Raw genomic sequence first — 72089 nt, 5'->3', positions numbered from 1 at the left:
CTCAGCTCTCATTATTTCTTATTGGCATAATATGCTTTCAGTGTTTAAAAATTAAATCATCATCATTATCATCATCATCAGGTAGATCCCAAGTTTGTCTCTTATTCTAACTCTGCTGTTTACTTTTTTTTTCCCCCCGTCCCATCACAGGTTCAGGTAACATTGACACACTAATGACCCACAACATTTTTTTTTCAAGATCCTACACCTTATCTGAATTATGAACTTATAAACATGCTACTGGGAATTCTAGAACATATAATTCCAACATATAAAATTCCCAAAGAGGTACCTGGTCCGGAAAGACTACTATAATATAGGAATTTCCATTATTCTGTTCAGTTAACTACTCATTCTTCTTTTGTTAGAAATTAAAATAAACTTCCGTTGATACTTTAAAACATGACCTGTAAATCTGTTGTGTTCTCCTATTTTTGTATGTACTAATTTTGGGTATGCTGCCACTAAGCCAGATAACACCATTTTCTTGTGAAAACACAGGCAATCGTCATCATTTTAAAATAAAGTATTTTAACCTCTTGTCTTAAAAAGAAAGCAAAATAATTGGAGAAAAATCCACTTTGTCAGTACTTTCCCATGAAGAGAAGGGTTAAACACCCGTTCCACTATACCAGTGCCCCAATCTTTATTTCCTCCCACCCTCCAGCAGCAATTAAAAACAAAGGCAACGTTAAATGCAGTCATGCATTTAATATAATGTGTAGTTTGATCCTTAGGAAAAGGTGGTGCTGGAATGAAACAATGCCTTAATGGCTCTCATCTGATGACTTAGAAAATTGCCACCTCCTGACACCAAGAATGGATTCCCCAGGGAGAAACCAGGAGTAAGGTTCTTATTCACCTAAGGTATATAGCTTTTTAAAATAAGCAAATCTGTGATGTGGATAAATAGTCATTCTGTTTTGCTTTTTGCATAAAATGCCATGAAAACAAATGAAAGCAAATGAAAATGGCTCGGCTTTTTTTTTTCCTGGCCAGTTGGTGACCACACAACATTGCATGGCCAGGTGATCATAATATAAATGTAATATATTGAGAAAGGGAGCCATCAAATCACTGTATGTAGGGGGGCATTTTCCCCTCAAAGTAGAGAATATCCAAATTCAAACTGAATTCATTTGTTTTCTGGAAAGAGGGCATAAATATAGATGGTCTAAACCATTTTTAAGAACCTTCCTTTTGGCTCAGTTAAAGGTTTTCTTCCCACCCTTGAGCCGTCAGAAAACTAAACTGGCATAACATTTGCTGTCCCCATTGCTGATTACTATCTAGCAGGAATCCAGAATAAGAGCTATGGAAACAGGATACAGTATCATGAGTGAGAATCCGTGCAGCATGTCAAGCAAAGCCACTGGTTAAACCCTCCAGCTTTGTTGTCCCCAATTTCTCAATGTCACTAATCAGTAAGAAATCATTCGCCAATTATAACACTTGGTGTGATTGGCAGATAGTTTTGACAGATGGTAGAGTTAGCCACCTATCAAAACCTGGTATCTCCCCAAGCCCACCATGGGGTGGGGGAGCTGACTTAAAAGGAGGTGCTCCCTGGCTTTATTGCACAGCTCGCCCAGCCCAACAGTCAGCTGCTTGGCAGGCTTGTTTTGACATGAGGTTTAGCACTGTTTTGAAAGACAGCTAAACTCACACTGACAACAGCTGATCAATGGGATAGGAAGGCTTCTTCTCCAGAGTTGCCATGTTTCACCTTCACCACACAGACCTGCTACAGGCCTATTCAGCATCTGATCTGTGGGGTGGGGGCTACCCGACAGTGGTAGATTTACCCAGCTCTTCCTATTACGGGGCAGCTCTCTTGCCCTATTAATCAGCTATCCAGTGTCATTGAAAACAGCTCTTCCCTGGCTGCAGGAAGCAATCAGTACTACAACAGGCAGTAGTTGTAGCATGCTTTCTCCCTCCCAAAATAAATATAAATATACAGCCTCAGAGGTGAAATGAACAGCACCAGGCCTAAGTGACCATTAAGAGATGGGCTCATCCTGCTCCCTACAGATTACCTGACTGTGCCACTGTCAGTATGTGCAGGGAAGTATAGCAGATTGTCCTTCCTCCCCTCAAAACTGCCAATGTTTGCTGTCAGCTTGAAGGGAAAAATTAAATGTATTGAGTTTTTGTCATTAGTGAGTGATTAAGCATACTTGCAATTTTGTATTGTTGCTTCATCACCTTGGGCTGCCTGTGTCATTCTTGCAGGCTTACTGGAATTTGTTCTAGAAGCCTTAGTAAATCAAAAAACAGAAAAACCTACTCCGGATTCTTGTGTCTTTTGTTTAATGAATGGAAAACAATGGTGATGAAGGTGGGATTTCTTTCTTTCTTTTTTGTTTTAAAGGCTTTCAAGATTCATCTTATCTCCAGAGAAGGAGAAATGGTGGTAAACAAACAAAAGAAGAAAGAAAGAATAGCTAGGATGACTAGCTTTTTGGGGAAGACTAAAGTGATTGATAATGCCACAGATAACTGGACATTTTATACAGAAAGATTTGAACAATTTTTTTGAGGCGAATGAGATAGATGCTGGAAAAGTGCCCATTTGAGTGTTATGAGACATGAAGCATAGAGTTTACTGAGAAACTTAACTGCCTCACAGTTCAGCTTTGAAGAACTGGTAAAAATAATATTTGGCATCCAAACCATGCCTGATTGCAGGATTTCATATTAGGTTTCATAAGTGCAAGCATAAAGAAAGAGAGTCCATTCCAGCATATGCAATTGAGTTTTAAAAGCTGTGTGAACATGATATATTTGGCGAAGGGCTGAAGGATGGATTGAGAAATCAGTCTGTAGACTTCTGAAAGAAAACATTCAAAAAAGATTTTTATCAAAGGTAGATGTAATATTTAAAAGAGCATTTGATGTTGCCATCTCTATGAAAATTGCTCCAGTCAGGAATGAAAATATATGTAAATAAGCTTGCAATTGCATACAGGAAGCAACAGATCCAAATGAACTGTGCTGTTGTTATAGCAGAGATTCACAACACCAGCTCAATGCAGATTTAAAGGAGAAACCTGAAGACAATGTAGTGTAGTGGGACATATCCAGAGAGCCTCTCAGTCAAGGAAAAGGAAACCTTTTGCTAAAGATACCTAATCAAACTATTACTTTAAAAAGAGCATAGTGGTGCATGGCATAAATGAAGAGTTTGATAACATAAGTGAAGTAGAGATGGCTAATCTCAACATATCTAGCATAAAAAGTGAAAAAAGACTAGCAATATGGCACAGCCAGAAAAGAACAGCAAAACCATGTCAATGCAATTGGACACTGATTCTGCTATATCCGTTGTATCACAAGTGAATTTGAGCAGCATTTCAGAGATGTAAATCTAAAGCCATCATAAATAGAATTAAAACTTATATTGGAGTCCAATTCAGTTGCATGTGCCCTTCCCCAAATATGTCATGTTCAGACATCTTTTAAAGTTCAGTTGCATATGCTGGAATAGATTTTTTTTTTTTTTTTTTTTTTTGCTTATACTTATGAAACCTGAAATGTATATTGGACTTACATGGTGTGAAAACAGATGGACCAGCACTCTGGGACTGTGATTGGCTGCCTCTGAATGGAGTTATACTTCTTATGATGAAGACCACTGGGAATAACCTGAAAAAGAAATCAGATAAAGCTATGCAAGTCTTCAAAGGTGGCGTTAGAACATTCAAACACAACAAATATGAAATATTGTTACAAGAAAATGCCACACCCAAGTGTCACAAAGCACATGCAGCTCCTTATGTTACATGCAGAAAAGGAGAAACTGAGCCGGATTGGTCAGAAGCATTGGGAATTCTTTCAAAAGTTTAATTGGAGCCCATAGTCTCTACATGTATTCCCAATGGCTAAGAAGCACAGAACTCTTGGGATCTGTGGTGATTTTAAAGTTACTATGCATACATTGTGAGACGTTAAGCAATATTCTTTGCCTAAAACTGAGGACATTTTTGCTAACCTTGCTGAAGGACAACATTTCAGCAAAATAAACCTAATAGATGCTTATTTATAGATGGAAGTGGAAGAAGATTCTAAGGACCTTCTCACTATAAACATATACACCAAGGGCTATGTTGTTGTAACAGAAATATTTTTGAAGTGGCATATCTGTCAGTGCTTTGAGAGACATCCATGGACTAAGTACAACATGGCTTCCTGTTTAGATGACATAATAGTCACTGGAGATAATGATGAGGTACATCTGCAAAACCTCAAGTTAGAAATGCAGAAATTGGTAGACAATATCATCAGAGCACACTGCCACAAATGTGAGTTCTTTAAACCTAGAATTACATATTGCAGCCACACCATTGATGCATAAGGACTACACAGGTGTACAGAAAAGATCCAAGCAGGCATGAATGCCTCAAGGCCACAAAACATGTCGCAGCTATGATCCTTTTAGGAACGGATGATTATTATAACAGATTATGGTCAAAGGTATGTGCTGTGTTGAATGCTTAAGGACAAGAGGAGAAGGAATGACAATGGACAAAACAGAAGCGGAGAAAATGGTAACATCAGACACAGAACTCAAATTCACATCTACCAGTGAAATTAGTTAGTGATGCCTCACAAGGCATTGGCACGGTTGTCACATGTCATGAAAGATGACAGTGATTGTCCAATAGCTTTTGTGTTATGTTTGCTCATAGATGTAGAGGAAATTATTTACAAATAGACAGGAAAACACACAGTTGGTTTGGGAGTTCACAATTTCATCCTGTACTTGTACAAAAATTAGTTTACTGTCTTTATTGACCATCAGCCACCACTATCATTCTTCAGTCCTCAAAAAGGGATTCCACTTACAGTACTGATCAAGTGAAGCATTGGACTTTGTTCCTTGGATAGTACTGATGTGAAATAGAATTGAACAGGACACCCAATCGTGCAAATGCAGACAGATTGTCTCGTTTACTGTACCTATACAGAGTAAACAATCTAAAAAGTCCACATCAGATGGAGATTCCATTGACATGTTTCTCTCCCAAAGAGTGAAAGCCTTCCCATCACAGAGAAACAAGGAGAAACCCAATACTGTCTCAAATTTACACAAGTCAAGCAACCCAGAATATCTGGAATACATATAAAGTTTTTTCAGCACCATGATACCTATTTGACAGTTGCACTGTGTGGTGATTGAAAGCCATCAGACTGTCCAAACTGAGAGGTCGAGTGTTGGAGGAGCTACATATTGCACACTTTGGAGTAGTAAAGATGGAATTTAAAAACTTGCAGTCAGTTGCTCAGGTTGCCCACACGTTCAAAAGATGCCAACAACGATACTAATTCACCTATGGGAATGGCCTGTGTTATAATGGCAAAGAATTCATACAGATTTTGAAGGATTCTTTGTGAGCACAACATTTTAGTCATGGTATTAAAATAGTGTTTTTCCTCTTAAGGTGACAGGAATTAACAGCAAACACAAGATGGGTCAAATCTGTTATAGTTTGCCATTATGTCAGTGACTGGGACAGAGGCAATAGAGGCAGAAAAGAGATTGGCAATGGGGACAGCACATTTCACACTGGTGTAGCAGTCTGCTGACTCCAAACACAAGTCAACAGTGGGAAAAAGCCCTGTGCTGAATTGTAGGTCCAGCTTGATAGAATATGGCTGCTGTGGGCCTGCTACTGAAACAAATAAATCACCAAAAAGGATGGTCAAAAACAGGGGTATAAATCCTACAGAAGCACATTCAAAGATACTATAAATTGTCATGTTCTCAGTACATTTGAGATACCTTTACTTTGAAAAGGCTCAAGAAAAACTTGCATATTGCAGTAACCTCAAAACAGACCTTGGTAATACGTTTACATGCATGTTGGGAACCTGCAAATTCTTGCAAATGTTACCCAAATATTATTTCTCTGGTTAAAGAAAGAATTGCCTCTCAATTGTTTATTTTGTAATTAGGCATTTTGTGAATCATCAGCTTGTATGCTTCTATGACCCTTTCCTAGTACCACTGGGGGGAAAAAGGAGGTATCAAAAACTTGATCTTAGTAATAGAATGTGGAGACTCCCTTGCTATATAAGATGGTAACTTCATCTGTTGAACTTACTTGACTTCAGACCCAAGAGGGCCAAAATTGTAATCTACTGTAATTATGACACAACTAACACAATATGAATGAAACGGCTGGATAGCGTAGTGAGTAGAGCACCACCTTTGATGCAAGAGACCAGAGTTCAAATCCCACCTCGTACCTACCTTACCAGGTCGTACCTACCTTACCTACCTTATCCCCTAATGCTTCACCTGCCTACCTCAAATATGAGAGTGACACAAACTAAGACAGTCATGCCAGCTCGGATGTCACTCGGATTAACAAGGTCAGCATCAGATGTTGGGGAACCAGGACAATCTTACAATAAGTGGGCTACTGGAACAAACCATACATGAACGAGACAAGAGAACCTGGAATTGATGGAATGCTACTACAACAGTAGACCTAATGAGAGGGGATATATGAAACGTATGAGGCAACTATGGATGGACAGAAGAACTACATCCACACTAACCGAGAAACAGCTAGTTACCCAGTGCTTCAACGTAGTGAAGAAGCTACTCTCACAACTTGAGATAGACCAATTACACATTACATCCTGGACTCAAGAACACCTGGAAGAACAACTGAATGTGCAGCCAACTCCTGAACCTGGAACGTCACTGCCACCCCCTCCATTACAGAGCACAGAAGCTGATATGAGGCATAAGATCATGGATAAACTAGTTACAATCAACCCTCGAGACTCATTACCAAGACTCAGTGGAGAAGTGCCATCAGATAGTATGCTAGAAGATGCCAATAGAGCCCTTATGACAATCCCTACTACCACCATAACTCAAATGAACTGGTATACACTGCAACCACTGTAATCCTGGAGATGCTTGGCTACAGGATCAAGAAGAATAGCAGTACATAGCCCCCCGCCCCCTGTCCCGGAAAATGAGGTTGGAGGCTAAGATCAAGACAACTCAGAGACAAGTTAGTCAGGTGGTGGAACTACAGAAGACTGCGGAGATTAAGAATAAGACTGAAAAAATACATGGGCCTGACTCCATCTGGAGCCCTAGGGACTCCTAAACAAAGGGTCACAGCACTGGCTGCCAGTCTAAAGAGTTACACCAGAGAAGCAGAGGCCAAGAAGATAAATGCCTGTTCTCCAAAGAACCAGCCAAGGTGTACTCCCAACTGCAGTTTAACCACACAGTAACAGCAGAGCCACCAACAGCAGAAACTGAACAGTACTGGAAGAACAAATGGGAGAAACAGAAGACACATAATACCAGTGCAAAGTGGCTGCAGAACCTGAAAGCAGACCACAGCAATCAACCAGAACAGGAACCAGTGACCATCACAGTAGCAGACATCCAACAGTGGGTCAAGAACATGAAGAGTTGGACAGCAGTGCACAAATGCCTAGCAGCATGGATGAACCAGCTGCTAGCAGCAGCCTCCCACCCAGACTGGCTAACACAAGGAAGGACAGTGCTGATCATAAAAGACTCCCCCCAAGGGAACAGCATCAGCCAACTACCAGCCAATAACCTGCATCCCCACAACATGGAAAGTTCTATCAGGCATCATAGCCTCCAAACTACAGGACCATATGGGCCAGTACATGAGAACAGCTCAGAAGGTCATTGGGGATAACACCAGAAGCTCAAAACACCAGTTGCTTGTAGATAGAACAGTCACACGAAACTCAAGGTCTAGACAGACCAATCTGAGCACAGCCTGGAATGACTACAGGAAAGACTCAATGCCACAAACATGCATCTGTGAATGCCTGGTAGTATACAAAGTCAACAAGACACTAAGGACCTTCCTCAAGAACTCAGTGGGACTGTGGCAGACAACACTGGAAATCAGTTCAAGACAGCTCACACAAGTGGCCATCAAGTGCAGCATATACGAAGGTGATGCATTGTCCCTACTGCTGTTCTGCATAGGTTTGAACCCCTTCAGCCAGACAATCACAAGGACTGGATACAGGTACAAGTTCAAGAGTGGAACTACCATCAGCCACCTCCTCTACATGGATGGCATCAAGCTGTATGCTAAGAGTGAACAAGACATCGACTGACTGATCCATCTGACATGGATCTACAGTGAGGACATTAGGATGTCATTCGGACTGGAGAAGTGTGGCTGGATGGTAGTAAAGAGAGGGAAGGTAGTTAAGACTGATGGGGTAGAATTATCAACAGGCCACATAGCAGACATAGAGACCAGCTACAAGTACCTTGGTATCCCACAGTCACATGGGAACAACGATGAGGCAGCAAAGAAGACAGCAACATCCAAGTACCACCAAGGATAAGACAAGTCCTGAAGAGCCAGCTCAATGGGAAGAACAAGATCCAGCCATGAACATGTACGCCCTGCCAGTCATCAGATACCCTGCCAGTATAGTAAGCTGGCCATGGAGGCTGCCAGTGTGAAGAGTCAGAAGCTTCTCACAATGTACAGAGGTTTCCACCCCAAGTCCAACACCCAGTGACTGTACATCAGCCAGAAAGAGTATGGGTAAGGTCTGGTGAGTGTCAAAGTCACTGTCTTGGATGAAACCTAGAGCATCCAAGAGTACATCAGTAAGATGGCACCCAAAGATGAGCTGCTGAGAGAATGCCTGAGGCAGCAGCAGACATGGGAGGAAGTTAAAATGGAGGAAGTGCCATGACAAGACAAGGCCCTGAATGGGATGTACCATTGCCAGATAGCTGAGGTGGCTGACATTGGGAAATCCTACCAGTGGCTGGAAAGGACTGGACTAAGAGACAGCACTGAGGCACTGATTATAGCAGCACAAGAACAGGCACTAAGCACGAGATCCATAGAAACAAGGGTCTACCACACTAGGCAGGACCCAAGGTGCAGATTGTGCAGACAGTCCAATACATAGTGGCAGGGTGTGAGATGCAGGCAGGAACAGCATACACTGAACAGCACAACCAAGTAGCTGGCATTGTGTATAGGAACATCTGCACAGTGTATGGACTAGACCCTCCCAAGTCGAGATGGGAGATTCCACAGAAGGTCGTGGAGAATAACAGGGCTAAGATCCTGTGGAACTTCCAGATCCAGATGGACAGGCCAATCAAGCAGACATTGTAATAATAGACAAGGACCAGAAGACAGCGGTGGTGATAGATGTATCAGTGCCAAGTGACAGCAACATCAGGAAGGAGTATGAGAAACTGGAGAAGTGCCAGGAGGAACTAGAGAGGAGAGTAAAGGCCAAAGTGGTCCCAGTGGTGATAAGAGCACTTAGGGTTGTGACTCCTAAGCTGGGACAGAGGCTCCAACAGATCCCAGGAACAATATCAGAACTCTCTGTTCAGAAGAGTGCAGTGCTAGGAACAGCTAAGATACTGCACAGAACCCTCAAACTCCCAGGCCTCTGGTAGAGGCCCCATCATTGAGGAAGACACATACCACCAACAAGGGTGAGAGGGTATATAAAAAAAAAAATTCCCCTCTCACCCCTATACAAATTATTTGGACCACTGAGAAGTCTCTGACTACTTACACATTGCCGAACAAAAAATAGATCACCCAGAAAGAAGACAAAGGAGGGCATATATAAATATATTTGTATAAATACAGACTTATAAAGAATTACTATACCTAAAATACAAATGTCATAGTATTTGTACTATTAGTATTATGGCAGAACCAGTAGAGGTTATGGGGGCTGAATCTTGCAAGGTTATTTGGGAGGAATCAATCCCATTGAACCTGAGGAAGTGGACAGGGCCCTTGTGGCCGCTAGCTCAGCCACTCCTGTGTTAGATCCGTGCCCCTCCTGGCTAGTTAAGGTTATGCAGGAGGGAATGTGTGATTGGGTCTGGGTGGTGGTTAATTCCTCTTTGAGGGAAGGGGTGGTCCCACCGGCTCTTAAGGAGGTGGTGCGCCCCCTCCTCAAGGAACCATCACTCAACCCAACTAATCTGGACAGCTTTCATCCAATCTCCAACCTTCCCTTCTTAGGGAAGGCTGTGGAGAGAGTGGTTGCGTGGCAGCTTCAAAGAACCCTGGATGAAGTGGATTATCTGGACCCCTTTCAGTCAGTGTTCAGGCCAGAGTATGGGACTGAGACAGCATTGATCACACTCTTGGATGACCTCTGACAGAAGCGGGATGGTGTAGTGCATCCATTCTTGCTCTTCTTGACTTCTCAGTGGTTTTTGATACCATCAATTATGGTATCCTTCTGGACTGGCTTGGGAGTTGGGGGTGATTGGCACTGTGTTGCAGTGGTTCTCCTCCTTCCTCCAGGACTGGTTTCAGTTGGTAATGATGGGGGGGAGAGATCCAACCCACAACCCCTACTTTGTGGGGTACCCCAGGGCTTGGTTCTCTCTCCTTTCCTATTTAATATCTACATGAGGCTGCTGGGTGAGGTGATCCAATGGTCTGGGGTGAGGTACCATCAATATGGTGATGATACCAAGCTTTATATCTCCAACCTGGCCCTCTGAGTGATGCTGTAGATGTCCTATCCCAGTGTATGGAGGCTGTAGGGGCCTGGATGGGGTGCAATGGGCTTTGACTGAACCCAAGCAAGACTGAGTGGCTCTGGATATTTCGGCCTTCTGATGCCAAGGCTTTTCCATCTTTGGTCTTGGATGGGGTAGCACTGCCCTGGACAGACCCAGTACACAATCTGGGGGTCCTCTTGGACACCTGCTGGAACAGCAGGTGGCAGCCATGGCTAGGAGGGCCTTCACACACCTTCAGGTTGTGCGCTAGTTGCATCCATTCCTGGCCCGGGAGGCTTTGCTCAAAGTCACTCATGCCCTCATGACCTCTCATCTGGATTCCTGCAATGTGTTCTACATGGGGCTACCCTTGAAGAGCATTCAGAAGCTTCAGCTGGTATAGAATGCAGCTGCATGGGTGGTAAATGGTGTCAGATATGCAACATGTGTAACACTACTATTGCATGAGCTGCATTGGTTGCCAGTATGTTTCTAGTTGCAATTCAAAGTGCTGGTTGTCACCTTTAAAGCCCTTCGTGGCTTGGGGCCAGGTTACCTACAGGACCATCTTCTCCCAATAGTTTTAATCCATCCAATTCAGTCCAGCAGGTTAGGCATGTTGCGGGTCCTGTCAGTCACAAGACATGCCTTCTCTGCTGTAGCCCTTGCCCTTTGGAACATTCTCCCTTCAGAGATTAGGATGACCCTGACCTTGTTGGCCTTTCATAAGGCCCTAAAGACCTGGTTATGTGCCCAGGCCTGGGGCCCTGAATACGTTTAAGGGCCCCATTTCTTGGCTATACTGATAATTATGGGATAATTTTTCTCAGCTGCCATATATATTTATTTTGTGTTGTATTGTACTTTTAATTGTTTTCATGATTGTTCACCACCCAGAGTCTCTTGGTTGAGATAGACCGCTATAGAAAGTAAAATAAATAAATAAATAGTTGGCATCCTTGTGAAGACGACTGTAATCAGCTGATCTGAATGCTTGTCCGGTGCTTAATTGCTCAGCAACCATAACAAGAGCCTTGCTGTTCCTTTCTATGGCTATTTACTTGGCCTGAGGAGGCCATCAAACAGAAAATGCCTTCAACTAGAGGACTACCCTCTGTGAAATAAGTGCTCTTCTACATCACCAGTTTCCTTACCTGCATTTTCTGAAGCATCTTGAAGGTAAGCTGTGATGTTGAGAACTAGGAGTGAAAATTATTGCTCCACCCCAAGCTCCTACAGTTCCTGCATGGACAAAAGTTCCATCATCTCCACCCCTTGTAAAATGGAAAGAAAAAGGACATTCAAGTTCCTGTTGGCAAGGTGCCAACATTTTTTTAAAAATAACTCACTGCCCCCAAATGTCACCATTGCCAGGAAGGATCCACTGCCACCACCTAGGTTTTTACAGCCATTTTTGCCCTGAAAGACATACTGCCAAGTGCCTTCAACATCTCCCAACCTCATGGACACTGCCAGCTCCGTTGCTGCACCATGCTGCTAGCCACCGAACAGTTGATTGGCACACCAGCTATCCCTTTGTGGCCTACATTATTTTTAAGGTACTATTCTGTCCCTTTCCCCTCTATGAGTTGTGCAGGCCTGCTTTACACTCAAAGAGAAGGGGAAAGCTGACAAAACACTTACTAATTTCATTCCTGCTTCTCTAGTCCGGTCTACCAAGGGGAAGCTGCAAAGCCATCAAGCTAGCTCTTACCTTATTGCCCCTTGTTGGCTCACATGGCCAACAAGACAGGTGAGGCAATTGCCGTCTCTCATGGGGAAATGGAAACAACATCTAACCCCTTCCTCAGCTCTAGCTTTGCAGCAGTTTCAGTTACTACCCAGAAATAAATCAGATGAGTTTTCCAACACAATTGATGTCATGGAAATGTAGACCTTCAGGGCTGCTTTCAGACTGGAGCAGAATATTTGTATGGAAGTAGCTAGGCAAAGAGACCCATTATAGACAAGTGTAGAGGTTCCTCTTCTTCCTCAAATTTCTATTCCCCATCATAGGACTTTGCAGAACAGCCAAGGTCTACAAATGATTTGTCACCTTTCTGGAAAAGTAGGGGAGTGGCTGATTTCGTTTTTATCCATGAGCAGAGTAAGTAAACTTTTTGTTTCTATTTCCAGAGAAGGAAGTGCAGAATAACATTCTGAAGCACAACAAAATTTTAGCAATACAATTCTGCTCTTCAGATAAATTTACATTTTATTCCTACTTCAGCTGCTATGGCTTTGGAAGCTTACAGGAGAAAAAAAAGGGTCCCAAGTGATCCACAAGGCCACAAACCAGTGTCATAACCCCCTTCCATGAATCCCCAGTGGAGTCACAGTCTTCCATTTTGTGGACTCTTGACATGGGCTTGAAACATCAACCCACTAGCATTAGCAACTCTGGCAAGACCAAGGATTCTGCACTAATCCCTTTCTGCTGGACCATCTAAAGCAAGATGCAAAGCCATATTTTGTAAGCACCAGTTCTCTGCTGCACCTTTACATTAACCTTTTTCCCTTCTCAAACCTCTTCTGCATTTTTTTTTCTTTTTCCAGTGGTATGTTTAATAATAAACAGAAAGCAGGACTACATTAGGCAAGTGAAGGGGCCATCGCTCACTAAACATGCCTCACAATTTTTCCTCCTCCTTCTGTGAAGCATCAAAATCTCTTTAAGGACTTTATCATCTCAGCAATGCATAATCATTCCTCACAGGTGGAAAACACTGTGTTGAGAGATAATTAGGACAGTTATTGGTCCTGACTTCTCCCCAGTTTTCTGGTGGTATCCATGGTAAGACTGAATCCCTCTCTGAAGAGAAGAGCTAATGTTGTTTGTGTCACATTGAGTGATTTATGGGTACTGCATGTACTACTTTGGATGACGTGGGATTAATATTATCTGATATGATGCAATTCAGGCTTAAAATATGCATGCTATTCTCTCCCTGTGCTGCAAATGTTTTTGAATCATGCCACAAATGGTTTATGAAGGCTGATAACTTGACCCCAATTTATATGCAGGAAACTGCCACTTTAAACATACTATTCTTCCAAAGGCAAACATATATTCTAGAACTCCAGCCTGACTGATAAATTTTTCTAGCATTGTGTGTCTCCTATTCAAGACTGAAGTTTCTGTCGTTATATGTAGCAAACTGTTGTTTTAAAAGAAAAACTGTTTGGCATTCCCATAAAGTATAACAACAGGAACAGAAATTTTAATTTTGAAACAGCTTAAATTATGAGGGAGTTCTGATCATCCCTGGGTACTTTTTTCCTAATGCCTATGTCGATATAAAGTTCTATTGGATCATCACTCTGGTTTGATTAAAGACCCGTTTGAGCAACACAGTGTATCTGAATCTTAGATGTAACCAGGAGAAAGAGAAGGAGAAAGGAACATCATCTATGGGGTTAAAATTCAAGGGTTGAGGTGGGTAAAAAAAGAAAAAGAGGGAATAACTAAAACTTTACTGAAATGTCTACATCCTTCCAACCTAATTTTGAGCACCAAACTCCCGCAACAGGTAGTTCTCTTGCTGTTTAGTACCATTTCATACAGACAACTAGACAGGAAAAGAGTTTTTACTGTTCCTTTCTCACACAGGTCAATTCCTTTCTCGCTCATTCTCTTTATCACACATGCCAATTTGCAGAATTTCTTCTCAGAAGCCCTATTTTACATTTTATTTTAGAATCTGTATATTATTTAGAATCTGTCTTTTAGAATCTGTGTGTATGTGTGTTCTCTTCCTTCCCACAGTGATCACGTTGAGTCAAACTGAGGAGAACAAGAGAAAGATGGACACAGTTTAGTAGACCCAACCTACAAATTGTGACAGTATCTCTATTGCTGTAGTTGCTGTGCTCTATGCTTCGGGATTTGAAGCTTATAAAAGCACCTGCTTCCTCTTTCATACACACATTCTCCTCCTGGCAGTGTCTTTTGTGGCAATTCCAATGACAGAAAATAGTTAGATGCTGCAGGCACAGCATGAACTTGGAAGACCAAACTATGGAGCTTGATGGCTAATTGCCTTTTGTAAATAGGCTGTACTTCTCTTTCTCTGTTGCTGGGCCTTCAAGTTCAGTTGTATGCCTCCAATTCTCTCTCTCTCATTCCCTCTTCTTGCAGCTGCAATTGGAGAATGGGGAAACAAAGAAAACAAGAGAGGCAGAGATCACAAAAGTGGTAGAATGGATCCTCCATTTCTGAGTTGAAGTGCTCTCCACCCATCGTTGAGTCAGCAGAAAATATACCAGCATATTCCTGTCCCTGTTGAGGATCCCTATCCTGCCTCTATTTTTCTGTTCCCTCTCACCTATCTTCCTGCCAAAGTTGTAGGTGACAAAGCCTAACAGATTTTATATGCCTTGAGGCTGTTCTTGGATGATTCCAAAATAAGAGAGAAAATACTACTGATTCAGCTAAAGACGTCTAAAACCTATCTCACTTATGGGATGGGGACAAGATGAAGGCAATGTCGTGGGGAAGCAGAAAAAAGAAGCTGAAAGGGCATATTTGTAGTACAGTTTGGTGCAAGTGGGAAAGACCCAATGACTCAATAATTCTGTCTTTGTCTTAATACAGGTTGTTTTGTTTTTATTTACTATGTGCCACTTTATATTAGTTACCACAGTATGCACTGTGCATGGATATCTCTATGCATTCTGGGAACTGGTGAGCATTTTGCACCTAAGTGTGGGCACAGGTAGGAGAAAGAGCACCCAGATGAAAACAGAAAAGCAATGAAACAGATAACGTTATAAAACAGTATTTTAAAATTATAGACAATTACCTTTTAGATACAAACTTTTTCCTATTATTTCATGATGTAGTTGTATGGTGATCTTTTCTGTGAAACCATGTTGATGTGGCTTGATGGAGCAATCTCAGAACATTTCAGTGGACTGCCTTCACATGCTGTCCTCCAATCAGATATATGCCAACATCCATCAGCAGATGGGACAAATTTTGTGCAAAAGAATTAGTGGACGCAAGTTTGACATCAGGATTCACAACAAGGGCAAAGAAATGTCAGAGTATTTCAACCTCCCAGGAGCAGGCCTGATAGCACCCATAGTAGACCTGAAAGTGACAGTTTTGAAAAAAAAAATTCATAGCACCATTGAGTGAAAAATTGTTGACCACATGTACCTCAACAAGTTTCAGGCAATCTCAACAAACACAATTTAATACATTACAGTTGGTAATTGATAACGTACTTGTACTCTGTTTCATCTACATTATCAACCTTTCTTCCCCTCCCTTTTCCCTCATCTCACTCCAATTTAAATCCTCCAGCATCTATCTACTCTATGCATCTGACGAAAGCTTATGCCTTTTAATAACATTTGTTAATCAGAGAAAGTGCTACCAAACCCCTGATTTTTTGCTCCCTTTTTCAGTGGAATCCTTTCTCAAGAAGCAAACTGCTGCTTTGAAGCAAAGTCTTCCTTTATACATCAGCACATTTGCAACATGAGGCACAACTCATATTTTACGTTGTAGGTGGGATACATTATTTCTGTGTTATAGGCTGGATACTTTTGCAGAAATAAGAAGAGCAGTTCCTGATCCTTTTCTGACTGTATTCAATTTGCAGTTTGTGGGATTGTTTTTTCAAGTCTGCATTATTTTACAGTGTGTGGCAGAATAATATAGCTTCCAGAAATTCAGCTCTTAATGAGATTTCCAGAGTCATTCCAAAACTGCATGTAGGCAGCTGCTTCAACAGTCAGTTGCTGCCTGTAAGAACTAGGAATCTGTCTACTTTTAAAAATTATTTTTATTGTTCTTGTTGTTGTTATTTTCTTTCTTTCTTTCTTTCTTTCTTTCTTTTTCTTTCTTTCTTTCTTTCTTTTCTTTCTTTTCTTTCTTTTCTTTTCTGGAAATGATTTTTTATAACTCAGAGCATCATGATGTGAAAGATAATATCTCTAGAGGGAGCTTAATGTGAATGCATATGTTATTTAATTCTTCACATACATCATATCCCCACCTAGGTGTTTCTGTGTTTATGTCAGTATATTCCTTAGACTGCCCACACAAAAAATCCAGAGACCAAAAGGTAAGAACATTTAACAAAAATGTGTCAGTACATAGTACCACCTGAATTTTTAAATGACCATGCTTAAGAAGCTGGCTTATACCAGATCAAACTTCTTGTTCATCTGAACCAGATAGTTTCTTCTGACTGGCAGTTCTCAGTCAAAATCATTCTTGTTATTTGATATTTGTTCTATTTTACCTGGATCTGACCAGGATTAAATCTTGAGCATTTTAGATATTTTAAACCCATTGAGTTGTGGGCCTTTCCTTACTATCAGGCCTGATGAAAATTATATATAGAGAGAGGGGGGGGGGAACACCAAAAATAATTCTCCAATATCGCCAAAGATGCTATATGAAACCATACCCTTAAATTGTCCCTCGGTAATCTATACTGGTGCACAAGACAGAAGGCAACATTTGTATGTTTCTGAAGGTCCTTGGAGGAGATTTGTGCCCAACAATGACTGTGGAAGACACAGCTACTATCCTCATATGGTTATCTACCCTTCTGGAATGAATATTGTCAGTTTTTCAGCTTTCTTCTCCTTGACTGAAAATATTATCACTGCAAACATTAATGGCCAGCAAGGACCTAAACCAGGTTTCCCCAAAGTGGTCAATATTGCCCCCCGCCAAGGGTGGTGGTTGTTGTTACTCATAGTACTATTAGTTAAAGTAGCATTTATTAAATTATTTTCATATAATAAATGTTTGGGGGTCAATGAACAATCTGAAACTTCACAAAGGGGTCAGTGAGCTGAAGAGTTTGGGGACCCCTGACCTAAACCAGCGCTCAACTCCAAGAACCAGCAAATCCCTAAGAGTGCCAGATAAGACAATCTGACAATTCAATTTGCCTATACAGAAAGTCAGAGGACAAAAATTATGTGAAGAGATCCAACCACAGATTTACCAGATTTGGCCCTGCAGGCAGATATTTAATTTACCTGGAAATACTAAAAGAGGAAGTGTGAGTGAACTGCAGCTATACTTGGTTGCTTGAAAAATGCCTGTAGGGAGACACATGAGTTCCATAAGTAATGCAGAGAAACCTTTGCTATCCTGGGAGCTTCAGAGGTGGATGCCCTTGAATTTTATTCTGACACTGCTATTACTGCAGAATGCAGCTCCATTCACAGCTGAGAGTTGGCAGCAAATTATGCTAGCTCACATATCTTTATTGGTTGCCTATTGTGTTCCTGGCACAATTAAAGGAACTTCTCTTTAGCTGTAAAATCTACATGTAAAAGCTACATATTTTAAATTAAGGCCTCCTCCTCCCCTCTATAGGTTATCATCTCTTAAATTTAAGAACTCTGCATTAGTGAGCAGAAACTCAGGCATAAGACCATGTTGAGAGGGATAGCAGCTCCAAGCTGGACTTCTCCAGTGGCATTTGACTGATGGCTAGTATTCAGCTTGAGCTTGAATTTCATGTCATGTTTTAAGAACAAAAAAGTTGCTCTCCTGGATTGACTAAAAATATAACTGTCCAATATTCACTGAAATGCAAACCAGGTCAGAATGGGTGGGCACTCTCCCTTCCCTTAAGTGTTATCATCTGATGGGGCCTCAGAGATGCGCCTTTTCTGTGGCTGTCCTTTGAAACAGCCTCCTGCTGAGATTCAGAGGTCCCCCATCCTGTTCGCTTTCCAGAGGGCTGGGAAGTGAAGCACTGGTGAGAGTGGAAGTCAGCCCAGCAAATATAAATGAAGAGTTGGTAGGATGCTGTGGCACTATGGCTGCGATAAATGATGCTGTCGTGGGGTTCTGTTGGTTATATTTCTTGTTTTTATTGAATGTTGTTCTGAGCCACCTAGGATTATTATGTGTAAGATAGGCAGCCATATAAGTCTTCTAAATAAATACACAAAAATCAGAAGTTTGCAGGGAAGACCGAAAAGTGATGGCCTTTACCAGTTGCTTATCATTGATATCTGCTTCTGAATATGGAGAAAGAAAAAGGAAATTGTTTTTTCCATATATACATACACACACACACACATACATACACACACTCAATTTTCCACTTGTTAAAGCGAACATTATTATTAATTTGATTTAGTCATTCACACTTGGTTTCACTGACAACAAATGTCTCTTTCATATAATGAAAAACTGCATGATAAAGATGTTAAAATCATAGTCCCTAGATGTTGACCATGAATCAAACAGATGGTTTAAGATTATGCCTTCAAATGCTATCTTTTGCTGATAATATTAACACAGAACTCACACCCAGCAATCATAAAATATTAATGCAATAATCTAGTTCTCTCTCCTTGAGATTAATTTTTTTATTTATTTTATTTCTATCTAACTGCAATCTACCTGACTCTCAACAACTTACAAATCCAATGCAAACACATTACAAAAATGGAAAAATACGAAAAAACAAACAAAAACTCCACCAGCAGTCCCTTAGGGGTCACAATTCACATGCCTTCCAGAAGAACTCAGTCTTCAGTATCTTCTGGAAAGTAACCAAGGTAAGAGTTACCTTCGAGCAACAGGCCATTCCAGGGGGTTGATGCTGCCACTGAAAAACAACCCCTTGCCTGATCTCCCGAAAATGAGGAATGGCCGGCTGCTTCTCCAGAACAAATACACCAGTTGGAGATATGGTCTTGCAAGTAACCTGGTATCAAGCCATAAATGGCTATATAAAACTAGCACTTTAAACTGCACCCAGAAGCAAACAGGCAGGCAATGAAGAGCTTACAATACAGGTGTTTGATACTTCTGAAGATGTTTTGCCAGGAAGCATCCAGGCCACTGCATTCTGTAGCAGCTGAAGTTTAAAGGGAGCCCCACACAGAGCACACTGCAGTAATCTAGCTGGGTGGTGATGAGGGCTTGAGTCATGGTCGCAAGACCCTTTGTCCCAGGAAAGTAGTTTATACACTAGTAAGGCTGCTCAAAGAACCCCTGGCCATAGTTCTACCTGCTGCTCTAGCAGGGGCTGGGAGTCTATGTGGACCCCAAGTGGCAGACCTGCTGCCTCATGGGAAGTGCCTTCCCATCCAGAACAATCCTTGGAGCAGAACAAGAACCATCATGGATCAACAGCAACTCCATCTTGCTAGGGTTCAATTTCAACCTCTTCTCTCCCATTCAGGCTGTCACAGCTTCCAGGCACTAAGACGGGGTTTGGCAGCATCTCCAGCATGACTCTAGGTCACACTGTAAAGCTGATGATACCATACTCCAAACCACCAAATCACCTTCCCAAATGGCTTCATATAGATATCGTATAGCATGAAGGAGAAGAACAAACCATTCTAGAACCCCCAAGCCAATCTCTCCTTCCCTACCACCACTGACTGGAACACTTGCTGAAGAAGAAATGGAACCACTGCGTAAGAGTGCTCCAAATCCCCAACTCCTCTAATTTTAGGAAAATCCTAAATTCCTAGACCCAATGGATAGGACTGTTGGATGATTATGATGATGACTATTATTACAATTTTAAAACTATATAAATGATAATGAAGAGAATACTAATAGTAACAATTACAAGAAAAACTACTAGGTTTCATTTAAAGTAGTATCACAAAAACTGAATTAACAAAGTAATGAAAATTAAAAAAAAGAAAGAGAAAAGGAGGAAAAAACTGTATTTTTCTACAGTTTTAAAATAATAATGATATAGTATACTATTCAATTTTTAAACAGTAAATTAAGCCTTGACCATATGGAATCTTAGCATCCAATTTTGCCTCTCCAGCAATACAGGGTCATCATGAAAGCTGACAGCTGACTTATCTCATTAAAGCAAACTTTAAAATCTGATACAAACGCATTTTTCCAACAATACAAAATCATCCTTTTCCATACTATCCAGGCATAATATATCCAAGCTCTTCATACGCAGACACATTCCATATTGTTGAAATATATTTTAGTATCAAATTTACATCTTTGAACCTTAATTTCCTTCCAAGTACTTGCTCTACTACTGTATTAATCTTTAATCAAGAACTGCCAATGGATATGCCCAAAGCAAATTTATTACATCTCTAGCTTAGAAAAGATATATCAATTAAAGAGGGTTTGTTGTTATCGTTTTGCTTGTTTGTTTGTTTGTTTTGGTATTTGGAGTTTTTTGTGGGGAGGGAACTAGTCAAGTTTTTAAAATGTAAGAAACACACTTCACATTTCTTAGTATTTGAAGCCATTGTTGTTGCAATATAGGATATTCCAATTCTGCATTCCATATTTCTTAGATATTACCCAAATAAGATGTCCTGGTTTTTGATAATATTGAATTGTTGATTTAGCCTCATAAAAGCCTTCTCCAGATAAAACTTCTGAAGGGTTAAAGCATCAAGGCCAAACTAGGAACATGATAAATGTTTTAACTGAATATATTGTCATTGTGCTATTTTTGGCAAATTATATTTCTTTTGTAATTCTTCAAAAGTTTTAAAAGTATCATTGTATGTTATCTGTTTAAAAGTCATTATCCCCTTTTCAGACCATGATTTCCCAAAAAAAAAGGGGGGTGACTCCTTTCCTCCCATTTTAAAATAAGAATTATTCCATCATGTCAGTTTTTTATGAGACCTAAAATGAAATTTTAACTCCTTGTCCAGTAAGACCTAAATATGCCTTGAGTGCTGAAAATGTCTTAAGGTTCCTGCTATATGTAGAACCAAGAACTTGACAAGATTTTAAAGGTAATAATAGTAATAATTCTCAAACTGAACCCATAATGGAACTTATCCAACATAATTTTTATTCCCTTATTGCTGATGTCAACAAATATGATTAATGATATACCTCGAAATAAAAAAAATTACAACCACAATTTTCATATGGAAGCCATAGGTTAGAAGAAGAAATTCTAGATGGTTTTCTCCTCCATAAAAAAAAAAATAGTCATTAATATATCAAGTTTTTTAAAATAGTTAAGTGGAATTAACATAGTATGGAGAGTCTGTTTGGTATAGTGATTAAAAACACTGGGATAGAAACAGGGAGACCGTGAGATCTAGTCCTGCCTTTGGCACAAACCAGCTGGGTACTTTGAGACAGTCCCCTTCTCTCAGCCCTAGGAAGAAGGCAATGGCAAGCCACTTCTGAAAATGTTGCCAAGAAAACATGCATGGACTTGTCCCTATAGTTGCTAGGAGTCAAGACTGACCCAAAGCCCCCCGCAAGACAGACAAAAATAGGTGAAGCTCATTTTAACTAAAAAAAAATATTTTGCTAGAAATAATTGTCCTTGGGTATTTAATAGAGTCATCACATAATAAAATCCTAAGTTTTAACCTGCAATGGTGGTAATGTTCTTAGTCCAAGGGACATTAGACCAAGAGCTTGTGGTATAGGTTTTCAGGTACTGGGCTATCACCGTGGAGTCCCACAGCCATCCACCCTCAACCACAGAAGCTCCTTGGGTGACTTTGGGCCCATCACCTTCTCTCAGTCTATCATATCACACACTACTGTTATTGTGGGAGGATAGAGTGCTATGATCGCCACCATTAGCTCCTGAAGGAAAGGCAGAATATAAATCTAAGAAATAAATAAATAAACATCACCCGAGCACTGAAGTCAATTGAAACCAATGGATCATTAATGGGCTCCCTTTTCTCATCTTTCACACAGGCCCATAACGGTTGGTTGCACCTATTATTCCAACTGAGATTTTCCAAGAAGTATACAGAAGAGCGATGCATTGGTGACTGGAATCCACTTCATCCATTACCAGGGCCTATGTTCCCATTTGCGAAGAGAGATCTCTTTGGAGAAGACCCTGATGCTGGGAAAGATTGAAGGCAAAAGGAGAAGAGGACGGCAGAGGATGAGATGGTTAGATAGCATCACTGAAGCAATGAGCATGAGACTGAGCAAACTCAGGGAGGCAGTGTAGGACAGGAAGGCCTGGCGCAATATGGTTCATGGGGTCACAAAGAGTCAGACACAACTTAACGACTAAACAACAACAACAACAATGTTCCTAAAAGGAGGATTGGCGGAAGACAAGCAGCACGTTGCTCTGTGTCATATCCTGGCATCTGCTAAGAGCTGAGCTATCCAGCATGCCAGATACCACTAGATAGCTTGGAGAAAGCAGCATACCAGGTCTGTGGGGGAAAGGCCAAATGACAGGGTCAATGATTATGGGTGTGCAAGTGCCCCACAATCCAATCTGAATCATTGGTTTGATTTGACAAGTTGATTTGATTTGATTTGAATAACAGATTGATTCCATTTATATTGTTGATTCAATTCAGAAAAGGCTCGTTTATGCATGATCAAACACACACTGATCATTGAACTGATTTGAAAGCACTAGACCTGATTGGTCGCGTTGAATTGGTTTGGTGATTCTGTCTGCAGATTTGATTCATATGAGTGATTTGACCAAATTGCCTTCGAATCAAAATGTTCACATTACCCTATCAACAATATCAACAATACATTCGTTTACAAAATGCTGGGGGATGGGGAATTAATATTCATTATTATCACACTCTAAAGAAAACCCTTTGGAAAAAGAGTATGCCTAGAGAGCTCCATTTCTAATTACTGTTTCCCTTCTATTTTCCTTTCTCTGTTTGTTCAAGAATTCTCTCAGGGTCATCTCTAGCTTAATAACTGAAATTCACTGAATTTCTTCGTTACTCATTCAGAATCCTGAGTGTAAATAAAAATATGCTTCATTACTCATCTAAAAATATATCCTATGGGAAATGCAATTGTGTGTTTGTTTAAATCTTGAGGCAGTTCTATCCATACTTGTCACTCCTTTCTGAATAAACATGCCATGGACTCGTAACCAAAACCAAATTATTTGGGGGAACGGAGAAGAGGAAAACTAAACACTTCCTTTTATGATAATCAAAAGGTGTAACACTACTCCTATATCACAGCAGTGAGTTAACTTGTGCACAAGCAATCAAAGAGGTGCTTCTATATTGCAAGGCCTGCTAATTATTACATTCTTTGGGAGAAGAGTTTTATTTGGTCCCACTGGGGCCCCCTCTCAAGCTCTCCTCACAAAATCAAACTTATCCAGTTTTCCCTATATGGTCCCAAGATCCTGAGAGCAAATCAGAGCCCTAGAATTTCCTACCCCACAGTTCAAAACCCTTATAAAAGATCTTCTCTATTGTACTTTGTTCCTCTTCCTTTGTAAGCTGGAATCCAACAATTGTCATTTCAATAAAGTGATCTACCTTCTCTGAATTGCACTCCATCTTTCAGATCCACAACAGTAGGATTTAACTGAAGCCTTTTATGCCCCAAGGTCCAGATCCTTTTCCTCCTTTGTTAAGGAGATGAAAGCCTTACTGATTCAGTGGCCATCCCTTTCCACTCTGAGAATGGCCTCGTGTTCCTTGCTTGTCCTAATGATCTAACATGGAGATGTAAATCTTTCACATGGAAGTATCAGTTTCCTGACCATTCCAGCTCCTGAGGAATTATAGATTCAAGGCCTCTGATCCATTTGCTCAAGCCTTGGCTCAGTCTTGTCATCATTATTGGATTTGGCTTGTTTTCCAGTATATCCAGTGTGGATTGCATGGAACTGGCTGACCCTTGCTATCCAAATTAAACACTTCCCTGATTTTATCTTGGAAGAGCTTCTGGATCAGTGAAGGTCTTTCAATGAAGATTGTTCAAAAATAGTGTTATCCACTAAAACAAAGTCATTTTCATTCACAAAAGGACTCTTTCTGTGAATAAAAATGTTCTGCTGGATTCAACCCAAAATAATTTCCAAATAAATCAGTTTTGTGTTGTTTCCTTTCATTTTTATCAAATATTCTTAATATGTTTCCATATTAACATTTGTTTCATACGTGGAACAGTTTGCTTCATTTACTTGTTTGTTTGTTTAAGGAAACAATTTAGAATTTAGGAAAAGATCCACTGTAAATATATTTCTTTCTATCCTACTAGAAAAAAATATATTCAGCAAATAAATGAAATGATATTATAATTCTTATAGCTCATTCAGGTCCATAGCCAAGGAAGGTGCCAATCTGAGATCAGTACAACCTTTGCATAACTTATCATATTACAGGGTTTCCTCAAAGTTAATTGGCTTCGTTGTGCGCCAGAAGGAACTTTGCAATGGCAATTTCACAGTGCTTCCTCTGGAGCTATACATTGGAGTTTCCATCCCCCTACCTCCCATCTCATCCCATATCAGAGATCTTCTCTCCATCTGCCATCTTTCCTTGACAAGTCATTTTCACTCCCTCAGAAGTGGCTAGCCTGTTTTCTTCCTTCCCACACAGCAAAAAGCTAATGTAGTAAGGTGAAAAGTTGAGGATGAAGGGAGGGTATAGACTGCCTCCTGTCTTGGGTGTGCTCCCACTGATCAGCTGCACAAGAAAAGGAAGACAGGGAGCTGCTGCATGGCACCCAATTGTTCCTGACAGTGAGGAGGGACAAAGCCAGTGGACATGGAGAAGACACCTTAGCTAATTGTAACTTTCAGTTCTAAGCATACCTATGGCATATCATAGAAACAAATTCCATTGATTTTAATGAGTGTACAAGGATAGAATTTCAAACTTATTGTTATAGACTCATTCTTATAAATTATTTGCACACAAATGTCATTAACTATCTAGAAAAAAACTGCCTACAGTTTGATCTGTAATATATTATTTCAGAAATTTTCAATTGTCAATGATTAAAAGGTTAAGGTAAGCAAGAAATAACTCTTTTATCCCAACCATATGTTTAATTTCTACAAGCCATGCAATTAAGAAATTCTTCTTTGCAAAGGCAAATTCTTCTTATGTTTGCAGATACCTTGACCCCCACTATCTAGACATACAAAATGTTGGGATTTGCAAAACAAGAGATATTTAAAATAAACTGTTTCTGAAGCTATAATAGTTTCAGGGGTAGATTAATTCCAAAAAGTGGCGAGAAGAGAAAAATAGAGGGTTATCTCTGCTAGAAACCAAGGTCTAATAAGAATTGTCTACATAATTCATTTCAATAGCTTCTTGTCAGATGAGTTTACCTCTAGGTTCAGGTTAAAATTTATCTCTTCAGAATAACCTACTTCAAGCTAAAGGGTAGAATTAAATTTCTTCTCATACTAATGTTAAATAAACTATATCCCACAAGCTTTAGATAAATTCTCAGTAGGTTATTTGTAGAATTTCAGGTCCTGTATTCAGTATGTTGCAATTAGTTGCAAGTCATTATTTTGATGCAGAGCTGAAGCCTTGTGTTTGTATGAACCTCTTGTTTTCTTACCTCAGTGCTCACAAGGTTTCTCTCAGAATGAACTCTTCCTCATGGCCACCTTAATGTGCATTCCTCCAATCCTGGAGTCGACAGAAAAATATGCTGACCAAATTTGCACAGCCCCACCAGCTGAGTTCAAATCTGCCTCATTAAAGCAATTAATGGGGGTGGGTCTGCCCTTTCAGCTTTAACTTAGGACAATGCCCTAAGCTGGGTTTCACCTCCCACCCCAAGTCACTAACCAATGGGAAAAAACACCACCAATCGCTCTCATTTTCAGGCTTATTGGCATCTGCCTAAAACCAAAAGTAATTCTTTTTCCAAGCATTATTCTCACAGTCTGTTTAACAAGATTCATTAGGAAGAAAGAATAAAGTGCTAAGAATACCAGCAACAATTATTTCCCATCTACAATCAATATATCCCAAGATATATTACACCAGAGTCTTCCTCATTTTCTTCTTGACTGCCTTTCAATACTGCCTTGTTGTCTGAATTGTTGGGTCCCTCCAGCAATAACAAAGAAGCTGCAGGTGGTTTATAAAACAGTCTCCTGAATCCTTGTCATTCTTGGAGAGTGAGGCAGGGCAGGCATGGGTGAGTGTGGGTGGTTGTCTGGATCACAGACTTTAGCCCCCTTTCAAGTTGCCCAAGTGAAAGTTCATTACTGTGCTCTACATCAGTAGCTCTCATTCAGTCTATTTCCAAACATAAGTCCACCTTTAGGAGTGAGGCATGAAGTGGGAGGGAGCTTGCATAGTACATTGAGTGATCTCCCTCCTTCTTCATCCTGGCCCATCCTCTATCCCCTATTTTTAAACAGAGGTTTATCAATCTTCCAGAAGATTGGTTGATTTGGGTCCAAGAATAACCCATTGGTAGTTGGTGGGATGGAGAAGAATGAGAGGTAAAGTGGGAGGGAGCTTGCACATCACCATGAAAGAGCTCCCTCCCACATATCATGGGTACTAACAGACTGTGGGGTGTAGAAATTTAATAAATAAATTAAATGGCAGCCTTTGTTTTACAGACAAATCTACCATACATTTGAAAGACCACAGAGCACATGTTTAATAACAAGTCTTGTGGTCTTATAGTGAATATAAGGAGTCTGCATAATGCTTGAACAATTCCTTTCAAAGTGTGGGTCAGGCAATGCATGGTCAGATGCCTTCATGGAAACCAGATGTCCAGTTTCTCCTGCAACTCAAGCCAAAATGGCCATGGAGGACAATGGTCAGTGAGCAGAGAATAAGGAGCACACCCACAGCAACCGCAACCAGCCAACAGGAACTCTGTGGATGCTAGTTCTTGGTTGCATATCCAAGATGATCAGGATCATGAAAAGGGATCAAAGACAACTCTTACACTGGGATAAAATACAAAATACTACTGTAAACATGGAATAGCTAAGGACAGATATTGGCTGGAGATGAGATAAAAGCTGCACCAAAAGGGAATGTTCTTCAGTAATGATTAGGGAGACATTGCCATTCACATATTCACACTGGAAAAGCTGCTGTACTTTTGGAACACATTATACACAGTTCAAATTGGATAATAAATAAATAAAATAATTAAAAATAAAATAAAATAAAATACACACTACAGATGCAGGATCACAGCCATGTAGAGAATAATTATAAATGGAAGACAGTTACAAGGGAATACATGTAAAAAATAGTTAACTGAAATTATTTTGCATATTTCTATGCTATCATCATTCTTTGCTGTTTGAGAGATCAACTGTAGGCACCTGTGAAAGTCAAACATGCAAGAGCATAAACACTTAAACGGCTGGCTCTTAGCATTCTGAACATCAGATGCGCTTTGACACAAGCAGGCAATCCATACTAAGTGAAGATTTTCCTGTGTCTCATTTACTTCCCATAGCTTATTTTTACCTGGGATCTTCTTAGATAAAGATTATACTCCAGAAAAGCTGCATAGAGAATCTAGGAATAATAATAGTAATTGCCAGATATTTGGAGTGAGTACCTCAGGGCCTCCACATTTGACCTGATCACATCAGAAGAGATCTCACAAATAGGTGGTACATCTCACACAGTTGATCATGTTCCAAAATAGGAACCCTTATTTATTATCTGAAAATAGAATAAAAGCCGTCAGTAGGAATAAAAGCAATGCAGAGATAAGCAATAATAATATAATAAGCATAATAAAAAAAACATAAAATGAAAAGCTTAGGGTAAAAAGGTCTTCACTGCCTCCCAAGTAACATCAGAGTAGTCTCAAGCGACCGTCCTGGGAACAACATTCCATAATCACATCACCAGCATATGGAAGGTCCTTTCTCCCTTAGCCATTCATCTAATCTCAGATGGCAAAAGACCAAAGAAGAACCTTGACTGAAGCTACTTGCAAATGAGCTTCTAATTGTGGTTTGAGATTCCAGTTTACAGGCCTCTGAGAGCATGGCTTGTGGGAAGAACTAGATTAAACTATATTTAGTTGTAGCTAAGTACACTGTGTTACAATCATCTAATTTGGGTTATCGATTTGTTTAAAAAGAAGAGGGTTAAAACAAAAAATTCTAAGAGGCTCTCTTTTTATGTGTAGCATTCAGAATTGCAGCCTGGGCATATAAGGAGTTCATAACATTGTTCTGAGGATGGCTTCACCCTTTATCAATTCATTTGTTCAGCAGCATTTCTTCAGAGCATATTGAGCTTATTTATATAAGCTTTTAAAATGTATCACTATTTATAGCCTACAAATTATTTATTTTATGTGGCAAGAACACTGGGTTCTTTACAGGACATCCCTTCTTCCTTTGCCCTTTTTATTTTTGCTCCAGGATTATTATCTGTGGGAATTTAACAGAAAAGAATGTCAATAATGATCCTGAAAATGCATAGCACGTTGCTCTGCTTTCATTTGCTCAGAGAAAGAATGTTCAGACGTTCCTTATATTATTTATTTTCCCTTTTTTTTTTCACCCATCCAATTGGCCATAATCATAGTCAGAAAGCTGCATCCCCTGAATCAGGATACACTACATAACTATCGCATTCTGCACAATTTTAAAAGAAATTTTAAAGTTTTGTGCAGCTACCATAATAGGAAATGCATTGACATTTTGATCACAATAGGTTCTAGAGCTCTTACTGATTTTGTTATATTTCCTTAAAGAAGTTAAACATTGGCGATTTCATGGGCACTCTTCTAGCTAACATGTATTTTTACAGGGACTACTTAGGTCTTATCCACATTAGCCTGCTTATCACAGCATGAAGATGCCCCATTTACCATTTACTGAAGATATGTCCCTACAACAGAGCCACCCTCTCATAGGAAGCCCACTTCTGAGGCAAGCTGAAGCTGGTCCAAGGTGTTCTGACATGAAAGTAACATTTTCCCTGAGAAAATGGAAGAAGACCTCCCATCCGATCCATGGCTAATGGGGGAGGAGGTGATGCATTTGGGGACTGCCAATCTTTTTGATTGCAATTAGCCCAGCAGGTAAGAAGCAGACCTTCTTCTGTCAAGTCCATTGGCTTGGTGCCTGTCCTAAGTATTGTTTTGGCTTCAAGGGGGACCAGGCTGGCTTCCATAGTCCCCTTATTTTTTCTTTTGTTTCTGTTTCCAAATGGATTGATCAACCAGTCAACTGGTTGAACTAGAGAGTGTGACTCCCTGAAACTGAATAGCCCACCCTCAACTATCCACACGCCACTGAAAATGTGATCGAAAGGACTCAGCCTTTGTATTCTTGTAGTCTGCACAGCAGAGAATTCCCTTTGCAGGGTCCACTAATTTGGAGAAACCCTGGCTCCTCATTTCTTCTCCTCAATAAATCTTCTCTTAAAAAGTTCACTCCATCTTACAATGTAACCTGGTACAGATAAGGCTTCAACCTAGAGCCACATTTTTCTCTTGTCATGCTCTTTTGGATGTTTAGAGCTGAAGGTAAGGTTGTGACATGACCCAAGAATCAGTGCATTAATTTCTCATGTTCCAGCTGTTCCACACTTATCCAGTGGCTGCATGTTGACTGCACAAATCTGGATGACCATTAGATGGCAGCAAAGAAAGACAAAACTCTAGCACTTTGGTCAACAGGTTGATAGGTAAACCAGTTGATAAGTCAATAATCATTTTGGAGAACTTATGTGGATGTATCTGAGAGTATGGCATAGCTGAACATGTCCAGAACCTGAACATACACCAAAACCTGTCTCTTGAAGTTCAGCTCCAAGATCGCTTATGCAGCAACTACATCTGGGCTGCACAAATCCAGTTATGAGAAATGAACTCTTTGGTGCCACCTAGTGGTCCTAAGGCCAATAGGTCAACAGTTCTTTTGAAAACAAAGTAAAACCGATTGGACGTGTACCATCCTGTCACACATTCTGTACACCAGTTGGTGGCAGCTCTTCCCATAGTTGGTGACATTCAGAGAAATCTTCCAATCACTGTCCTTACAAAGTTACATGAAGGAGCTATACAGAGAGCAGCAGAGCATTGCCCTGTTCTAGATCCTCAATTACTGGATACTATTCAGCGGTTCAAGTCCAGCCTTCGCGTTAGCAGGGTGAGCTCCTGTTTCCTCCCCAGTTCCTGTCAACCCAACAGTTCGAAAACTCACGTGAGTAGATAAATGGGTACTCTCACTCCGGTGGGAGGAAAAATGCTGGCGGCGCCTTGCAAAAGGAGTCGGGAGCAGTTGCCGGTAAGCGCGAAAAACCGCGCGCGCCCGAAAAGGGCGCGAAGCAATGGAAACCCCGCCTCCTGCGCTCGCCAGCTGGGCTCTGCTCTAGGAAGGAGGCTCTGGCAAACCACTTCCGAAACACTTGCCTTGAAAACTGCAAGGACTCGTCCAAGCAGTCACTGCAGAGTCGGTAACGACTGAGTGCAGATTAAAAAAAAAAAAAAATGGAGGCAGAGTGATTTTTGCCATCATGATTTCCTCACAGCTCCAGGGCAAGAGGAAAGCAAGACAAAGCAGGTGTGTGGATGAACCCTTAGAGTCTATATGCAATTGAGTGTATGTGTGTGTGTGTCTGTCTGTGGGATGTGGTCAGAAAAGTCAAGATGGTGGCTGGGACAATATGATTGAAGCTCTGCCTGTTTTTTAGGTGTCCCCTATTTTTGTTTAATTTATTCCTTGGGTATTTTCTTAGTATTTTGGAAAGGAAATGTTATTCAAAGTAAAATAGTGCACCTAATTTGCATCTTTTTTCCTTAAAAAAAAGAAAAAAACTCTGAAAAATTATACAACTGAATATAAACTGTGCATAGTGGAGGGCTCCAGAGGCTATAAAAAGGGACTGGGAGCCACATGAAAACTATGAGCTGTGTATTGCTTATTCCTTTCTTTGCAAACATCTTACTCTACAGAATGTGTGTAATAAAACCAGCTAATATTATAAGGCTGCTGGAAGGCCCAGTTCAGATATGCATGATTGACATTTCTTTATAGAACACTGGATGACACTGTGATTTCCAGGGAGGTAAGAAAATAAGAGACCTGTTGGAACCAATCAAAGGTCTATCTAGACTACCATTCTGCTTCCCATAGAAGCAATCATATCTGCTGCCTGGAGGACTCCCACAAGAGGAATGTGACAGTAGCAGTGCTGATATTCAGAAGCTGGGTGTGGTACTGGTAGCAATCTGTAATCATCACAGTCCTACCCACTGATGGTCTTGTCCTTCATTCATTTGTCTAATCCCCCTTTAAAGTTCTCCAGGTTAAATTTGTGAAAGTTTATTCATGCTAAGCATCACCTGCTGTTGTAACCCAGAGCTGAGCATGGCTGTATGAACCTGTCCTTTGCAAACTTAGAAGTGTGCTTACTCTCTATAGCAACATAAATATAAACACCAAGCATATTTTTCTCCAGGTTCTATTATGAATTTCTAGATTACTCTGAAGACATTTCATGGGGCACAATCCTGTGTTTATGAGATACTTCAACCCTGCCTCTTGCTGAATTTGGGGCCCAGCATGGTCTTAAGTAATGGTGATAAGCTTCTTTTCACCATAGGTTGTCTTTGCAAACGTCTTCAGTGTCTCACTTCAGTTTTCAGAGAAAATATTCAGTTCTGTAATAACAGTACCAAGATAACCTGTAGTTGACCTATCTTTAAACTATAATAATTATCCATGCAAGATGATTTTGTGAGATAACATAATGATGTAGATGCTGTGCTAAGCGGTAATGGAGATGCTCTGTGTTAAGACATCCAACATAAAGCCGATTGTGTCTAGAGGTTTTTCTTTTCTTCTATACACATTGTTGAAGTTCAGCATAGAGAACATGTTAAAATCCTTTCCCTGCATTGTGCGCAGATCGTGCATTTCCATTAGAATGGCACTGTTTTTGATTAGGGAAAATACAGCCATCTTCCCAGGGAAGCAGAGCATTTCAGGTGTAAAAGAGGATTTGTTCTAAAGAAAGTGATTATAATGGGATTTAATGTAATTGAAAGTCAAGGTACAGTAGCTATGCACTGTATCAGTAGCCATATTAAAGTTTTCCTTGCATGTGGATTAGATCTCCCTGTGTAAACAGGAAACAGAGAGCCCCAGCATAAATCACTAATATGTTGTACAGATTTAGTGTGTCAAGCAATAAAATCATGCAGAGAAACTTCAATATGTATTCTCTGGCAGATAAAAATGGAATTATTAGGGCTCTACCTTGCAGCCCTGAAAGGACAAAAAGAGATTAGAGTAAAATGTTATATACATGATGTCATGAATAATTAGCTAAAAACATTAGCTTGTGGAACATATTGGAGGATCAAGATAAAATTAATCTTCCAAGCTTTAAATTTCCCCCCAAATGTTAACATTCCTGATTGCTCTTTGTTGAAAATTGTCAGTAGTTGACAAGATCAATTTTCAAATGATTTTCTTAAAGGGCAGAAAAAGAGATAATAATTTTGCCATGAGTTCTTTGTACAAATTACAATTGTTTGTTGATAGTGCCTATTTAATCTTCAGTATGAAGAAGAAGCTCTACATAGTTAAACCTCCTAATGAGAGCATTATTTTCTAATTCCCCCTTCACATGAATATCCTTTTACATAGCAAATCTACAGAGCTTGGATTTTAGAACAGTGCTACATTTATCTAACCAACATAAGACGTACTTAAGAAAAGGACAAGAAGGTCAAGAAGGAAATACGTTGTGGCACACAGCAGTGCCTGGCAGGCAAGAATGGGAAACAAAGGAAGAAGTTTATGGTAAAAAGAGTAACTATCATTATGAGTAAAAAGACTGAGAAAGCAATGGATCCAGTGTCCTGATTGCAGAAGACTTCCTCAGTGTTCAGGGGTTTCACAAAGCAAGGCAGTGAGTTAAATCCATTTCTAGGTATAGCTGCTTGAAGGCTTCCAGCATCCCAGATTTTGTATTTCAGTCTACTTCATTAAATGTAGCTACCATTGGCCTCATTTACATTATACACATAATTGGGGGAGGGGGTATTATAGTAAATAGTGAAAGGAAATTACATGCAGAAAGAAAAGGAAACAACTATCACATTATTAACTGAGACCATTCACAAAACAGTTGTTGCTGGTAACACAGTCATCTTGGCATTGGCTACAAATAATTAGGAAAAAAACTTTATTCTGATTGAAACCACAGAAGATAAAATTGAACTAAATATCTATTTGAGAAATTATTTTTGTCTCCTTGTTTACTTCACTGCAGTAATTTCAGCAGTAACTTTTTCTCTCCTGGATGGTTTTTTTGTTTTCTGAGACATGTCATATGGGATAAAAAGTAAATTCAGCTTAAAAAAAAAAAAACTTGCATGCCACAAACTGCCTTCACAATATTATACTGATATTAAAAAAGTAATACAGAATCTGAAGATCAAATAGTTATTTTTCATTTCTAAACAATATAGCCACCAGCTTTACCATACATGTTATTTTTGAAGCAGAATCTTGGTTAAAACTCCTGCAGAAGGATAATAAAGGAGCTAGGGAGATCTTATTAATGTAAATGAAAATGGTGATGATGATGATGGTGATCCTATAATTGGCTAGGTCATTTAAAGACAAATTAAAATATTAATCATAAAGAGTGGGATCCAGTGGTTTATTTCCAGAGGTGTAAATGGTTTTTCAGGTCATGATCCTGGAAGGATTAGTTTCCCCTCCCCCTTGCAGTGTTTCATATGCCCTTAATTTTTGTTTGGAGAGCCCCTAACCTTTCAAAAGATGCAGAGTGAATAAAGGACTGCAGGGGAAGGAGAAAGAAGGGAAGTACCCTTGGTTGATATGCCCTAGGAATATGCATTGGATAGAAAATGAGTTTTCTTTAAAACTCAAAAGAAAAATACATTCTCAAAATTCTGTCAACATGGTTCAGCAAAACAAAATCCCACACAGTTTTCCTGCTCCATGTTTTGGGGAAAACAAAACCTGAAACATTTCTGGATGTTTCAGCTATGGGAAACAATGGGATTCAGAAGAAGCCTCTTGGGTTGCAAAAATCTGGGTGACCACAAGACAAAGTGTTACAGAAATTCTGAACATTTTGCTGCTCTCTAGGATTCTGGATTCTGCAACCCAGATGGAGTAGTTTTTGCCCTGGTAGCCTTCCTTGAACATAGAGCAACCATTTGCCTGGGGGATAGGAAAGTTAGGTCACCTGCACCCCTCCCCCTAAGCATACCAAACCAACCAGTTAAAGTACTTTGCATTTTTAAATGTATTCAGAAGTCTCCACACACAAAAGGCCCCCCCCCCAAAATCAAGAACTCCAAAAGGGCTGACCAAATGGAAGCAGGGCATCAGCAGAGAACTGATTTTGATGTTATGCTGATGTTCATCCAAATGAATCTGGGTGATATATAGTAAAATCTTCAGATAAAACACAGCATCTTTTCTCAAACTAACCCTCCTTGTAAGCTATCCTTCCCATACCTAAATGTAACAACAACAACAACCCCTGTAAAAACAACATCCCTCTGTTGTAGGCCCAGCATTGGTTTCCAATAGGCAATTCAAAATGCTCTTTTGGCTTTGAAAGATTTGTATAGCTTAGCAACTAGATCTTTGAGGCTGCATTCTCCCACCAGAATCAACCCCCCTGACTCACTTGTCCCAGAGAAGCTGGAAGTACCCTACTTCCATAAGGGGGGGGCTGAGGCACAGAGATGGTACTTTTCTGTGGCAGCACCCACTCTTTAGAACAGCTTACTGGTGGCTCCCTCTGTGTGCTTGTTTTGGAAAATGATGAAAATGAGACTCTTCCAAGAAGATTGGTGGTATGAATAGCTACCTCCTGGGATTCTGTTTGCTGATTTTGTTTTCATTTTGGTTGGGATGTTGTTAGCATTTCTGGACTCTTATTTATATTACAATAAGCATTTCATATTATATATTTTTGTTTGTTATCTGCTGGGAGGCCTAGCAGATTACAGCAGGTTACAAGTTAAATACATATACAGATGCATTGTGTAGGTTGTTTCTGCAGGCCCAATAAGGCCACACTCACACTCACATTCATATTCATCCAACCATAATCACACTTGCATTCATGTCCCTTCATCATCTGCCACTCCACTTACCCAAATCTTCCTTCTACAACCTTTCCACCTCAGACCATTCAAGGGCCCTCTACACTTCTGCCATTGCTGCCCTATAAAAGTGTTCCATGGTTTTTGGTTTTTTGGTTTTTTTTACCCCAGAGGGGAACTCCTGCCATTGCTATCTGCTTCTCATACAAATAGAAAGCTCTCAAAATCCTCCAAATCTCATGCGATTGTTCTGACTGTCTTTCCAAGCCACTTAGTCCAATTCTTCACTCAGTATCTCCAGGCACCACTACCAGGCCAGCCTCCTGGATGTTCTGATCTGCCAAGGCCATTCCATCTGCCAACCTTCCGTTGCTCCAGCTACCATCCCCAGCTACCAGCTGTCCTCTGTCCACTCTCCCTCCCAGATTCTACCTGTCTCATCAGGTTCTGCTAGAACACCATTCTCAATGCAGCCTCCTGTATCCTGCTCATTATTTCTTCCACAGCTGCCCAATCCACAATGGCAGCTACTATACTCATCCCACAATAGCTATTATTCATCCCCCAATGGCCATCATTGCAGAAGGAATTGCCACCAACTGTCCTCCTTCCTTGCTGCCTCTATTGGAAAAAACATAGCACCATCTAACTCTCCAGAATGTTTCCAGGTCATGTATTCTTTTTCTTTCAATCTCACTATGTCTCATCACTCACCATTCAGTCTCTAATCCAATCTTCCATCCATAGCATCCAACTCCTTCTTAATCTTCTCTCCTTCTAATACAGAAGGCACTTCACTCCTCACTTTTCCATTCAGATGCTCTTCTATCATGCAACATTTTCCCTACAAAATCATTCTGAAAAAGATTTAGAACCCCATCAGCTAAAACAGGACATCCTAGCTGGGAATCATTAAAAAAAAATCTATGTACCAGAGAACACTACATTGAAGCTTAGCAAAAACCAACCGGTTTAGAGAGTGGTTTTTTTGCTTTGTTTTGTTTTGTTTTTGCATTTTTAAACATTTAACTGTGAAGTCTCCATAAACAATACTGCACAAAAGAACGCAATGCAGAGTGCAAGGACACTGATAACCAGAGTAAAAAAACTCTAAAAGCAAACCATCAGCATAGAACTTGGGGGAGAGAACTTGGGAGATAACAGTAACTAAGCTATGTTAATTATGGTTTGCTGAATTTAGCTATGCATTGCTCTTTTGTCCTGTTCATTGTGGGGCTTTTAGAATGCCTTTGAAGATGAAGATTCTCACTGCATGCTTAAAAGCATCCTGAATCTTACCATTAACAGGAAACAAGGGCATGCACAGTTATTGCACTCATAGAGCAAACTAACCAAACTAGTATGTACTAGTACTTTTTGCATTTATATCACTTGCACATAAACCTAAGTGTGGTAATGCACGTGCATGCACAAACACTGCTCACGCTAGTCCCAACATTTCTTTCCATCATCCATGGTACAAGGAGGGTGCCACTTGCCTACTGAAAGCAGTGAGTGAGGGGGTCTGAGTTTCAAGGGCAACCATATGGAGAAGGCACCAGTATCCAACACTGTTCCACCACACTGAGTGGCTGGCCATTCAGAGCCATCAGCCATGCAATAACATGGATCAATGTGATACCTTTGGACCACCCTGCCACTCATTGCCTTCAACCACTGTGTCGGCATCTTGCTCTGTTTGTGAGCAAATGCATTGCTTGCTAGTAATCAGCAACACAGACTGCCTAGTGCTGACAGAGATGGGAAGGACACCTGCATAATGTCTAAACAGGTTATTAAGTGTCCTCAAGGTTGAAAGATGCCTGTTGTCCTTCACCCTGCTGACCTCTACTGAGGTGCAGATGGCATTACTTTATTTAATGTCTGAGCATGTGTATCTAGCAAGCAGCAGTGCTCTCAGTGCCACTACACATAGGCAAAACCAAGTGGAAAAAATAATTCCCCAAAGAAGCAAGCAGGCCCTATTTGAGGAGAGGGTTCTTTGATGGGAAAAATATTATTTTAAATTCAAAGGTGGGCTGGTTTCAGATGCAAGGAAATGGGGCTCAGTAGGGGAAATCTATCTATCTATCTATCTATCTATCTATCTATCTATCTATCTATCTATCTATCTATCTATCTTCTGTCATTATCTACTCCACTTCCCTGAATCAAAATTGGAATGAAAAGAATAATTAAACTATAATAAAATGGGAATGGGGCTGTGTGGTTGCCTCAAAGACAGGGAGGCAACCAGACACTTATTGTGAGATGTCACCAGGCCAGGAAAAGCACCCCTCCAGTGTTGAGTCCAATGGCCCCTCAAGAAGCGTTTTCCTCTGTAACTGCTCCCCAGTCAGTCTTTGTCCAATGGCAGTTAGAACAGAACGGTTCCTGCTCCTCGTATGCCTGCTGCTCCCACTAGAACTCCACCCGGATCAGTTTCCCCACAGCCTCAGCCAACAGCAGTAAGAACATAAAGGTCTGTCCTGCTGTACTGGCCCAGACAATAGAATTCAAGTGATCACACCTCAATTTGCAATAACCAAGACAACTTACAATCACACCTGCTGAAATAGAAAGGGACACCTGAAACTCCTCTCCCTGGAGCAATCATATTTTGAGCCATTTTTGAGGCAGAACAGTCCCAGATTGATCTGTTTCTGGAACACAAGTCCCTAAAGAGGCCTTTTGATTGGACACAGGCTGCAGAAACCAGCAGCGCCATATCCAGAATGATTTGGGCAGGGAACTTGTGCATCACTGACCTACCCACATTAAATTGTCCACCCACATAGCTCTCTTTTCCATTTCAGAAGTGGCACAAAGAATCAAAAGCTACGGTGTTTACTGTTGCAGTTTGTATTGAGTTAAGAGTTTGCCACTGGCAATACTTAGGATTGATTTCAAAGCAGTAGCAGTGACACAGAAAGTCCTTTCCTTGGGGTCATTAATGCCCCATACAGTTGCAAGGATCTGGCTGCCCGAACCCAAACCACCAGTCCCGAACTTCCTCTATAAGGAAAGCCTGGGCTTTCCCTGTGTAGAATTTTGGAAGGGGGTCCTGGAGATTTTTCTATATCCTCTCTCAGATTTTTAGCCCCCCCCACATGAAAAAGGTGGGAGTTTGTTCCCTTGGTCTACACTCACCAAATAGAGGCAGTCTTAAGCTTTGTGTGTGGAATCCATGATTACAGCATTCAAGCATGTTCCATTGTACATTGGTTGGCTGGTTTGTACATTTGTTCAAATTGCTAATGATTATTTTTTCCCCCTCTTCTAAGAAAAAGCCTTTAGAAAGCCACAAGGATGATTGGAAAGAGAGAGAGCGTGCACGCAATGCCGCTTCCCTTCCCCCACGTTACCATTCTGATACAACAGCATTCCTTCCGCATTCGGGCAGCAAAGATAGAAGATTTAAATTCTTTACTAGGAAGGTCATCCTTTCATAGTCAAATGCCTGTTTGCTTTGCCCGTCCCCTCCAGCAACCCACAAGCATAACAAGCACTGAGAAAACAGAGGCTGTCCTTCACTTATTAATGTGTTTATTAGGCAACAGAGTACTTTCCAACAACATTTCCACAAATGCTTTTAAAGGATTGTTCCTCGCTGGACTTGTTCAGCAGCAGTCAGACACAGTCTGGCTCATATACAAGTCACATACTGTTCACTATCAGAATGTGACTCGCTCCAAAGAATGCCGTCTAGTACTTGAACATTAAAATATTATTTGTTGCTTCACCAGGGTTTGTATTGGTAGGCTGTTAAAGCAATATTTTTCTCCTTGAAGATTTTGCCATTATCCTGTTATGATTATTTAGCAGCTTAAGCCTAAACCTAAATTTAAACACCAGAAGAAAATAAAAGAATTACAAAGGATCTGGGGGAGAGATGCTAAACCAGTGTTTTTCAAGCTTGGCAGCTTTAAGATGTGTGGACTTCAACTCCCAGAATTCCCCAGCCAGCATGCTAAAACTGGGCTAAGCAGAGTGCAATCCCATGGCTTGTCTTAAATGAGAGCCAGAGTAATATAATGCTTAAGGTGTTGGACGAGGTATGGGAGACACAGGTTCTAGTTTGCCCTCAGTCCTGGAAGACCCTGGGTCAGGTCTTCTCTCTTAGCACTATGCATACATGAGCTCCAGAATAAAAGATGAGATATAAATCAAATGAATCAATAAATCCCCTAGATTTAACACTCATCTTTCTGAAAGCTTTTAAGGTGAAGGCATTAGGCTGTTTCAGGATCTGTAAGTGCCCTGGATTTCTAAATCAAAGTTTTTGTCCTCATTTCATTCTGACTACTGTGTTTACCCTCAGATCTGTCTGATTCATTCTTTCCTTCCCCCCAAAATCACATGTACAATCATATGTTGTGTTATTCCTCCGAACGGATGAATGAAGTTTGCATATGACTTTCTGTTGGTCACCCAGGGCTGGGTCATTGTTTATCAGGCTAATTTTTAAACCAGAGGCCCAAGTTTGCAACTTGGTTGGGACAATTGGTTTCTGTCCTTGCTGGACACTTTAAGCTGCTGCAGACCAAACTGAGCATGTATTCTTACCTCTTTGGCCTCTCCCAATTACATGCTTAACATACGCACCCTTCTATAATAACAGAACTTAGCAGAACTGCTTGTTTGGACCTAAGGGAGCTAACTACTTTTCTAAAAAATCTTAATGCCACTAAAAAAAATACTCCAGAAAGAGCCTGACAGTCTGATTTGATCTATATAACCCAGGTGGTAAAATATAGTACGTAATACCCTGGCTTATCCACTCATGTATTTGACTTCTAACCTTAAACATTTGGTCTACAGTTCTATGTTTTTTCTCTAGGCAAGATGTCTACAGCTCATTTTTTACAGATTTCAAATATACTTCCTACATGTATTTGGGTACAGATGCATTCTCAAATATATGGAAGTCATGTAGCAAAGAAACGGGACCAAAAAATGTCACTGTGATTTCTTTCCTGTTGCATCCTGATGAATTAGGTCTATTTGACTAACAATAAGTACAAGGTCTACATTTCTGGTTGTAGCTTTAAGTAATAGTAAGTTTTGGTTCAGCTTTAATTAAATTATATACTATTATATACATATGCAGCAGTAATTAGTGAGAAAACAGTATCTCATTTCAGATGATGCTGATGATGATACCTTTATCTTCTCTTGGTGAAGAAAGCCCCTTGGGTCCTTCTTTGTGTTCAACGTAGAGCCTGTGTCTCTGCTTCCTTTTTTGTAAAAAGTCTTTGAAAGGGTTAACCTCTCACAGTTGAGTGTTTATTTGTCTTTTAATGGGTTTCTTTATCTATATCAGTTAGGATTTGGGCAGGCCATTCAACTGAGATGGCACTTTCTTGAATTCAGAATGACATTCTGGTGTCCAAGTCTCATCACCTTACTTCCATGTTGGTGCTTTGGGATATGATGGCAGCCTTTGACATAATTGGCCATCAAATATTGTTCTCTAGGTTACAGTCTTCGGACATCCCTCATACTATACTTATGGAACTGGGAATTCCCATAATACCCCTAAAAGGAAAATGCAGACAGAAAATGTCTAAATAAATGAGATTTCATTGGGCTGGAAATATACTCACACTTAGTCCCTTAGTACTCAGAGTCCTGCCAAAGAATATTCTTGACCATCAAGTTAGTACTAAGAACTGTTGTTGTGGCACAGAGTACATAAAATCAGTCAAGTGATAAATAAATACTTAATTTGGAATTATATATTTTGATACAAAATTAATTTCAGAAGGCCTTTTAAAATGGAGGCAATGGAAAGGCATATACAAATACAGCTATAATCATCATACTATTAATCAAAACTGCTCATGCCAAGGAGGGCTTCTTGAGAAGAAACCTCTTCTTTCAAAGAAACATTTACTGCTTCCTATACTGTCATGCTCTCGTCTGCAACCAGGAGTCAGGAAGGACATGTGTCAAGGCAGAGGATATACTAGAGAGCTTGCTCTCCACTTCATCAGAGTCCACAGGTTAAAACAAATCCCAGATCTTGTTCCAGGCACCACATCATATTATGCATGTGAAAACTCAAGATTGTGGCAAATCTGACCATGACTACTCCAAGGTAAAGGCAAGATCAAGTGTGAGTCCTCCTATGTGTATCAAGCCAGATATTACTTGGGAGGCATGAATTTCTGAGCCCTCCAAAACTTGAAGAGAAGCACTCCAACATATGTAATTGGAAAAACTTCAAAAGCAGCTAGTAGCCAAGTCCAGGAGCTCCGAGAGGGATTCTGCTGAGCAGCATGGTGGTGAGCACGACCCCCAACCTGGCCCTATTGCCCAATTAAAAACTCAAGCATTCATATCATGTCACTCATGGGTTACAAATGCTGGGTTACTGATACAGGAATTCTCACAATCATTGCTACTTTTACTCTTCATCCATGGAGTTAAGGCTGCTAAGAACTTGAAACCCAAAAGGGCAAATCTCTGATGAGGCCACATTCCTCCCTCACCCAAGCAGCGTTTGTAGTGCACATCAGGTCCACTTGCTCATCCACAATTAAATCATGGATAATCCTGGTCTTATTACAAAGAGACTTGAAGCATCAGTAGTTCAAGGCTTTGGAATTTAGATGATTGCTTTCCTGTTATGGCCAGCACGCTTTCTTTTGCTTTTCCTTTCCATAATAGTTTAAAACCACTTGATAAACTATATTACATTGCCCTGTTCATTGATGAGATTCTTAGTATTCCCAGATTTCTGTATTATTTGAGCAAATAAAGACAGTTGTTAAGGTTTTGTTCACCAGTAATGGGATGTTATGTATGACTAGGTGATCAAATGGTTATGGGCACTGTGGGAAGTTATCACTTCTTGTTAAATGTCGTGTACTTTGAAATAAGATATCTGGGAATGCTAATACACATAGCATACTTACGAGCAACCTTAATAGGAGCTGAATGTCTGTCATTACAGGCAGATTTAAACTTTTGTACTGTAAAAGAAGGAATCTTTTTTCTCAAAACCAGCATTTATACTTTTTAAAAAATCCCTTATAGAGTTCAGGGAAACTTTAAAGAAGGTCAAACTTGGGGCATAAACTAATTAACAGCAGTTTGTATTTGTACTGAAGATTAAACCAGCTGCTAAGAAAATTGACTAGAGAACACAGTGAAATATGACTTTGTCATACCAATTTCATTTCATGAAAATGCAATGATTCCCCTTAATCCTTTCATATGGCATTTCTAGTGAACTTTTGAACCATTTTCTATCATATAACATCTTATGAGACAAAGTTTTATGATCTTTAACATCTGATCATCCAAGATCCTCCTACCACTTCATGTGCTTTTAGAATATTTTGCCAACTTATTTCAGGGTCATATTAGCAAGCAGAGGAGAACAGGACCGTTCAGGAATTTTACTAAAAGTCCCCCTCCCCAGCAATCTGAGAGCATGGTTTCTTTCTCTCTTTGATCTTGATTGTGAGAAAGGTACCCTGAATCAATGATCAGAGCTGGAATTGCCAGAGAAATTCATGCAGAGAGACTAGCTAAGAAGGCAGTCATCCAAGGTTCTGGAAGCTGCAGCAAAGAGTGATTTATCCAAAGAGTGTAGATAACATATCACACATGGAGAAGCTGACGCTGCAGACCAGGCAGGATGGGGGAAGGGAAACATGAATGGGAAGGGAGAAGAATAGATTTCCAAGACACTCTTATGCAATGAGGTCTTCACAAAGCAAGGACCAGAAGTATTAAGCATAACAGGTTCTGGTGAAATATGTACATTTCAGTAATCTGTATGTTTGTTGAGGGATTTCCAACATTTAGTCTGCATTCTGGGTTCCCAATGGGAAATAATTGTAGGCAATTGATGACCCTTTATTACACATCTGAGAGCCAGTCTGGTGTAGTGGTTAAGGCACCAGGCTAGAAACCAGGAGACCGTGGGTTCTAGCCCTGCCTTAGGTGCAAAAAAAGCTGGGTGACCTCGGGCCAGTCACTCACTCTCAGCCCTAGGAAGGAGGCAATGGCAAACCACTTCTGAAAGCTTGCCAAGAAAACTGCAGGGACCAGTCCAGGCAGTCACCAGGAGTCAAGACTGACTTGAAGGCACCAAAATAATAAAAAAATATTGTATTATCCTACACCTAGGATTTACTAACATTTTCATCGCTTGAATCATGACAGAAATGGAATTGGGAGTTTTACTGTAATACTTCTCAGGATTTTTTTCTTCTTTGCTTTTCCTGGATTAGCACAAGGTACATTTAGGAGCAAAAAAAAAAGTATGCAGTCACATAATCCTCCAAAGGGATAAGGCAACAAACATGTCACTACTGTTATTTTTATTTTATTTTTATGCTTTTATTTTTATTTTTTTAAAAAACGGGATACCAAGAGAAATAATTTTTATAAAAGAGAGTGAACCATCCTCTAACGTATTCTCAAATTCTTGGCTACATTTGCTGCTTTTCCATTTTGAACAAACAAAATAATGTTTCCTCAGTGGCAGTTTGTAAAACTTTTCCCAGTGTTTTGGCATACTGTTTGAAAAAAAAAAGTCTGTATTTCCAAAACATGGTCATTGGGTAAATCTTCTTACAAAATATACTGTGTGGAGGATGTAGCTGCTTTATATAGGTCTGACTCTCCAAGTGTGGGAGGTGTTTCCTGTTTTATCCAACTATATATATGTGTGTGTGTGTGTGTGACATGGCTAGGTTTGGGGATGTGTTTGTGCGGGGCAATCAGTATGTAAAATACGTATGTAGCATACCCATCCAGTCCACACTGTATGGTGCAGAAACATCAGGAACTGACTTGACTTTGAATCTGAAAAACTCAGATTCAAATCCCACAGATCTATAAAATGCACTGCTTGGACTCAGGCAAATTAAGTTCTGATTTACTCTGAAGTGTTCTTGGGTGATAAACAATCTCATATATCAATCAATTATGTGACAGGAAAAAGAAGATGGTGTAATGCAAGCCAGTCAGCCTGCATTGCCAGGTGCATATTGTGGAACAGACTCTGGGGCTGCCTCCTATTGTTTACAAGAGGCAAAAAAGTGTGTAGTTAGTGCAGGGTGTGTGTTGGTAGTTGGTAGCAAACAATTAAGCACCAAACAATTGAAATCCACCAGCTGGTTTTATTCTGGACATGTTTTTATAAACTCTGGGAAAGGGGCTTTTATTTAAAAAAGAAAAAGAAAAGGCAAGGTGAAGCAGACACCAGGGCGATTTCTAACGGGTAACTAAAGATGGGAGACAATCTTCACAACAAGAATGAGACCCAGCAGAAGAAGAAGTGTGGAGAGATCCATGGATGGGGAATATAAGTAAAATCTTATTCTAGACACGTTGCAGACAGCAACTGAGCTACAGAGAAAAGTTTAAAGTGTTTGCAGCTGAGATCCAGAGAGAGTTGTCTCCTCATAGTCCAGAGGTCTTTGATAAGATGTGACTGAGAAGTTCAGGCAGCACAAACAGGTTAAACTTAGACAATTAAAGAGAGTAAGTAATATTTGACCTGGAGGACATACAGTCAGAATAGAAAGAACAAATTAATTATGCTTCACTTATGCAAAACAGAATCCAAGGAACTATGAGGAGAGGCAAGAGAGACTGTGAAAACTGATGCAGAACAAAATATTCCCAGAATTTAAAGAAGAAAAGATCTTTCAGAAAAAGCTTTCAGAACAAGCTGTCATGATAGCCATGGAAAGACAGAGAATGAATAGAAAGAATGTACAATAACTGAATGTAGACTTTAAACATTTAAGCAAGGAAGGGTACCGAAAGATATCTAAACCAAGAATGTTGACAAATGAGAGAAAATATGAAGATGCTTTAAGAACATCAGAGAAATCCCAGGAAACTTTACTACTCTTTGAGTAGGACTATTCAAGAATAATCATGGAAGAGACTGAATAGAGCCAAATGAGGATAAAAGAAAATGGGAAGACTATAGGGAAAACCTTGATAAACAGGATTATAGAATCACAGAAACATTTAGAGGGACATACAGTATATTCAGAAGCCAGCTTGCCAGAAAGTAAGAAGCAAGAGATGTCAGAGCAAAAAGCATCAGGCCCAAAGGAAATATCCATTGAATGGTTTAATGCTGCAGAAGAAGAGACATTTACAGTGGTACTTAAAAGTTGATGAACCCTTTTGAATGTTCAATATTTCTGCATAAATATGACCTAAAATATGGTCTGCTTTCCATGCAAGTCCTAAAGCTAGATAAAGAGGACCCAGTTAAACAAATGAGTCAAAAACATTAGACGTCTTCATTTATACATTGAGAAAATGATTCAAAAAGAGAATATTAATTTGATGGAGGTAAGCAGTGTCAAACATAGATAAGATCATGTAGAATAATGATACTTCTGATAACAAAGACCAGAACAGTTAAAGCAGTAGTTTTTTTTCAGTGCTAATATACTACTCTGTAAGCTGGACACTGAGGGAGAGAGAAAGGCACTTGTATTACAGATTTGGAGATGGTTAATAAACATACCATGGACTACAAGAATTAATCAACTGAGCCTGGGAAAAATAAAAAGCTGACTTCTCTCTTGAGATGATGATGACTAGCAAGCAGAAACTCATGTACTTTCAGCATGTAATGTGAGAGGATCCTTGTAAAGTTTATTGAGCAATAGAAGTGGACAATAGACAATAGAATGGATGGATGGGCAGGATCAAGGATATTACTGGAATAGCCCTGGAAGAACTGCAGATTGCTAATGGGCTCACATCAAGATGAAGGATATTTATTTACACAGTTGCCTGGAATCAAACAAAACTCGACATGTAACTAACTATGCAATACTGGACAGAGGATAACTTATATACATGATGAGATGAAGTAAGATGAGATGAATAAGATAAAGTGATAGCGCGCACACAGCAAACACTTAAGATGTACTTTTAAAAATGGAGATTTTTGCCAGCATAACCCAAACTGAAAGGTTATTAAAGCTAGGACTTTAATAGATCTCCAGAACTTGTGGGGAGCTCATAAATACTACTGCAAATATCTGAGACTTAGACATAATAACTTGAAGCCAAAGCAAAATCATCATGGAATATGGCCTCCATCAATTTTACAGGGCTAATCTAAATGCTATATATTACTAGAATCTCATCCAAAGGCATATGCTCACACATCTTGCCATGAAGATCAACTAGATTAAGGAGTAGCAGTGCTGCTGCCAGATATTCAGAAAGAGATATTTCAGAAGCTCAATCTTTCCCCAGTTTCATGTCAAGGAAACAAACATTTGTTTTTCTTTCTGTTTTGTTTGGCTTCTTTGGTTTTGGACATTCCCACTGTGGTCAATGTTGATTAAGATCCCACTGCAGATTTCTGAGTATTCAAAAGGGAATATTTATTCCCTTACATTTATTCCCTTACATTGACATTACATTTATTCATCGTAATGCATGTTTGAGATATACATTCTAATTGATATGCAGAGAAAACCAAGTAATTTTATACAGTAGCTCCTCTTTTGTGTTCCCTTCTGTGTTCTACATATTATGTGAATAAACACACAAAATAAAGTATTTTCCACAACCAGAAGCCACCTGGCCCTCTCACTGGACCACCTTGTATTTTATCCTGTGCATTTTATCCTTTACAGTGTAGGTCATTGGTGTTCTATAAACAAGGGTATGACAGTTATATATGATCCTGAATGCTTGAAGCAATGTGGATAATAATCTTTTATAATATGTGAATAAAGATAATGCTGAGTAAAATCAGATGCCATTGCTCTGTTGGTCTGTTTGGCACAGGATACAACTAGTGATCTATCTTGTGTCAACCAAGCCTTCTTCTTTCCATATATTTCTGAAATCCACTTAAAATGCTTCCTTACACACCTGACAGTGTGAAGTGGTAGGGCAGGCACTTTAAACTTTCTAATGTGAAGTATATTATCAGCAAGACCCTATAGCAGTGTGTTCTCAATCTTGGCAACTTTAAGATGTGTGGACTTCTGGGGAATTCTGGGAGTTGAAGTCCACATATCTTAAAGTTGCCAAGGCTAAGAAACACTGCCCTGTAGTGTTTGGCAGAACTAATGCCTCTGGATTTTGAAAGGACCAAGAGCAAACATTAATCTGTTGCCATTCAGAATCAGCTATGATCCCAAGAAGTATGCAGAAAGTTGAAAGGCTTTATGATGAAGAGCAGGGTTTTTGATACTTTTGGCATACTGACATCCCAGCCACACTACCATTGTATTTATTTGACTGTAAACTTTAGGACTAGTTGAATTCAAGCTGCTAACCCTCATTGACATGACCATTCCACCAAGTATAGCCATTCAAACATTTGAATTCAGTGAAGTAGAATTACATTGACCTTTCATTCTCCCTAATCCCCTCCCCTCCACAAACTCAGCTTTTAATAAGCAACAAAACATGGCTGTCCATACCACTCTTTTAGTACAGCAGAAAACAACTTCAGATGTCTGAGCCTCATCAGCAAAAATCAGAATTTGAGAATTACATTTTTTTTTTTATTTCATAGTACTCCATTGTAATCTGTATGTGGGAATTTGTGGGGACAAGAAGCATTGACATAGGAATGTTCTTCTCTTTTGGAAGGTAGGAGAGTTTAATCCATAAACATACACAAAGAAATAGTTCTTTTTGTAATTTTTTAAGAAACAGTATCAAATAGATCTGCCAAACAAATTGTCAACAGACGAGACAATGTTTATTGGAAGAACTAAGCAGTCCATTAAGGGAAGGGATTTTGGAGGTGTTTATTTTATCCTTCTTACTGGGACAACCAATTAACATTTTTACTGTAGATTGTATTAGTCAGCTTTTTGTCTGTATTGCAAGGTAATTGTCTCAAGCTTTAATTCAATAAATGAAGGAGACTTTCAATAACATCTGTCAATGGTTAGCCTGGAGCCTTCTAGGGTTCATCATGTTCTTTCCCATCCCAGGGGGTGGGGGGTGGGGGGGAATGGCTTCAGCAAACTCCAGGGTTGATATTGATTTCCAGTACCCAAAGCTGCATAAAAATATACCTGGAGAGGAGAATATGTGCCAGAAAGTTTGCCATAAATCTAACTACTTCTCCATACTTTATCTCATTTATTGACCCAAGTATCAGGCTTGGAAGTGATGATTGGGGCAAGAGGGGAGGAGCACCAAACAGAAAGTCACCACCATCACCTTAGTCCATGATTGTTGGATTAAAAGTTTTGGGAGAGAGAAAGAGAGACTTATTTTATCTTTCCTTTCCCACCTTTTTGCAGTTTGACTTCTATCTGGGAAGAGAGGGTAGTTGTCTTACAAGCAACACAAGGCAGACTAATCAGAGTTGTGTGTAAGGTCATTTCCTGACTAATGATTTATAACGTCCTCTAGAATCACCCAACCATCATTGTGCCAAAATAACAATTATAAAGACAGGCTTTCTGTCACTTCAACAATGGCTGGGTGATGCTACGAAGACACTTTAAGTCACTAGTCAGGAAACCTGCCAACTTTCACATTTTCCTTGATCAAGCAACTCAGAGCTTTATACCAAAGTGAATCATGGCTACATTTGCTAGAACTGAGATAACTACACTTGAACAGTAAGCTGATCCCTGAATATGTATAAATCTCTGCCACAGTCATTATGGAACAGCATATGAGGATAAGGTCTGTGCCACTGGTTGATAATAATGTTACCCGTAATACTAAAATTCTTATGAACAGGTAAACTTAAATTTACAAATTTAGCTTGAATGTAACAGGATATTGGTTCATTCTTTTAAAAAATTGTTATTTCTGAACCAGAAGTAAGGTTCCCTTCCCAACTTACCATCCCAGTTCATAAACTTGGTAACATGATTATTTTTAATTAGGGCATTTACAAATCATTTGTGCTACAATGTCCCAGAGCTAGCTTTACCATCAGGCAAGAGAAGATGGTTTGCCTCAAAGCCTTAAGTATTACAAAGAAGCAAATTGCTACTTATTTTCACTTATCTATTGTATATATTTATTTCTGGGTTTGGGTTTGTTTCTTTGTTTTTTTTAATTTTCAGGATGGGTCAGCGTACATAAGATTTTCTGCCTCATCAACCAAAATGTCTTTGATAACATCTGTGATTGCCAGCCTCCTCACTCCAGGTATGAAAGGTCCTAAATTTCTGGCTAATATGCACGTGTGCGTACCAGTGATGGCCAGAAGAATCTTCTCGACAACTTCATCTAAAGAATGTGACTGTCCAATTAACAAGCAATTGATGACAAATAAGACATATTTATCAATGGCCCATCTATTCTGTGTATACACATACACACACACACACACACACACACACATATATAACTATCTATTTGTCTTATATCTAATATCATCATGAAGTATTATAGGTAGTCCTTCAAAGTCTATGTATAGAGCCGCTACTTGCTGTATCGGATTACTGACAACACATTTATCTATCTATCTATCAAGAAACTATCCATAAGGAGAGAAAGCAGTGAACTGCCACTTCTTTCAGTTACGGACTTTCTGAATTTCCATTGGGGAAATAAACAGTAGCAGCACTGAGAAAGAAATTGCTCTCTTTATTCACTTCCCTACTTAAATTTTCTGCTACTAAGCTTTAGCCAATATACATAAACAGAACTACGGAAAGAAAAAGAAAAAGAAAGCAAATACGATGTTCCTGCACTGCTTGTTGATAAGTGGCACTATTTTCTCCATTCCCTTGTATAATTTAAAAGAGCAAACAAACATCAGAGCCAACATTACATAACCCAATTTCCGTCCTTCACTTATTGCAATGTGTCATAAGTTAGGGAATACAGTGCAGTATCCAGTGCCCTTTTAATGCAATTAATGCCATATATACAATGCTCCCACCATCCGTTTAAGCTGATTTATGCATTTGGCTTTTTCTGGAGTCATGCAATCTGCTAAATCTTTGAAATCGCCTCGGTTCACACAACACAGAAAGCCACCCCAAAACCCAATTTAATAAAGCATGTGATGCAAATGCAGCTGCTCGCCCTTTGCTTGACATGGTTAAGTGTGCTGTGTCAACCCAGCCAAAGGAGAAAAAGGAAGAGTTTGAAAAGAAGAGTGTTTTTTAACATTTATTTTTACAGTGGGGACATGTCACAAACCACAAGTATAATGGAAAGGAAGTGGAAGGTCAAGCAGATTATTTCAGGTTCTTTCTTCCTAAGTAAAAAAAAAAAAAAAGTGTTCACAACTGTGGAGCTGTGCAAGAGAACCAATTTTAAAATTAAACAGCTGCAATTTTTCATTAAAAATCGGTGCCCCAAAATGGCCGAACAATCACCGCCAAATCTTCTGCTGTCAAATGCTTCCTGCCTTACTCTAGGTCAGATATAAAGATGGCGGCAAAATTGGTTCAAATATTCCCACAGAAAAGAGCTGTAATTCCTTCAGACTAGAACACATAACTCAGCAGCACAGAGAAATTGCTATCCACAACAAATCATTTCATTTAAAAAATGGGGGGGGGACTGTATTCGGGGAGAAATAGCGTCTAAGAGACAAAACTGAAAGAATGTTGTGCCCGATCTGAATGAGTCAAATGCTGCCGTATCTCATAAAGTATAAAGTAGGCCCTGATCAGGAATTGTTTTTCTTCATAGACAGATAGGAGCCAAATCTGTAATGAATGTGATGATGATATGATTACAAGCTGTTGTGGTGGATGGCAGTCAAAGATTATGTAGAGGCTAGCATTTTCCTGGATGGGTCCCAGGTATCAGGAGATCAGATAGTGAATCTGATCCAAGTCAGTAAAATCAAGAAATCCCACTTGAGCACCCACCTTATCTTGTTCCAGCTGTGTTAAAAAAAAAGTTGATGAACCTTTATTATCTCCTGATAATATAATGGCTGAAAGAAACTATGAAAATGGTTAAAAGATTATTATGAATAGTTTATCTGGAATTCTGGCATTTGCCACGTTCAACCTTCTGCCAGCATGCTCTATAAGCTTAGTAATTCAGTTCCACTGAGGTCACTGGAATTTACGCTCAGATACAATGAAGTTAATCTTCATTGTATCTTATTGTTACAATAGTCCTGTGCAATCAATTAGGCTTCGAGATAACAGCTAGCAAATTATACTTCTTCTTCTCCTCTACTGATATTCTCTCCCCGACCCCTAATTATGAGTACCTCTAGTAAGACAAGCTTTCAGAGATCCCCACTATACCAGAACATCACAGACAGAACTGACTTGTAAATTAATTCCTTCTGCCTCTAGTAAGGAAGGCCAGGTGACTAGATCCCTATACCAGCACAATTCACATACTGTATACACCCCATATGAGAGTAAAAAGCCATGGAGGAGTATGCTCAATGCTTTTGTTCTGAAATCTTCATGAAATGGAAGAGGGCAGCAACAGGCTGTGGGGTAAGGAAAGAATTTTAGCCTGTTCATTTTTAGTTCACTCCAGACTTCTGGATGCAGTAAGAAATCAGATAGAATAGCCTACAGATTTTGTTTTCTTTGAATGTGTTTAAAGCCTTGCCCAATTCCTTATAAAGCTATATTCCCTGAGTCTGAGTCTCTATTTTGAACGGACCTTCTTGTTGTCCCTTTGTATCCACCTGCTCCTGAATTCTAAACTGTTCTTGTTCACTTTTTTTCTAAGCCTAACACCCATCCATGCTTCTCTTTGGCATTATGTGCTTCTAATAAATTAAATAATATTTTAAACAGATGTAGCAAGCTGGCACTGTCTACTTCCCACTAGGAATTATCAGGCAATTAAAAATATAATTCATACATGCATACATGGAAATTATTATGTGATTGGTTCTGCAGCTGTGATTTGATTGCAGTATTTATATATAGTGTAATAGCATTAGATCACAGAGAATCAACTCCCATGCAGTCAGAAATATGAGTTTGAAGGAGGAGGCTAAAGAATTAAGTCAGTCTTAACATGGATCATTTGTCTGAACATGTTTTATCCTTTGCAACATCAGTAAGAACATTGGAAGACATGATATGAAACACATAGGAGATCCAGTTGTTAAAGCAGTATTTTGAGAAAGCTGATAAGGGCCATGGGAAACAATATGCACAGCCCAGGTGCCAGAGTCAGACTAATAAATTCATTCAGGTAACAAATGCTTTGTAGACATAGGGAAATCTGTTTTTTGCATCCGGGGCAAAAATAGAAAAGCTTTGGCAATTTGCCACATGACTATCAATTCCTTAATTGGCCATCAAACCCAGAGTTTTACCTTCACTGGATGAGCTTTTGAATTGTTTGTATTCTAGGCTGATCTTTTCAGATGGTAAATTAACTAGTTCTTGAGAAAATTATGAAGACATCAAATGTCTTTGAGATGGACGGACAGGCCCTTTCAATCTGGAAGGGGGATGTGGAAAGATGGTTTGTTCCTTCAGACGGTTGCTGTTTCCTGGACGTTGTCATTTTTTATAGAACTGTTGTTCTTTTAACTTTGTGAAGCCACCCAGAGTTGTTTGGATTTGGCCAATCTAGAAATTAAATATTAAACAATACCGAGGGCAAATGAAGAAACTGGTTCTAGTCCCTGAAGGTTGAGGACATTAAGGAGAAAAAAAGAAAAAATGCATTTGAAGTATAAAAGGAACAAATGCTGGGTACATCCAGACTCTCAGTGCAAGAAGTACTGAAAGAGCAGGACAAGCAAAAGAAGATAATATGAAGAATGACCAGAAGGTATGCAAGCTGGAATTGAAGTAAGTATAGATGGAGCAGAAGCCCATGGAAGAAATAATGTTTGTGCGTGAAATAGTACCAAGTAATTGAGTTACTTGGAAATATTTCAACAGACAAGGGATGGGAAACTTTTCTGCAGACAAGGTTCACATTTTTCAGGTTTTTCAGATATAGGTTACAAGCACAGATCAAAGGAAGAGGTTGTTACTGGAAGGAAAGGGGTAAAACTTTTCAATATTTTTTATCATTTGGGGAGACTGACTGAGATATTTTTAAGAGAAAAAAAAATTCCATTAAATCTATTTTATTTTCTCTTTGGCCCCAAAACCTGACTTGGAAAAAAAATAATTTCTACTAATAAGTATTTCCATAAGAATGTTTATTTGCATTCCCATATCATCCACACCAGATGAGTATTCCCTTAGTGAAATTTCACTTTTGCTCTTATCAGGAGTTGCTAGACAATTGTTATTTGGCAATTTATTATTAATCTTCATCAATTAAAACAAATAGAGATCATTTACGTAGGCTACCTGTTTAACAAATAACTTGACTCATTAATTGTTGTCATAAAACTATTTTTGTTTGGATTATGTAAATGTTGGAGAATTTTTGTTTATAGTTTAAGAAATTGTAGTTATAAATATTACAATTGTTTGTAATTTCCTGGGACTGTGCAATATTTCTTTAGAGCTCCATTTAAGTAACTTTCTATAGCTAGTGATTTGGTATTCATAATTATTAATGAATTTACTCTCACTAAAATCACTACAAAAGCCATATTATACTTATGAGGTACTTCTCTACTAGGTTATCTACTATATCTCTCCTCTGGGCTCTAGGCAGGGCAGGACAAATTACTAAGCGGAGTCAGGCAATTGCCTCAAGGAACTAGTTTGGGTGTCATGAAAAGGGCAGCGTGTTGTTTATTATTATTTGATTTTTATTTTTATTTTATTCTTTGCATTTTTGCTGCCTGGAAGGTAATGGAACCATGTTACATCCTCAGTGCCAAAGCTAGTTTTCTAGCCTTGGGTGCTATGCACTTTGATGGAGGAAGATGTGCTAATTGCTGCTTTGCCTCAGGCAGCCAGTGGCCCTGGCCCCAAATTTGTATGCCTGAAAAACAGCTCTCTTTACAATGGCAACACAGGAGCTTTCTTTGTGGACATGTAACACACCTTGACTGTCTTCCCTAAAGAATTTGTACAGGTGTAAACTCAAGAAATTCAAGAGTTCTGCTTGACTCTCTGTACTTCATGGTCCCCATTCCAGGGTGAAATACTTTCTTGTTTGTGATTTAAGAAGCTAAAGGATGTACCTCTTCTAAAGCAAGGGTATGCACAATTTTCTTGCCAGAAAACTTTCTTGTGTGTATACAGTTACTTCTCCCCCTCCTTCACCTCCTTGTTTTCTAAAGGACAGAGAAGGCTGGTAGTCAAAATTGTTGGTGCCAATAACTTGCAGACTGTCCTTAATATCCATCCCTAAACAAGACACAATACATTGATTTGGGAGCTTTGAGGATTGAGACCTATTTTGCCCTTAAATCCCTCCTTAAAAAGTAGTAAAATTTTGACTCTGCCCAATTCAGAAGTCCTCTAGAGACCCTGGGGCTACAAAAGTAGTGCTGGAGATCCACTTGCAGTCCAGTAATAGGCCACGAATCGTATACCTAAGTCTTGGAAAGAGAAGAAACTCAGCTTTACTTGTTGTAATGGGATGGGAGAATGACCTTGGAAGATGGGGGTGGGGTGGGGGGTGGGAAGAGATGCTGCCTAGGGAACGATCAGATAAAAGTGGGAGGAGCCTGCAACTGAGTAATGGGCATAGAAAGAAACTTAAAAAGGACCTGACCTAACTGATCAGGTGGTAAATAGGGACTGCGGAAGATTTGTAGTTTCAGACTTGCAAGATTGTGTTAATGTAGCCTAACAATAAAGTAGAATTTGCTTATTTGGTCATGGTTCCTATCTGGTTTACCGGGGAGGGCTGACAATTATACAGATTACTGTAAATTTAAGGAGAGTGTTGAATGTATTTATCGGATTCTATCAAACTTTGTTTAATTTTTTTCCTGAAATAATGAAAGAATATTGCTGTGTATTATTATACGTATCTTTCCCTAATCTATAATCTATAATTTTGTGTATTTATTTCCCTAGCATATTCAGTTTTTAACACATTAACATAGGCTTTTAAAAATGCAAGGTTTTTAAACACACAAATATACAAATATACGCCGCTTCATTCAAATTTGAGAGAAACTGAGAAGTAATATAGGCCTCCATAGGCTATCACTACAGTGCTTGGATAGAGTCTATATTGGCTATTCCCATTTAAAAGAAAGCATAGGGTAGATTTTGACAGATTCTGGTAAACCAAGTTAAGATATTATGAAAAAACGGGATGAAGTCTAAATAAATATTTCTGGTACAATTCTTATTGTTGTACGCCTGGTCAGAAGGGGATTAGCACTCCTACTTCTGCCATGCAATCCATCCAAGAAACAAACCCTGATAAATTTGTCATATAATTTTTTTATACTGCAATCCTGGGAATGTTTACTCAGAAGTAAATTCCCCTCTAGTCAATGGGCTTTTTTCCTAGTCCATGTGATTCTGATTGCAGCCTTCATTATATGCATGTCCTTACAAAAGATAATTGCTACTATCTCTTCCATTTTTTGTTTAAAATACTAAGCTTCCAAGAATAGCATTGGGAAAATTACATGAAGACATAAAAAGGGAAGTGGGGAAAAAAAAGAAGAAGAACTGATTCAGTCAGTTTTTAAATGCTAGATTTTGCACAGAAGAGGAGGAGGAGGAGGAGGAGGAGGAGGAGAAGTCGAGTGAATCTCTTTAAGCTCTAATGACTCTGCCTTATGAGTACAGCTTTCCCCACTATGTATAATGCATGAGTGGCAAAATAGGTCAAATACTGAGGGGAAAAAACCATCCACATCTTTGAAATTATTAAGAACACAATCATTCCACTGCAGGGCCATTTGTAGAAGAGTTCCAGAACAGAACCTTATGAAAAACATGAAGGATAATAATGAAAAGGCTGGCTACTGAGAGAGACGTGAGAGTGCCAGTGCTGAAGCCGTTTCCATTGCAACATAAGGGAAGGCAATATAAGTGTTACAATCAGATTTTCTCCTTTAAGATACAATAAGATACATGGTGGATTCCTGCTTTCGGTTAATAAAACACGGATGGTGTTAATATTCTTTTTTTTTTTAAGTTAACTACATTGTTTGTAACACTTTAAGGAAGTTACCTAAAGTGTGAGTTTTATTACTTGTATTTCAGAATAGCAAATGCCAACATTCTTCTTCCACAGTAGCAATACACACTTGTGACAGTAAGATTGCCATTTTAACAAAATCACGTGTGCATGTAGGTGCAGATGCTGAGTTGATACATTGCACTAAGCTAAACCTGTATTAACCATGGTTTATAGAGCAAGAACAAGCCATTCTGAACCAATTCAAGTGTAACATTAAGCCATAGTGGAAATGTGCATCCATTACACTAAGTGAAAAGACTCAGCATTTTTTATGAGCCAGGCCATTCAGCTATATCAAACCACAGGGCAAAAGTGAAATTATGACAGATTATTTCTCTTCCTTTTTTATCAGCTGAGGTTTTGGCTTTCCCCAAGACTGAGGAGCCTCAGAGTCCAATGAAATTCAACTCTTCTTTTATTCAGACATTAGCCCAGAAGAAGAACATTTTCAACTGCATGAAGATGATCATCACAACAGTCTATTTTGCATAACAGATTTAATTTTTACCCACATGTTAGTGATAACCAAATTATTGATGCAAAATCTGCCATTGCATTTTTACAGTCTGCTCAACATAAACCCTCCTGATAATTTCTCCTTTTTACCTAGTCAGATAGTGCTAGCAGGAAGACATTAAATTAGGAATCCATTCTGTTTATTTAAGTAAACAGAGCAAAAAAAGAATATGGGCTTCTCATACACATACATATATCAGGTTTACAAAAGAGTTTCAATAAAGGATGACCATGTTTCTTTATCCTTTCTTTCTTTCTCTTCTAATATGTTAATCTACCTCTATAATCAATTTGTTCCTGTCACAACTATGTAGCTCAAAAAAAAAAAATCACATCTGAAAATATTAAATCCTGTCTCAATGTTAAATTAAAATGTGAAACGACTTCTTCCCAGAATATAACAATTTTAAAACATTACAAAAACATGCAGTGTCTTAATAAAACACTGTTTTCATTGCAATTCCAACAACATAATGATTTATTAATTTCTTTTCTGTGCAAACACAACAGGGTTCAATAAATCCAAAATATTTTTGTTGAATAAGCTGTAGTCATGACAATTTCCTGTAGTTTAAGGAGGGAAAAACTGATCTCTTGACTGTTCCATTCAGGCTTTTAAAATTTGCATATCAGTTTGTTTATTGATAAGTATAAGAACTAGTTGTGAACTTTTTTGTCACTTCTAATAATTTGTGTCTCAGAAGCTGCAAATTCCACTGATCAAAGCTGAGGTGTCAACAGAAGTTACTGCCAGCAGGCAGCAACAGACAAACGATATTTATCCTTGAACATAGGAAATGATAAGAACTCATCATCCAGTAATTGATCTAAAGTAAAATTCCAACATCCATCCAAATGTTCCATATAACATATTCCAAAAAAGAGAATACATGCTAAGTGAAGCCATCCAGAATTTGATACTAGTCAAAAATTATGTATAATGATATAATTCAAAATTCAGTAAAACAAAGCCCCTGTCTTTAACTGACAACTGCATCTTTGTCAAAAATATCTTTGGAATTTGCAAACCCCATAGAAATTTACAAGTACAGTGTACTGGGGTTTTGAAAATACAGTATTTCCCAGATCTGTATAATTTGCATCATTTCAAAATGACATGATACATGTTTCATCACTACTCCCCCAACAGGTGCCCATGAATCCATTAAGCCCCAGATGTTGTTTTGATAACATATGGCAGAATCCAAAAGCTACTAGGATCCATGGGAAAACATTGCTTCTATATTTTATAGATATTGGAAGGAAACGCTGTAAATCTTACTCTACTGGATCTGCTTTTATCCTATTCTTGCTGCTGCATAGAGTTTTGGACTTCATTTCTCAGCTGGTGCTGGAATTCCTCAGGGTATGGTTCTGGATTAATTCAGTTTAGATTCCCTGGTGGTAGGTTTGGTGTTAATTCAGGAGTTCATAGCCACCATGACAATTAAACTGTCCTAGATTATTAATGGCCTGATGGATGAGACTGGCTACCTATTATACTTGTGCTTTTTCTTGGAGCAGTTGCAACATGAGCTGAGGATAGGGGACATTAATATCTGTCCTTTGTCACTGTCCAATCACACTCTGATTACTATGGAACTTACCAGTGGTCCTACCTCTGCAGGAGGGATGGACTTATTTAATTGGTCCACCCCAGGTATCCAATGGATCTGCTCAGGATAGTGTGAGTTGGGAGTATTGTGTAGCTGTGGTTCTCCTCCTTCTTCCAGGGACAGTTCCAGTCAGTTGGGACAGCAGAGGTCAAACCATAAGGCCTTCCTTTGTGGGGTGCCACAGAGTTCTACTCTGTTATCCCTCCTACTTAACATCTACATGTGAAGCCCCTGGGAGTTGTTATCTGTCAACATGGGGTCAGGTATCATCAGTATGCTAACTGAACTGAACAGGAAATGCAGTCAAAAAGCTATCCCATTGCCTAGAGGCTGTGAGTATCTGGAGGAGAAAGAACAAGTTCAGGCTCAATTCCAGTGAGACAGAGTGGATATGGGTTCAAAAGCCAACCAAGACCTGACAGCATTGATACTCCATCCTTGATTCTGGATGAGGTTGTACTCCCCTGGACTGAACTGCTTCGGACAAAGCCCTCAAGGATAAGTTGGCACCTGTGGATAGGAGGGTCTCCATCTCATGAACCAGTTATGACCATTTTCCTGGACCATAGTTTTTGTTCATAATCATTCATACCATGGTCACTTCTTTATTGGTCTATTACAACATGCTGCACATAGGGCTGACCTGGAAGCTATAGCTATAGCTGGTCTAGAATTTAGCTTCTCAAGTAGTTAGAGGCACCTCTCAGGATTATCCAGGTAGCATCACTATTGCAAGATTTGCACTGGTTACTAGTTGGCTTTTGAGTGTAATTCAAGGTGTAGGTCGGTACCTTTAAGGCCCTATGTGGTTCTAGACCTAAGGGATTGCCTTCTCTTGCATTCATCTGCATCCAATGAAATCTGATATGGTCAACCCCACCCAGGTCCCATCCCAATAGAATTGACATCTTACAGAGTCTCAGCAGTGAGTGTTTTCAGTAGATGCCACCTTCCAGGAGGAAGCCACATCCTCACCAAGACTGGCAGGGCAAGCTACTATCTATCTATCTATCTATCTATCTATCTATCTATCTATCTATCTATCTATCTACCTACCAGCAAACCCCATTCTCCCTCATACTGATTATGTTACCTAGCCTGGTAATGAAATGTCTGCAAGTAAACAACCAAGCTCAGAGAGCACCAAGAACCCAACAGTTCAACCACAAGCTACATATATTCCCCTTTACTGAAATTACAAAGGTTGCATTTGTTGCATGATGATGTCACAAGGTGTGTGTTGTCATTTGTCCCCTTGGCCTTCCTGCAGATAGCTGTGTATTTAAATTGAAATTTCTACTTTTGGGTCAACTTCAGATATGCTATCATTGACTGTATGAGTTTCTCTAACTTAGGGCCTTCCAGATGTGATGGATTTTAAATCCAATAGTTTTTCAGCCTTCCCAGTTTTTGGAGGGCTGAAGGATTGCAGGAATGAAGGTCCAAAACCACAGGTAAGCACCAAGCTGGGGAAAGCTGATACTTTCTTAGGAATATACATGTGTGTGTATGTGGGTGTGCATGCGCACACATGCACATGCGTAGATAGATAGACAGACAATGAAACTCTTTTAAAAGAAAAAATTCCCTGTTTCAGTGAAAATACATTTTTTGTGGTGGAAGATATGCGGAAAATAATACATTTAGCATGACATCCTCTTTGTTATTCAGAATCAACATTGTTTCTGTTATGTTGTCTTCAGCTAAATTTAATTCACATGCAAATGTTCTTTTCTGCCTTTCTTTTTCCACTTTTGTTTGTAGAATACGCACATGCCTGGTGACGCATGGAATGAAGACATTGAAGGATTTGAGCCATCATTTTAAAGCTAATGTTGGGGTTTATTTTTCTGGTTGCTTGATTGTTTCTCCAGCCTGGGGAGAATATTAAGGAATTAATTGTAAAAACAAGTATATTCCTTTTAAACAATAGAGTGAGACTTTTCGTTTAAATTTTAAGCTAATAAGTATAATGAATAATAAGCTAATAGATATAATTCAGAATTTTCCAGGGGTGCTTTTTCAGTCTTTTTCCACTAGATCTGTGATTGCTTGGATATGTATATGCTATTGTCAACAACAACAACAAAAAAAGAAACTCAAGCAGGGCAAATCAAAATATCTTGTCTGTTACATTTATAATAGATAAAGCATACAACATTCCTAACTTAAAATGTAAAATGCACTAAAAAGGATCATGTTAGAAAAACCATGCATCCCAGAGCCATCACTGTCCTTGGATAGTTTGCCACAATGGACTGCTTACATGTTACACTGAATGGGAATTGCAATCTCACACATATGAAGGAGATGAGATTGCAGAAGGCTATTATATAAGAAGGTTCTTGTCCTTCCAGTGAAATGACAATTGGTCTGATTATTCTGCTATGTGCGTATGTGTGTATGTACATATGTGCTCACCCAACCACGTACATATTTTGTTTTCATAATCAACGTGGATTTTTCACAAGAAATCAGTATAGGAGATTAAAATGTTAGTCTTGCACTGCCTGAACTTCCTCCAATGAATTTCTTGTTGCTTACTTTTCAAGATTTTTTCCTTGATAAGAAACTCTGTGTGTGTGTGTGAGAGAGAGAGAGAGAGAGATCGCATACCTAAGCAGCATTTGATCAGAATGATGCTTCGTCTACCAAGGAGAAAGTTACTACACAGTATCCACAATCTTTCTCTGGGGAAAGGATGGAAGAGGAAAGGAGCCAGATGTGACAGATATTTTTTGCTTTGTTTAATGTACTGTTGGAAGATGCTTAGATATGATGTGAAAAATGAAAATGCTATCAAATAGAATGCCACAGTTCCATTTTATTTTTTACATCAATATGTGACCACTGGTCAATAACATCATATGAATGCAAAAGTGAAACTATGACCCAGATAAAATCAGAACTTTATAACATGATTACTATCTTCTGAACTTGTCTTATTTTTTTTGGTGTCACACTAAAAAAAAATCTCTTCACTCCTAAACGTTTCACAGGCATATGGTACATGTACGTATACCTGCACTGAATTTGGAATCCTGGATAAACTGCTTCATCTCTTGATTGATAATTCAAAATAAATCCCATTATGATCAATATGGCTTATTCTTAAGTAAATGAAAATGAACTTGCATTTTGTCTGAGTGACCACAGAGATCCACTACAGACTGTAAGAATATTTGTTAAATAAAAACTTTGAGAAGTCTAAAATAATTTTGTAGTTCAACACATTTGGCTAATTCAAGTTTGTCTATCTTGGCTTTTGTGCCTTCCCCTCCCATCATGGGGTTCATAATTCAGGTAAGCACAGCTTTTGAAAATTGCACAGGAAAATAACTTCGGGAATAGGGACTCTGGGATCAAATCAATCACGATGTGATTCAATCCATTAAAGAAATCCAATCCATCAAAATGTTTAAATGACTCTATCAGGATCAGACTTAAAAAGGAAATTTATATCCAGCATACATTGGAAAACCTGAAATATATATGCACATGCTGAAACTCACACTGAGGAATTTTGTAGAACTGCTTGCCATTTAAAAAACAAACACACATACATACAATAGAAAAATTTGCCTTTAAAACTATTGTATTTAAAGAAAAGCGAATGAAAATGTATTTTTGTATAGATGGCTTGCTTGCAAAAAGTATGCACGTTAGGAAAAGTATATACACAAATGCATACAAAAGTATGTACAAATATTGTGTGATTTATTTTGTACAGTGAGAAACTTTTAAAAAATAAAAATAATACTCCCCATTACTATTCCTTGTGCTCATTCTCACAATGGCTTGTTTACAGATAAAGAAGTTATAATAAAGATCTCACACTCAATATTGTTCAGTAGGTTTGTCACAATGATATACCTGGTTAATAAAGAAATCTAACTTGTAATAATTGATCCAGACAAAATTGATAAAAGCACTTGCAGAATATTAGCCTTTATTGTTTTTCCCTGATCATCCATGGAAAGAAAGATATAGTTCCTTTGCCCTCCATTATTTCTGAGTCTATGGAGAAGGCAGTTTCTGAACAAGAATAAACGCTCCTTCGTCATCCAAATTGTTCCCTGAGTGATTTGTAAAAACAATGTATGAAACATCTATTTAATGTATTTGTGTGCAAAGCATGCATTTAAGCTCTTCCAGTTGCTTTGCGTTGAGATATGTTTATATCTCTCTCTGTGTGTAAACACTTTATAAAACATTACATTTTACTTAAGTTCCTTTGTGCACCTGCTTGACGTATTATGGAAATAAAATGTGAAGAAGCTCTCCCCTGGCATGATTTGAGCTATTTTCTCACCTTTAAGAAGTGGCAAACAAACATCACACACTGAAAAAAGTAGTGCTCTCCTCCAAAACTGCCCAGTTCACAGCTCTGTTTGTTAGAACATCATTTTTCACTCTGCATAGGAAAAGATACTATCTTTAGCAATCTTACTGATATCCTGCTATTTATCTCAGGCTAGAGACTGCACCATTTCGATTCTGAAATCCTGCTGTCAACAGGTGTTTCATTGCTCTGTGCCCGTCAGCTGTTGAGATAACATTTAGATTAGCTCTAGTTTCAATATACAGGTGGAGATTCAGACTTTACCTATGGTAGGCGTTTAATTCACCAGAGGGACCTACTGACAAGAGGTCACGAGGCCATTTTTAGCAACCACTCTGAATCTCTGAAAATCCCTGCAAATCTACTGTAAAGGTCTTGAAAAAAATCTGTCCTCCCTTCCCACAAGCAGGAAACTCAGTTCAGACTTCATTCGGGGAATGCTAACATTACTCTGGATCCAACCCATGCTTTGCTTTACATGGGCACAAACAACTGCTTCTACTGCATTTCACTAGTATCCTTTGTGGTCAAATGGTGACTGGCCACGAAGGCTTTAAAAAAATTGAAAGAAAGCTGCACTGTAGTTAATTTTTAGGCATCTGGTGGGGGAGGGGGGGAGAAATGTTCTTTACACAAAGAAAGAATTAAGCAAATAATACCCAGTGTTATGAGGAGTAATACAAATAGTGACACGAATAAATAAAGTAAAAGGCATTACTAACAGAAAAGTCTGAAAGTCGATCATAATTTCCATAGATAAGAATTGACAAATTTCCACCCGTTGCTATTAACATAATGAATATAATTTACCCAAACTTGATAAAAATATGATTCTTGCCCCTGAAAATTCACTATTCTTAGTCATTTTTTTCTAATAAAGCCATTGAAAAGGTTCTTTTAATCCACAAATCAATTGTTAAATTTTCAAGAAATGTCCAATGTTGCACAATAGTTAGTTTTGCTGACAAAAATAAGCAGACAATCAACTTCTTATTTTTAAGAGAAGTGTTGGATCACGTGAATAGATGCAACAAGCCAAGCTCTGGCGATTATTCAACTCTCTGCTTTGTAATGATACTAATTTTGCTAAAAATGTTATACTGTTTTAGAAGGATATATCTACCACATATGGTAAAATAATCCTTTTCGTGCACAGCCACTCCGACATTTTGAAAAATGGCTTTATGCATATGTAATATGTATGCTAAGCAGGGGTTAAATGCCGTTGATGTTATACCTTCAATTGCAGTTCTTGAACAGAGGCAGATTCCCATAATGATGGCCATTTTGGTTCAACTGTTGAGTTGCCTAAATCAGTATCCCAAGTATCCTTTAGACTGGGGGGGGGGGGGGGGTTTCCCTATCTCATGCTGCATTACTGGTAGTCCTCGCTTAATTATGGTAACTGGGAGCGGCAACTCCGTCACTAAGTGATGCGGTCGTAAAGCATGCCATCATGTGGCCACTCCAATTTACGATGGCAGTTGCAGCAGTTCTGGTTGCTGTTGTTAAGAGAATCCTGCACAGTAGTTAAGCGCAAAATCATATGATTTGCAACCTCCTGCCAGCTTCCTCATTGACTTTGCTTGTCAGAAGCAGGTAGAGATCACAAATGGCAATCACATGACTGTGGAATGCTACAACCTTCATAATTACAAGCCAGTTGCCAAGTGCCCAAATTGTGATTCTCCTGACCGTGCGGATGCTGCAACGGCCGCAACTACAAGGACCACTTTTAAGTCTCCCTGTTTAGCACCATCGTAACTTCAAATGGTCCCTGAATAAGGGGTCGTTAAATGAGGACTGTCTGTAGTAGTAAATAAATCTTTGACATTGTTCCTTTTGGTTGTGTCAAATAATTTAATATTAATTAAATTAAATTCTCAAATATAGTATATAGGCGAGTTATGGAATTCCTAACTTCTTCTCTAACCAGTTCAGTTTTAAGCTGATGCCAGAAAACCCAAGGTAACTGGCAACCAGTGCATTATTCAATCACTTCTTTATTACTCGGCCCAGTACTGATATAAAAGTCATTTATTTTATGTGAAATTATAATTCTTCAGTACTTTAATTGAGCTAATCCGTATTGGTCCTCCCATGCAGAAAAGGTCATCAGAGGTGCTAGAGGGGAGATGCCACCTATTAATACTATTTTTTTTTTCAAATCTGAAATATTGTCTTGTTAAAAGCATTATTAGTCTTTTTTTTTTTTTTACTAGAAGAATATATAATTTTTAAAATTGTCAGGCTCTGATATACTCTCTATATTAATCCACTGCTTAATCAGATCTTCTAATACAAATGGAATCAAATGGCTTGATTGTGCTATGTGATAATAAATTTTTAAATGTGGGTTCCCCAGTCTCTCTGTTTATGTGGCCGATATAAAGTGTCTGTTCATTCTTGATTTCTTACAATCGAAGCAAAAGTTTTTAGTTTTTTTCTTGGTTAATGTTTTATCTGGAATTTCCAGTGGAAGGGATTGAAATAAGAAGTTAACTTTGGAAAGGACCCTCATTCTAACAGCTGCTATCCAGCCTAAAATATTCAAGTGTTATTTAGTCCAATTTTTCATTTTTTCATTTAACTTTTTCCAAGCTGAATTGAACTGGTTGTCAAATTTCCCAGATTTAATCCTTTGAATTTGGTTGTTAGTGCCAAATACAATTGCTAAGGCTTCTAAAGCCAGATTAAATAAAAGAGGTGACAAGGGACATCCTTGTTTAGTGCCTCTCGAAATTACAGTGGGTCCTGAATCATAATTGTTAAGCCCTATTTGCTCATTTGTAGGGGTGTAAATCTGATCAATCATATTTAGAAAATAGGGGCCAAATTTGAATTTTGCTGATATCGTCTTTAAAAAAAGTCCCCTTCAGAGAATCGAATGCCTTGAATACATTCAGTGAACATATGACTATAGGAGTCATATTAATCTGACAAGATTGTGGGATATTCAACACTTTCCTAGTAAGGGAGAATATGTTTCTTTTCAGAATAAAGCCAGACTAAGTTCATTGCAAATTATAAATTCACTGCATTTATTAATAGAATATAATACAACTGGATCATCCCATATTTATAAACAGAGAACAAAAGGAACAACTTGATGCCTTAGAGACAGATAAAATCTCTGCTCAGTTATTATTTGTAAGGAAGAAATATGATGAGTTTGATAAGAAGAATTCTGGCAAATAAATTAAAGAAAAATAAAGAAAAGAGATTTATCAAACTGATCAAGGATATTAAAGGTATGATTTTCACAAAGGCTATTGCTATTAGCGAAGAATTTAATGTATTTTTTAAACTGTTACATAGATTGGCAAATTCATCACTGGCTAAAATTAATCAATATTTAAATAGGCTTAATTACCCAGAGCCATCCTCAGAAGTTATCCAATATATGGGCGTTCCTTTCTCTAATTCTGAGATTATAGAGGCTTTTAAGAATATCAAAAAGGATTCAGAGAAGATCTCATAGCAGAATTTTTACTACTTTGTAATGCACTACATCAGGAAGGTTTTCTCCCTAGTTCCTGGAAAGATTGTAAGATAACTTAATTCCTACACTGGGTAAGGATCCACAGGATGTATCCTTCTATAGACCAATTTCACTTCTCACTGTAGGTTATAAATTATATTTATATACTTTAATTAATATTATAATTATAAATAATAATTAATATTATATATTGGTGAATTGTCTTAAATCTATTGTAAATAAGATTATTCATTCAAGAAATGGGCATGGTAAAATTAACAGACAAATGCCACAACTTACATAACTGAGTCTGAAGTTGTATGCAAGTACATAACTGTGGGGTTTATGTCATGATGTCATCGTGTGTGTCATAATTTTGGTGTCATCACAGTTTGCTGCAGATGCAGCTGGTAGTTATACTAGCATTTCTGATTTCTTTAAACTAAGCTTTTGTGCAACATGATTGTTATAATACTGTAATGGATAGTACAAAAGTACTATAGCACCTTTTGTAACTTTCTCCTTCAGCACTGGCAGCTCCCTGGTGAGATACAACATGGCCAAAAGGAAAACCCTTGGGCAGTAGATAGGAAATATGGGCCAATTTGGGGCTTTAGAGCTAGTAGACTGACCTAATCAATTTAATTAGGTCAGTCCAAAAGGGGGGGAGAGAGAGAGAGAGAAAGAGAGAGAGAGAGAGAGAGAGAGAGAGAGATCCAACATGATATTCCCCCAGTATCAAGACTACAGAACAGCTTCCATTATACTGATGCTAATTAGGGTGATGGAAGTAGTAATCCAACACTTGAGGAGGCCACCAGATTGGAGATAAATTAAGTGTAAATTGGTGTAAACTAAGAATAGAAAATAAATGACTGCAGTAAATTAATAGCAGGTTCTAATAGTGGAAGGAAAAAATGAAAAATAAAGAAATATGTAAATGTAAATACAATGGGAGAGGTGAAAAAACAATCAATTCATAAGACAATCAAATAGCTTGTACATATATACTATTAATCTTAGCTTTATTGATCTATAGATAATTATTTTTAAAATGTGTGGTTGATCTGGAACAGCCACAAGAAAAACCTATTATCTTCCACAAGTCTTTCCTTGGCTTTCAACCTCCTGCTCTTCTCCTCCAGCAGTTTCTGTTTACAAAAACAGTGCCCACTAGAAGTCTTTTTGAAGAAAGGATTGTCTTACAAAATCAATCATCCTCCAGGTTCTGAAGATATGTTTCTGAACTCACAGATAGATATCCTTAAATAAAAATCCAACCACAGCTTGGATTTCAGTGGCTGGAGCGCAACTCTAGATATGATTTCTTTTCTTTTTTTCTAGGAAAAAAATAACTTTAAAAAATATATTTCATTCCTATTTCCCATTTTTCCCCACTGACCAGGTCAAGCCCTCTACATTTGATGCATATGAAGGCCAAAGGGGTTCTTTCATCAAATCCTTTCTTTTTACAAAATATAGACTTAGATCTTTTGAAATATCTTTTTCTCTAGTGAACATCTCAATTCATTCAGTCATCCAAGTGGTAAAACTAGCTCCAAATAGCAGATTGTTTTTATTAAAAAAAATAAAAACTCATGGGTACCTCTGATCAGTGTGATATCTGCTATCCTATGGTTTATAAAGAGAGTAATAAAATCATGTTTAATTTTTCTTTGCATTAGCCATAAGCAATGTTTACATGACAGCAAGTGAAGTGACGTCAGACATATTCTCCCATGCAGTTTTTGGGCTGGTTCATATACTTTTCTGGTATGTTTTGTTGCTGTGCTAAGAAATCTGGTTATATAATGTGAAAATGTTGATTTCTCTGAAGTAGTGGGAAGGGCTTGGCTCTTCGCACCTTGGAAAGTGATCTGGTTCTAGTTTTCTGAAATCCATACAAAAATGTTGGGGAAATGAAGGCTTGCCATTGGGTAGGATGAACCATTGTTTTTGAAATTGTAGCTATTTCTCCTGGTACCCCAGAATTCAAAAGATGCATAAAATGTATGCAGTCTGCTACTACACATTTTATTTCTAAGTTCTAAGACTCTAAGTTCTGAATTTCTAAGTAATTCAAGTACACTTTTTTTTCATATATAGACATTTGCACAAGTACACAAAGACAACTTTTCATCAGGAATGTGATATAATCTCCACTGAGAAGCAATGCATCAGCTGAAGCAATACATATCAAAAGCCAAGCTTTTCCTTTTGTCTTCCAGAATTCACCTCAAAGGACCAGGAAAGTCTACAGAGTGAGGCTCTGCAGAGACTACAACAGGAGCCAGAAAAATCAGCAGGCAACATTTTATCTGAATGCATGCAATCAAATTCAAGATGGCAGGAAAATTGCATGCCCTGCAAACAGGAGGCAGCGTTTTCTCATTGCGGACTGAAACCCACTAGAAACCAAGTGGATGGATAGCACATCAGTTGATACAATATATTATTGAAACAATATCTCTAAGCCCTTCCTTCCCTTCTCCTCCATTTATTTTATAAGGCTAACCATTATATTTTTTTGAAACAAGAAAATGGTGATTCTATTAGGTCTTCTCTCACTAATCTTTCTGCTTCCATGTCTTTCCCACACTGTGTGTACCCCAGGAAGAGTCAAACAACTCTTTTCACGTGCTTAATAGGTTAATTCAGAGTTTCTCAACCTTGGCCACTTGAAGATGTGTGGACTTCAACTCCCAGAATTCCCCAGCCAGCAAGGGGAAGTTGAAGTCCACACATCTTCAAGTGGCCAAGGTTGAGGAACACTGGGTTCATTTGTTTCACTTAGGGCTCTTCCTCACAGTCCAGTTAAAGTACAGTTCACAACTCTGAGCTGGCAGGAAAATATGTCTACATCATTTCTGCTGGCAATCCCTATTCTGCCTTCATAAGGAGGCCAACAAACGGTGCTGTCATTCTTATTGCAGTTCCCCTTAATGGAAGGGTTTAAGTTATCTAGCTATGTTTCTTCTCCCAACAAGCATTTCTCATCCCAGAAAAGAACCACCAATCACACTTACTTATATGGGGAACCACCTGTGAAAACCTGAGGCCCACCTCACAGCAGAGGCAGCAGTTGGGGGATGTTTTTCCTGTTGGCCACGCTGCACATGGGAAGGGGAAATGAAACCGAGAGAATCCACCAATCACATTCCTTATTCAAGCGAATTGCATTCCCCATTAAAACTACAAGAACTCCACCATTCACCTATGCCGTTACTGAGGCAGAATATGGCTCAGCAGTGGGGCAGCACATTTTATACTGGCATGCTTCCTTGCTGGCTGAAAAACTGGGGGATTTCATTTAGTGTGACTGTCTGACTACAGCCAAAATCAGAACAGTGCTTCATTTGGACTTAGAATTGGAACGAAGCAGATTCAGACCCAGGGGAATGACGGTCTCTTCCAAGTTACCTCGCGGCACATTGGGGTCCAGGGTTTGACCAAATCTAGTGCTTGTACTGAACCAACCTCTTTGTTTTGTTTTGTTTTTTTGTCTTCTGAAACCTCTACCCTATCCCCACAATTCATCCTGCACTAGAAGTAGTGGAGGAGAGAGCTGTTTTTAGTGGGAAAATAGTGGAAGCATCAAGAATTTTTTTTCAACCTCATGCTTGCTCTTCTGTTTTGGTTTGCATCTGCCATAGTGAAATTTTATATGATGATGACGATGATGGTTGGTCACACAGTCAACCAGATGATTAGACTGGATTTAGCATTTTTATCCACCTATTGAGTTCTTCCCAAGGACTTGGAATAAGCAGATGTTGCTGTCTGATGGTGTTAAAGGTATCGTCGTAGGATATAAGCTGTTCCAAGTAAAGCTGCCTTTTGCAATTGACTGATGGTGATTTTGTCAATGCCGATGGTGCTCAAGTGGTGCTCCAGATGTTTTGGGATTGCACCCAAGGCATCTATTACTATTGGTATTATTTTTGCTTCCATTTACCATAGTCGTTCTACTTCTATTTGCAGGTCTTTATATTTTATTATTTTCTCCTGTTCTTTCTCTTCTGTTCTGCTGTCTCCAGGTATTGCAATGTCCACTATCCAGACTTTTTTGTCTTTGTTATCAACAATTGTTAAGTCTGGGGTGTTGTGTGGCAGGTGCTTGTCTGCTTGAATTCCAAAGTCCCAGAGCACTTTAGCTTCTCCATTTTCTATTACTTTATCTGTTTTGTGGTCCTACCAGTTCTTGCTTGCAGGCAAATGGTATTTCTTTCAGATATTCCAACGCATCATTGTAGCTACTTTGTCATGCCGTTGTTTGTAGTCAGTCTGTGCAATCTTCTTGCAGCAGCTAAGTAGGTGGTCCACTGTTTCTTCAGCTTCTCTGCAGAGGCGGCATTTGCTGTCTATTGCTGTCTTCTCAATTCTGGCTTTAAATGCATTTGTTCTTAAGGCTTGGTTTTGTGCAGCCAGAATTAGCCCTCTGTCTCTTTTTTCATCTTTCCTGCTCTTAGCTATTGCCAGGTCTTGTTGTTATCTGCTTTGCCTGCTATTGTTTGTTTGTTTGTTTGTTTGTTTGTTTGTTTTAATGTACTGGCCATGTAATACTTTGCCAGTATGGTTACTTTGGTGGCTTTTCTTAAGCCTTCATGGTGTATTAGCTTCAGTGCAACTTCTTCACTGTCCTTCAGATATTCTTCCAGTGCCCTTTTTTCTTCTTCACCTGTCTGGTGTACTTTCAACATTCCATGCCCACCTATGCTCCTTGGTAAATAGAGTCTGTCAATGTCGCTGCACAGATGAAAGGCATGATTCATTGTCATTATTTTTCTGGTCTTCCTATCCAGGGCTTTTAGTTCAGCTTGACTGTAGTCCAGTATTCCAACTGTGTATCTAATGACTGGAATTGCCCAGGTGTTAATCATCTTGATGCTATTTCTACCACTGAATTTGGACTTTAAGATCTTCTTCATTCTTCTGATGTATTCACTGCTAACCTTCTTCTTGACTTCAGTGTGCTTCATGTTGTCAGCCTGAAGGATGCCCAGGTATTTGTAGTGATTTTCTTCATCCAGACTATTGATGTTATTTCCATAGGGCATCTTAATTCCTTCAGTTGTCACTATTTTTCCCCTGTTGATGGTCAGGGTGCCACATTTGTCCAGTCCAAACTCCATTGCAATATTTTGGCTCTATATTTGGACAGTGTTAAGAAACAATTCCATTCCAGATGGTGTTTTTCCATACAGCTTCAGATCGTCCATGTAAAAGGAGGTAGGATAGCCTGGCAAATGTTTTTGATGTTTGATAGCCATGGAATGACTTGCTCAGTATTGTTGACAGAGGAAACAATGCAATGACAAACAGTAGTAGTTATAGTGAGTCTCCTTGAAAGATTCCTCTCTTGATATTAACCTCTCCCAGTCTATCACTATTGACCAGCAACAGTGTCTTCCATTGTGCCATTGAACTTTGCACAAAGCTGACTCCTGTTATTTCTAGGCACTTGATTATCCAATCATGTGGCAGGGAGTCAAATGCATTAGTATTAGTATTAGTATTAGTATTAGTATTAGTATTAGTATTAGTATTATTTTACCCCTTTTTAATATATAACTCAAGGCAACTAAAATACCTAATACTCCTTCCTCCTCCTATTTTCCCCACAACAACAGCCCTGTGAGGTGGGTTGGGCTGAGAGAGAATAACTGGCTCCAAGTCACCCAGCTGGCTTTCATGCCTAAGGGAGGCCTAGAACTCAGTCTCCTGGTTTCTAGGCCAGAACCTTCACCACTACACCAAACTACCTTTATATATTAAATCTGAAAAAAAAAAAAGTGAGGAAC

At 39.1% G+C, this 72089-nt stretch overlaps 1 long non-coding RNA gene across 1 annotated transcript; it reads right to left on the bottom strand.

Moving 5' to 3' along the window:
- Window positions 1–12772: 12772 nt before the first annotated feature.
- On the bottom strand, window positions 12773–38685 carry LOC148217093 (uncharacterized). The gene is made up of 3 exons (XR_015796325.1): window positions 38475–38685; window positions 15337–15626; window positions 12773–14672 (listed from the first exon to the last, which is right to left on the bottom strand). It is a non-coding gene; the product is annotated as an uncharacterized LOC148217093 (long non-coding RNA).
- Window positions 38686–72089: the final 33404 nt, after the last annotated feature.

The sequence above is a fragment of the Python bivittatus genome, unplaced genomic scaffold, assembly GCF_059951505.1.
Source record: "Python bivittatus isolate LINGU-HERP-01145 unplaced genomic scaffold, Pbiv_v1 ctg000020_np1212, whole genome shotgun sequence".
In the NCBI taxonomy this organism is placed as follows: Eukaryota; Metazoa; Chordata; class Lepidosauria; order Squamata; family Pythonidae; genus Python; species Python bivittatus.
The sequence above is the reverse complement of the archived record's forward strand: the minus strand, read 5'-3'. Positions and strand labels throughout refer to the sequence as shown.